General features: G+C 42.8%; 4 protein-coding genes across 4 annotated transcripts; 3 read left to right on the top strand and 1 right to left on the bottom strand.

Annotated features, from left to right (window-relative positions):
• Positions 1-34,108: 34,108 nt before the first annotated feature.
• Positions 34,109-39,956, top strand: LOC310772472 (regulator of G-protein signaling 20-like; the record flags this gene model as incomplete). Its single annotated transcript, XM_083632296.1, has 5 exons — positions 34,109-34,203; positions 36,187-36,347; positions 37,676-37,759; positions 37,879-38,113; positions 39,768-39,956. The coding sequence occupies exons 2-5, from the start codon at positions 36,190-36,192 to the stop codon at positions 39,954-39,956; spliced, it is 666 nt and encodes a 221-aa protein (XP_083488422.1). The 5' UTR covers positions 34,109-34,203; positions 36,187-36,189.
• Positions 39,957-41,010: 1,054 nt separating this feature from the next.
• LOC310790087 (acyl-protein thioesterase 1-like) lies at positions 41,011-46,787 on the bottom strand. The gene is made up of 9 exons (XM_083651779.1): positions 46,580-46,787; positions 46,405-46,436; positions 46,235-46,300; positions 46,072-46,119; positions 45,882-45,952; positions 45,674-45,747; positions 45,326-45,427; positions 43,373-43,549; positions 41,011-41,989 (listed from the first exon to the last, which is right to left on the bottom strand). Exons 1-9 carry the CDS (start codon positions 46,646-46,648, stop codon positions 41,933-41,935), a joined length of 696 nt encoding a protein of 231 aa, XP_083507905.1. The 5' UTR covers positions 46,649-46,787; the 3' UTR covers positions 41,011-41,932.
• Positions 46,788-47,449: 662 nt separating this feature from the next.
• On the top strand, positions 47,450-53,662 carry LOC310796891 (large ribosomal subunit protein uL15m-like). The gene is made up of 5 exons (XM_083659134.1): positions 47,450-47,590; positions 47,744-47,901; positions 51,349-51,514; positions 52,982-53,105; positions 53,231-53,662. Exons 1-5 carry the CDS (start codon positions 47,486-47,488, stop codon positions 53,566-53,568), a joined length of 891 nt encoding a protein of 296 aa, XP_083515260.1. The 5' UTR covers positions 47,450-47,485; the 3' UTR covers positions 53,569-53,662.
• Positions 53,663-62,093: 8,431 nt separating this feature from the next.
• On the top strand, positions 62,094-63,497 carry LOC310770630 (transcription factor Sox-17-alpha-like; the record flags this gene model as incomplete). The annotated part of the gene is made up of 2 exons (XM_083631836.1): positions 62,094-62,316; positions 62,818-63,497. Exons 1-2 carry the CDS (start codon positions 62,103-62,105, stop codon positions 63,495-63,497), a joined length of 894 nt encoding a protein of 297 aa, XP_083487962.1. The 5' UTR covers positions 62,094-62,102.
• Between the last annotated feature and the right edge of the window lie 4,003 nt (positions 63,498-67,500).

Here is a 67,500-nt window from a genome sequence, read left to right on the forward strand (position 1 = left end):
GGAGTAAAATTAATTCACAACAGAATTCTGTGGAAATGTAGTGGCGTAAAATTGCCGGCCGCCGTGCCAAATGATGATCAATGCCTTGAGCAACTTGTGTGATCGCTGGTTGAGAGATTGTTTAGCTGTTTGTGTTGATAACTGACTGCTGAGTCTGCTCTGCTCTGCCCATATACGTCTTTTAGTTTCAGAGCTGCAAATGTCATGGGCTACAGACACAATTAGTTAAGTCGTGTGTCAGTGAGGTGCGTTCCCCCACTTCTCTAGATAGCACTACACCTCTGGAGTTAAGGTGCTCTTATACTCGAGCAAAGCTCCGTGGGGGTGGGGCCCCGCGAGTCTCCGTGCAGACTCGCGCTGGGGGTGATGCCATTATACTCAGAAAGTGATCAGCATGTATTGTACAATGGTGAGAACAGCCCGTGAAAAGTCGCAATGAAACGCTGTGCAGTACTGAGTGCACTTTCACTCTCAAACGACCGCACATCAGCACATGAAGGACTCACCAAACTTGTTTTTACTGAAAGCCGTTTTTACTTCTCAGCCCTGATAGCCTACTCTGTGCTGCTTTTAATCTCTCTCAATAATGCTCTCAACACAACACATTTACTTGGTGAAATGACTAAAAACGAACAGTTGCAAATCTAAGTTTATAGCCTACCACATGGGTCAAGAAATGTGGTGAAAACACAGCTCAGTGTTCAGGGTCCAGTGGCTTGAAAGCGGCCATGTTTGGAGAGAAGCTCGCGCTGTTAGAAAAAAAATCAGGCACAACGCGAGCGCCCGACGGAGCTAGCGAATAACCACGCCCAACAAATTTACGTAATTTGACGCGCCCGCCCCTCGCTCCACCCCCGCGCCCTTCACGGCAGGGTGAGCATAATTCAGCCTTTAAGGGGATATTCTTACCTTACTAACACTGTACAGTACCTCCAGCTACAGCATGAAGCTTGCTCAAACAGCCTGTCCAGTCATGCAGTTCCTATGAGCAAGTCATTCCAACCAACACTTGAATGCTTTGAAACTTGGCAAACTGTAAATTTAAAAATATATTTTCCTTGTTTTTTTTAATAGTACTCAAACGATCTCCGAAACAAAATTCGGTCTCGCTTTTCCCTATGACAACCTGTTGCCCTTGAAACTATCCCCGCAGGCCCGCCACCACGAAACCCAATTTGTGGCCTGTTTGTTTCTGATGCCAGTAAACCAGCTCCTACAGCCTATGCTCAATATATGAAAGTGATCAATCAGACTGAACAGCCTAAGTACAGGAGCAGAGTGAGAGGACAGACGCTGAGGCTAAGGTGAAGGGACAGTGAAACGTATAACGATACGAATATAACGCTGACTTGCTCCTGACCTCAGGCTTGCACTGTATGTCTGGTCAGATTAACCACTTAGTCCACATCAGGTGACAGTGTGGCCTCATAAGATCATAAGCAGGAAAAAGCAGAATAAGTATTATATCAAGATCATGTTCCACCTCCACCACAAATTGGATTCTGTGACAATAACACTGATTGCATGGGCACAGCATTTTCACCAGTTACATTTAGATAAGTGAATCAACTTTCATTAAATACTTCCGGCTTGGTCAGACGTTCCTACAGACACAATTGGCCGTGTCTGTGGGTGGGAAGCCGGTGGGGTAGGCGGTAACGCAACATAAAGGATGCCAACTGCCGTAAAACACCGAAGAAGAAGAAGAAGAAGAAGAAGAAGAAGAAGAAGAAGAAGAAGAAGAAGAAGAAGAAGAAGAAGAAGAAGAAGAAGAAGAAGAACTTTAATTAAAGGATAAGGCTGGCATTTTTTATGCATTGCTTTATGTAAACAAATCAGGTTTTCGCAGGTCTCCATTGTGGGATTGCGATGGGCGGCGCTTGGCGGCAGTGCCCTTGGAAAATAGTTTCCAACAATCCAACTTGCCATTTTCAGCGTGTAGCAACAACCTAGCGTGTAGGTTTCTGCCGTTAGCTTGCTAGCAGTTGTTTTCACTGAGGCGACAGGGCACTGTTTACAACGACACACAGGGAGGAGGGAGCGGAAGCCGCTCTGATTGACATGGTCGGAGCCAATGACAGAGCTTGTAATAAGCTGGAAGCAGACATCCGGCTGCGACTGAAACAGTCACTCCAATGGAGAGCAGCTGTAGAGCAAGGGAGGGCTTATCCCAGTAGCCTGTTTCCGTGCAGCCAGACGACTCTCACAGAAGGGAGAGGAGGCTGGCCAGCGAGACTATGCCAGTGGTGACTGATGATGTCATAAGAGACATACCCACTGATGATGTTATACCCACCCTGACTGATGATGTCATACCCACTATTGATGTTATAGTAGAAGGTTGTAGTCTGCACAACTCCAAGTTTAAAACTCTGTGTCGAGTGCCCGGTTGCAGCAATAAAACCGGCATTCACAAGTCAACTTTTCTTATTTAATTTTGGGGAAAGAAACGTACACATTTCAGCCTTGAGCCATCATCAGCGCTGATGATGCCATATATATCGAATTGGCAATTCTATGTATAGTGTAAGTGATATCAAGCAACTTTCAGACATACAAAAATTTAAATTGTTTTTATTCATAAATAATAATGTTCAAACAAATAAAATAGTCCTTCCTGGCTGCCTGCCCATAGAGTGAGGCAGTTGCTGTGTAACGTAGATAAGTTGCTAGCAGCTAGCTAGCAGCTACTGTAACAACACAGGCTATCTCTGGTTTAGCTAGTAAATTTGGCAGTTGTAAAACACAATTACCTGAACCGAGCAACAGATTTCAAAACAAATGTTTCCATTGAACAAAAGATGACTTGTACATGTTAATAATGTGTGTGTGTGTGTGTGTGTGTGTGTGTGTGTGTGTGTGTGTGTGTGTGTGTGTGTGTGTGTGTGTGTGTGTGTGTGTGTGTGTGTGTGTGTGTGTGTGTGTGTTTGGGGGGGGGGGGGGGGGTGTTGAAGCAGAACTGGAGATGGTCTAATATTAAAGGCAGAATTAACTGAGGAGCTATCATGGCTAATTAATGCTAGACTTGAGTTTAATTATTTTCTCTGCTCTGCTTGGTGCAATGTGCAGTGTCAGCATGCTCTGCTAAATTACTAAAGTGCTAAAGTGCTCTCAGCGCTCTCAGCGCGGGCCGGAAGTGGAGGCAGGCCTCACTCACCTTCAGCCTCACTGGGGGGATTGCTGTGTTGACTAAGCTAGCCTAATGTTTTCGTGGCATTTTGATTCACTTTATGATTGAATTCCTTTTGGAGCAAATGTTGGTTTTACAAATCTAACCTTGACGCTTTATGCAACGTTGTTTGCTGGTATAGTGTTGTGTGTACTGCAGCCTGTAATGTTCTCCGTTGTCGGAGATTGAGTTGTATCAGCCAGACAAGTCAGACCTCCGGGCTGCTCTCAGCCCGTGCTCTGAGAGCAGCCCGCAAGAGGAGCCAGGGCTGCTTGGCTCTCAGCCTCTCACTGGGGGAAATTCTCGGATGAACAGCTCTGTGTTGATTACCCTAATGTTTCCGTGGCATTTTGATTAACTTTATGATTACATTTCTTTTGGCGCAAATGTTGGTTTAACAAATCTAACCGTGAGGCTACGTTGTTGTACCCCCCCGGTACAGTGTGTGTAGGGCAGCTCATTGAGCCCAACCTAACGTTAGCCCAGTGCGTGTCTGCGTGAGCCAGGCTGCCTGGTCTATTGCCTGGTATATCGTTACTAAGAGAGGAGCTTGTGAAGAACGAACATCTCCACAGTCAAAGCATTTCCCCGAGATATGCATATAAAAACGTTTGTTTCTTTAATAGCCTACAAAAAATAAAAAGTCTGTTTGTCTGTGATGCTAACCGGTTAGCAATGAGCTAACGGTGGTTGTAACGGTAGGCCTCATCTTATAGCTGGGACGGGAGTTAACGTTATAAAACACATTTCCTGACAGTTGGACAACCTGGTCAGTTCTGAAAATATGTGTCTATTATTGTGTTATACCAGCTATCGTTATCGGTTGTTAAGTTATAGTAATATTAAGCCGATAAATAATGAAAAACAGCTGACTAGCGAAAGCTAACGCCATTGCTAGCCTGCATGTTAAAACCATTGTGTACCTATAACGTAGCTGGATTAACTCATAAAACACATATTTTCTGAACTTACTTCAGTCCCCAACCAACGTTAATTCCTCGCGCACCTTTGTCAAAACAATGTTCTTTTTATTGCGGTCCATTGACATGTCTGGTAGCCAGCACACCCACCCCATGAGCCACCCCGACCTCCAGGCCTGCACTACCCAGGCTAAGAGCCCATCTCCCGGCCCCACACACCCAGCAGAGCCACCCCGACCTCCAGGCAGCGTTAGATAACGATGAAGCCATGTGTCTTGTCTATGACGATAGATCTATAATGTGAAGAGCCTGTCCAGCCAATGACGGCTTGAGACTGGCTGCCACAGCTGTCAATCATCCATTTTTATCCCTTTTTATATGTCAAATAACTACTTAAAAACAAACTGATCAGAAAAATGACCACTTGCACAGGCATTAGCATGATAATGACTATCTAAAATGATACAAACCACCTTTGGAAAAAAATTATCTGACGTATACTGTGATTATTTCGGTTGTGATTTTCCCATCCACTAACATGGGGAGGCGGGCCTTGTGACCTAATACTGGATTCAACCGCCAGAGCGGCGATCTAACATGCAGCGGCTTCACTGAACGGGACCAATGCCCAGTCCATCTTATAATAGGTCCATGGTCTGAACAGGGGATCTTAATGAACAGAGATATACTTGTGTCTGAACAGGGGATCTTAATGAATAGAGATATACTTGTGTCTGAACAGGGGATCTTAATGAATAGAGATATACTTGTGTCTGAACAGGGGATCTTAATGAATAGAGATATACTTGTGTCTGCACAGGGGATCTTAATGAATAGAGATATACTTGTGTCTGAACAGGGGATCTTAATGAATAGAGATATACTTGTGTCTGAACAGGGGATCTTAATGAATAGAGATATACTTGTGTCTGAACAGGGGATCTTAATGAATAGAGATATACTTGTGTCTGCACAGGGGATCTTAATGAATAGAGATATACTTGTGTCTGAACACGGGATCTTAATGAATAGAGACATACTTGTGTCTGAACAGGGGATCTTAATGAATAGAGATATACTTGTGTCTGAACAGGGGATCTTAATGAATAGAGATATACTTGTGTCTGCACAGGGGATCTTAATGAATAGAGATATACTTGTGTCTGCACAGGGGATCTTAATGAATAGAGACATACTTGTGTCTGAACAGGGGATCTTAATGAACAGAGATATACTTGTGTCTGAACAGGGGATCTTAATGAATAGAGACATACGTGTGTCTGAACAGGGATCTTAATGAACAGAGATAACTGTGTCTGAACTGGGATCCAGAAGTGATGGTTTTGAGCATGACAGGGAGCAGAATATCAGAACATGATCCTAAATAATGCATACCTCATACCATGTGTGCCTGCTGTGCCTATAACTCTCTCTGACAACATCAGAGAGGATGATGTAATGTCAGAAGGAGACATCCAGTATTTACCTGGCATGAATATATGAATATGAATGTGAATTTACATGCAGGATGGAGAAATGGACAGAATATATTACTTAACGATTACTTTAAAGTAGCCTAGTTGTCAGCAGTCTCACAAGAATTCAAATAAATCTTTCTTTGAATGTTTTTCAAAGAATAGCTATCTAGGATTTGCATATGATATTGTAACACATCATGATAACTTACTTGTCGCTTTAAGCTTTACTTGTTAAGTGTTGTTAAGTGTTAAGTGTTGTTAATTGTGCATTTAGTGCATGTTAATTTATGAGTCTTTCATTCAGTTGCTAGAAGATATTCACACCTCTGAAGCTCAATCACATTTCAAAAGTACACTTGGGACTGGGAATGTTATTTTCAAGTCATAAGTGATAACAGATTACTGATCAGTCATTACTGTCTGTCTTATTAAATTCATAATCCAGCATGTAATTCACTGGGCATCTAAAGTATAAAACATATTCATCACATCCTCCAATCCAACAGGTAAATCCAAATGATCTGATCCTGCAACCTCGCCCTAATATAACTAACTGTCCACTCGTTAAGCAGGTTGATTAAGAAAACATCTTCATAACAACATAGCATAAAAGCAACACACAGCAACTCACACTGTGTGATCTCAGGAGGAGAGAGAGAGAAACATAGGTTCATTCCCCTGTGAAATGTTCTTTGAGGTTACAACAAAACCATAAAGGCATGGCCTCCTGGATGCATGGCTCCTCCTAATGATATCCTGCTCATTTTGAACTTGGCCCGCGTCAGAGCCATGTAGAGTCGCGACATCTCCATCCACTCCAATGGACCAGTTTTTTACTCTCAAGAGTTCCAGGAAGTAAGGTCCTGACCTGGATTAAGCAGCACTGTCGAGTTGAGAAAATAGACAGTTTATGTTGTACTTTGAAAGTCTTTTTTTTTAAAGAATCAAATTGTACATTATCAGCTTTATTTTAGCATTCAAAAGTAGCGCAAGACCCCTTCCTGGCTGTTCATTGGCTAATGAGTCACGCATTTTGGTCCTCCACTGACGCCACTCTCTCTAAATTGCTCTGGCCCGCATCTTTGTCTTCTCTGTGTACACCAGCCCTATCAGACTTATTGAAGTGTCATGTAAGAAAAGGGTTGAATTTGGTTTGACTCTTGAAATGAACGTTCTCCTTGCTTGTGAGTAGGGTCATTATGGACACAAACCAGGCTTGTCTGATATTTCCCCTGCCACGGTCATGTCTTAAATTTAGAAATTACGATTCGCCCTTTTCACTTCCCACATGGAAAGAATCTATATGAACATATATGCAACTATATGCAGCCTATATGCAACCTATATGCAGCATATATGAGCATATAGGCCATATATATGCCGCATATAGGTTGCATATAGGCCAGATTTAGGTGCATATATGCGCATATAGGAGCATATAGGCCATATATATGCCGCATATAGGTTGCATATAGGCCAGATTTAGGTGCATATATGCGCATATAGGAGCATATAGGCCATATATATGCCGCATATAGGTTGCATATAGGCCAGATTTAGGTGCATATATGCGCATATAGGAGCATATAGGCCATATATATGCCGCATATAGGTTGCATATAGGCCAGATTTAGGTGCATATATGCGCATATAGGCCACATTTATGCCGCATATAGGTTGCATATAGGCCAGATTCAGGTGCATATAAGTGCATATACCGGGCATATAGGTCTCCTATAGCTTCTTTATATCCACATATAGGTACTATATGTGCACATACAGGGCATATATGTCTCCTATATAGCTTCTTTATATACACATAAAGGCCCTATATGTTCATAATACAGGTCATATAGGTCTCACTTCTTTATATCCACATATAGGCCATATATGTACACAATACAAGGTATATGCCTCCTATATAGGTCATTTACAAATCTGTTTGTATACACTGTGTCATAATCCATATATACCCAGCGAGCACAAAACGTTTTTTCAATGTTGATTTTTAGTTTAAATCTGGGTGATATTGGGTTTGAACGTCTAAGACCTAATTTCACCCTCTTTTCAACCGGCTAAAATGCGGTTACAACGTAAACGTGTAAAAAAACACAATTTGGTTCATCATATTGTTAAAACATTTGTTGTAGTTTGGAATAGAGACAATATTGATAGTGTGTGAATTGGCATTTTATTGTCTTTTATTGTGTAACTGAGAGTTGAAATCTGATCTACACGAAAACTACATTTCAACGCATTTTATGTCACATGAAATATCATAAATATGGGACTATAGGCTATGTGGTGCCAGCAAAAAGCTTCCAGGACACAACTATGGTTAATAGTTTAGCGCAATACTATAAAATAATGAATTCAGTTCCTGCAGCAACGAGCATGCGCAAGTACTTACTAGCTGTGACTGACTAGACCAAAGCAAGTCTGCACCGGTCTGCACCAAGTGCGGAACGAGGTGCTCTGGGCACACTATTATTGTAACAGACTATACGAGGCTCTGTGTAGGCCTACCTCCTGAGTCTCTGGTGTTAAATGAAGTTAACCTCTGAAGCCGTACAGCCTACAGACTATAGATGCACACACACACACAACATCATTTTAGTCTGTTACGATCGTACGCATCACATAAAATAACTTCCCGATGTTGTGTGCGAGAGAGTATATAATGTGCCCGGCTCTCTGGTTAGTATAAGAAAATGTATAGCTCAGCACTAGAGCGCACGAACGGGGTTCGAATCCCGTGTGCGCTGCTATTTTTTTTTTTTTTTAAATCCTACATATAGGTACATATATGTACATATAGGTTTCCCATATATGGTGCATACATAAAATTGGCCGATTTCCTATATTATATGTACATATAGGTACATATATGTACCTATACATATAGGTACATATATGTACATATAATATAGGAAAACGGCCAATTTTATGTATGCACCATATATGGGAAAACTATATGTGGCCCTATATTAAAACATATAGGGTACATATAGATTCTTTCCATGTGGGTTCCCACCCAATTCACCCATTTTTTGTCTAAAAGGCAGGAGCTAACATGGGTGCAAGCAAAAAATTCATGAGGGTTTCTAACTTCCAATCCATTTAGGTGATCGAGTGCCGGGGCACTCGATTTAAGGTTTTGCTTCCTGCCTTTTAGAAACAAAATGGGTGAATTGGGTGGGAAGTGAAAAGGCAAATTTCGGTGTGACAACAGAGGGTTCAGATATTAAGACCATTGTGGTGATGATCCTGTCCTGAAGACATGATAATCAAAGGAGGCTTATGGGAGTGAGGGAGAATGTATCTGTGAACAGAGAGCATAGGCTAGTTATCTCTCTCTCTCTCTCTCTCTCTCTCTCTCTCTCTCTCTCTCTCTCTCTCTCTCTCTCTCTCTCTCTCTCTCTCTCTCTCTCTCTCTCTCTCTCTCTCTCTCTCTGCCAACATTTTCCCAATCAATCCAAATCTCAAGGGGGCTCCATAACAACCTTTTTGGAGGCTATTATTTAAAAGCCACAAGGTGTTCATTTAGATCTATTCTGGAAAATGTTGAGTAATTTACAAGGCTCATTTATAAAAGCACAGCTGCTCCTATAATTAATGTAAACTTGGATTTGGGACATACATCTTCTGAGCAGTTTGGCTGCGATAGTCTGGCTCTCATCTACAGCTGTGATTGACTGAACTGAAGAGTGCTGCTGGAGCAATAATGATAGGATAGTCTGCCACTGTGAACAGGAATGCAGAACGCATTGAGAATTTGAACAAAAGGCAAAGGGATAAAAGAGCCCTAAAAAGGGTGACATTAGAATTAGAATGAGTCAGTGCAGATGTCAGAAGTGAAATCAATAACAAAAATTTAAAATCAACACATTTAGCATTCACAACATGAACCTGGATGAGTTGCAGTTTTCCATTCATATCAGAGCATTTCATTTATTTTGCCAAAAAGATACGCAGCAAAGTGGATTTCATGCTGCAAAAGATGTGCTCATCAGGGGATTGTAAGGCATGGACTATTTCAGAATGAAATCAACTTGAATCAATATTACATCTCTCTCATTCTGTTTTACTCATTGTGTACTGGTATGCATGGTCAGAAATAAGAAATATTGTGTGTGTGTGTGTGTGTGTGTGTGTGTGTGTGTGTGTGTGTGTGTGTGTGTGTGTGTGTGTGTGTGTGTGTGTGTGTGTGTGTGTGTGTGTGTGTGTGTGTGTGTGTGAATAGCGTAAGTAGGGACAGCATGCGTAAGTAGGGTTCTCAGAAGCCTGGCCATTTCCACCACTGCTTGTGAGCAACTCTGGTTCACGCATGTCAAAACTGCACACCATCCAACTGGTTAGCAAACATGGATGGCTCAAACGTCCAGAGCAAAAAAGACCGGTTCATTGACAAATGATGTATGGATACATGTTTGCGGATCCAAAACAGCTACAGTGTTTCCTTTGCGTCACAAAGAATATGCATGAGCGAACGGATACATAAGGAACCACTGCTTTAAAGACCTCAAAGATTTCAGATGAAAAGCTGAATTCATTGAGGTGATGGAGAGAGTTCAGCTCACACTAGTATCTCAGTGCGCGGTTGGGAAGTGGTGGGACAGGAGATGATGTGCTATAACTTCCATTTTATTTTTTATGTACTAGACTAGACCATTTTAAACACACAGGTCAGCTGGAGATATATTACCGCTTGTGTTTTTATATATGATGATAAAAATGTAATTGATTGTTGCACTTGCATTCAAATCCAAACAACTAAATCCTCCACATAGCAGCCAGCAATCCATCAGAAATTAGTAGAGAGGAGAGGGCAAGTCGTGATTATTGGTGCCGAGGGATGTGGGCGTTGGATAAGTGTCAGCAGTCATCAGTCATCAGTGAAACAACCCAGCAGCAGGTGACTTTTTATATCAACACATCATTGCTGACAAATGTAATCTCTGAGTCCAGTGACAAGAATATGTCCGTGAAATATGGCCTCCGAAAAACAACAGCAACAGAATGTAATTTGCTGTATTGTAATGTTATTTCCAATTTATCAAACGAGAGGGTGTCTTGCAATAAAATTATTTTGACAGCAGCTTGAAGCTTATATGAACTTAATTTGGACTTCTCAGACATTGTTTAACTTAAATGTCTTGCTGTACTTGGAATATAGCTGTGACGACAAATGATACATAATCTTGCTGCAATCTTGCATGCTCTGGCGATATTGTGCTGTGGCCATTTGTTTCCCATCATTACAACAAGTAGCCACAGTGAGCTCCTTTGTGTTGACTTCATTATCTACAGATATCTGTGTATCCTACTGTCAGAAGACTTGTGATGATACCAACATTAGATACCAGAGTATTTCATTAATTCCCCTTCCTGTTGCTTTGAATTTGTAACTTACAACCCTGATGGAATGATTGCACATGAAATTACACATTAATCACAACATAGCTATTCATAGTATTGTAGTATTGTACCAATATGGTGCTCATGCACACAACTGATTGGCTGTGGCTGTCATTAATCAATCAGATAAGTCAGATTATTTTCCTACTAGGCCATGCGATGATTGAACATTCAGAGCTATACCAAATAGCCTCGTGAGAATCTCTCTTTTTGTCATGTTTACAAAGCCTCGGTGGAGAGGCGGAGAGAGCCAGGTGCAGCCCATGCAGATAATGATAACGAGGCACCTGTTACCAATTAAGCTCTGCACTCTATAGACAGTTGCTCCTTTCCCTGAAAAGAAACATTCAACCCTCTGACTGCATGATTGATCCCTGCCAGGAGTAATGAAGTTCTAACAGAGGTTCAAACAGGAAGTCTATAATCTGCACTTTTACACTTCCTCAGTTCACTTCTTATTTCTCCACATCTTCGTATCTCGCATGCTCAAAATAAGCATGTCATCTTCCAGGTTTCAATTGAATAATCAGCTCTTTGCCTAACCAATAGCATAGTCTCATCAGCTCAAACCCCCACACACCGCCATTGTAAGCCTATCACATTGCTATTCACCCCCATCGTAAGCCAATGCTGCTGTCCTCTTATTATATATGCCTTTTTCTGCCCCATTCAGCCTGCTCGTCTCCTGCTGCTGCAGTCCTCCACCTCCACCTCCACCTTCCCCTCTCTGCCCAGTCTTCACAGACCCATCAGAGTCTTCAGTCTGAAGAGTCATCAGTCTCAGAAGGAGAGGCATCACCATCACCACCACCAGACTCTACAGGGGGATCTATCTGGCTGCTCCTCAGGGTTGATGCAGCACACACAGTATTTTATTCATTCACTAGTCTCTCCTGATTGAATTATGGATAGCTGCACTGAAGCTGTGGATTTCATGTTGTTTTTGTCTTTTGTTGCTGTTGAGTGAAGACACAGCCGCAGTGCAGAACACCTTCCGGTTTTTCAAGTATTTCTTTATTGAATTATTTATAAATGGCGTGCTAAAAACACATTTGTGACATCATGACGTCAGCTCAGCGTGATCCGGCTGATGAATTTGCTGTATTGCAACTGTTATTTCCCATTATCAAACAATAGTGTGTCACGCAATAAATAAATAAATTTGACCGCAGCTTGAGGTTTATATGAACTCAATTTGGATTTCTCAGACAAGAACATTATAGATTTTCATTTTTTCATCAAGTACTCTGAATATAGCTGTGATGACAGATCACAGATCAAAATGACAAATGATCCATTACTCTATAGAACATGGGTGTTTCGTAAGGGACGTGAATCTAGCTGTCATCTCATTACTTTAAAAAAAGGACAAAAACCCGATGGACTGTACCAGCTATAGACCCATCAGTTTGCTCAATGCTGACCTCAAAATCTATGCTAAAGTTCTTTCCCGACGTCTTCAGCACCACATGACAGACTTAATTAACTGTGACCAAACTGGCTTCATAAAGGGTCGTCTCGCCAATGATAACATTAGACGCTTACTACACATCATTGATGCCGGTATAGATGTTAAATCACCAGCAGCTGTTTTGTCCTTAGGCATTTGACAGAATTGAGTGGCCTTATTTGTGGTCGGTCCTCGAGGTCATGGGATTAGGGAAGGAGTTCATCCATATGATAAGAGTATTATACTCTACTCCATCAGCAATGGTCCTTACAGGCAAAATCTGCTCTCCCTTATTCCCTGTCTCCAGGTGTTCCAGGCAGGGCTGTCCCTTGAGTCCTCTGGACTCTTCACACTTTCCCTTGAGCCAATAGCCCAGTTCATTCATCAATCAACGACTATCAGCCCTATCTCTAACACGCAGCATCATGTGGTCCTGTACGCAGATGATGTCTTGGTCTTCATGCAGGACCCTGCTAGGCCTGTACTTCATCTTTTAGCATTATTTGAGGAGTTTGGAGCCTTATCAGGGTTTAAAATAAATTGGGCCAAGTCAGCTTTACTCCCCATTCTAATGTCTCTTGGCGTGCACTAGAGGAGGACAGGGTTTCTGGAGATGGAGATTACAAGACATTTTTGCAAACATTTTTTTGTTTGGCCCTCTTATCACACAGATGATACATACGTCTGGCACAGAAACTATGTTCAATTCAGTGTTTAAGGCATCTCACTTCTCCAGTCTTTATAACAAGCAACTTCTCATTGAGCGTAGGCCCTTTACTTTTTCAAAGTGGGAAAGGAAAGACATCCATGTAGGTGACATTTACAACAACGATGGTCTCAGATGATTTCAGGACCTTAAAGACAGTTATGACCTACCGGGCACTTCTTTTTTCTTTTATTTACAACTTAGGGCATCCCTCAAAGCTCATGGTGTGCCGTGGAATCAACCCTTAGAACATCACCCTTTCCACAGAATCTTTAGCTCCAGAGGGACTTTACTCAGAACTGCTCCAAGCCTCTTATAAGACACTATGTCGACAAGCAATGGAGAAATTATTTCCCAAATTTAGAATCTGATTTTGATTGGAACTCTGTTTGGGCTGTCACACAGCTGTTCAATTACATGTGTTGGCGCATGTAAACACCTACTGATGCTGTGGATTTTATGTTGTTTTGTCTTTTGTTGGTGTTGAAGACACTAACCTTGCAAGCCAGCTGGATTCTCACGAGGTCAGTGCAGAACTCCTTGCTGTTTTTCACAATGGGTGGGCTTCCCTCCAAGTATTTTTGAGTGAGCTATTTAGAAAGGATGCACTAAATAGTGATGGAAACACATTTGTGACATCATGACGTAGGCTCACTATGATCAGCCTGATGAATTCTTTATTGCGCAAGAGCACTAAAGTAGCTTTGGAATTTGTGAAATGTCTGTAAAACCTTTTCACTAGACAAGAGTGTGGTGTGTGCAGATAGTTTGCTTCTGGGTATTGAAGTTGAAACGGTTGTCATTTACTTTTCATTGAGTTTGCACTGAGCAGCGGACTGGCCTGTTACCAGCAAGCACGACACATTTACCCTCATTCCTAACAACAAGGAATAAATCCAAAGAGTGCATCCCACAGAAAAAATCAGATAATCAGTTGGAGGCCAGAGGTGGTTTCCAGACAGGAGACATTACTCTTACTAATAAGCCATGTCAGAATGAGATACTACATAGATCCATCTTCTTATAACAAAAACCTTGAATGCCTAGGACGGTGCCTGATTAACGAGGCAAAAATCACCTCAGCATTATTTTCAGATTGAGTGTTTCTCTCTGTGAGTGTGAGGATGTGATTGATTTACCACGGGCTGAAATGGAGCTTATTACAGTTTTTCTCAGTTGCTTTGGTAGGCAAACATTTCTACAATCATCCTTAACATTTGCAAAACAGTAGGTGCATTTCTCAAAACAATTCATACGAACACAGTTTACATCAGGAAATATTTGGAGTATCACTGTTATATTGACAACATGGCTAATCATTTTGACTATCTTGTTTGTAGAAATGACTTGTCATTGTGATGGCACTGCACTGACATGTTGACATACTGTAAAAATGACTTGTCCTTCTGATGGCACTGCACTGACATGTTGACATACTGTAAATATTTACTTTTGGGAGATAAACTAAGGATTTTGAGCAAGTTACAGGCTTTTGGTAATTCTGTAAACGGTTTTGATAACAATGATTGAAAATGCACAAGGCTGCACTTTTTCTCTATAGCATATATATATTTCAACGTACACATTATTACTATATGTGATTGCGTATGAGATTGGACAGGATTCAGATTTATGCTTTTACTGTACTGTTTGCTGTAGTTTGTTGACAGACCATACTACAGAAAATAAAAAGACAAGACTGTTTTAGAGCACAGAGAAAAAAATACAAAATTAGAAATGTAAACATAGGAAAGACTTATATGCAGCGCTGTATGGGGTCTTGGTGCACTCTTTCTACACCTCCTGACGTTCCTGTCTGTCAGGCCACAGATTCTCATCCACATCACAAAGGATACCCTTCCTTTGTGATGCAACGCAGAAAGAATCTTTTGTAATGTCTTATCTAGCCTCTGCAGGCGTCTGCAGTGATGCTCATCAGTATGTGGCTGGCAATTGTAAACTTTCCACCTCCATGCTGAGTCAAACTTTTAAATTGGCTTAAGAAATGCGGAATACAGTGGGATTTTCCCCCTTTAAAAAACAATGTACATTAAGACATAGAGACACCATAGACACAATACAAGACACAATAGATTATATACAGAAAACAAAGGCGTTATTTTTCTTCTTCAAAGACTAAAAGCTAGAAGAAAAGCTGTTTGTCAAGGAACACTTTATGTTAAAATCAAATGAATACAAGGGAGATCCCACACCCTCTCAGTCCCCTGCATTAAGACACCCAAGACCTCCACCACAATGCCATCTCCTATAAACTGTTTGCCTTTGAGATAAAGGTCTTCAAAACGATCATTTATATACAGAAAACAAAATTCGATAACGCTTTAGAATACAGCCTGCAGCCCTCTCTCGCCGGCCCTCTTCGCCGTTGCACTCGCCTTAAAAATACGTAGTCATCCGAGCATCGTAGGCCTGAAGGTCAGAGGTATCGAGACACGCATCAGTTTGTATGCAGACGATGTAATATTATACTTACATAATTCAGAAGAATCGATCCCCCTTCTCTTAGAATTAATCACCTCCTTCGGCAAACTGTTTGGATATACAATTAACTGGACCAAGAGTGATTTTCTGCCTCTCTCTGATGTCTTCACTCCCAGTTTCCTGGTAAATCTCATCTCCAGAGTCTCCACCCTAGGAATCGTGAGTGCGAGATTCCTAGTTAATTAAACTTCAGCCAAGACAAGGCAAACATACTAAGTGTAGTACCTTGTCAGAATAACACAGATTATTTCCCTCCTGCCAATGCAGGCTTAAATTATCGCATCTATAAATTCATTCACCACAGCTGGAGCCAAACAAAGCTGAAACTATACTTCCTGCTAATACAACAGCTAAAGCTATTAACACTATAATCTATATGAAAATATTTGTTTTCTTTTTTTCTTTAGACTTTATTTAAACAGGTAAATCACATTGAGACCGGGGTCTCAATCTTTGTCTTTTTTGTCAGTGTTATTTCCCATTAAACAGCTTAATACTGCTTAAACTCCACTGACTGGTCCAAAGGCTACTGCAGGAGATGCCTGGCATATCATCATACTAATGGCCACTAATTTGACAGGCGGCTTGCTAATGGGTGCATCAGAGATCAGGCTGACCTTACCTTAACTACATGCCTGTGGTAATTAAGGGACCACTGTCATTTTATCCAAAGCACTTAAAATCATTGATCTTGCAGGCATACAGTATACGTTGCACCTTGACACACTCTATTGTCTCTATGTCTCATAGATGTAATTCAACAGGAGTCAAAAATATCTTTAGCACATCCAAAAAATAAATAAAAGTCTTGGACTGGTCTCAAAATAGTAGTTTGGAATCTACTGTAGGCTATGGCCAATCCAGCCATGCATTAGAATACAGCCCGCAACTTAACAAAATCTAAATTTACGGGGTAAGTACAGGGTAACAAAATCTGAATTCACAGGGTACTGTAAGTACAGGGTAAAAAAACTGTGCTTACAGGGTAAGTACAGGGTAAAAAAACGTAAGTACAGGGTAACAGGATCTGTACTTACACGGTACATGTAAGTACATGGTACAAAATCTGAATTTATGGAATAAGGGGGTAATAAAAGGGGACTTATAAATAACTTATACTGTACCTATTCTTGTAACTACCGGATACCAATTCTGTTGTTACAGGATACGTATGACATATGAGAAATAATCATTTAAATTCCATTTCAATTTAGGAGAACTTGTACTGTAGTTATTCCGTAACTATCGTGTACCTACAGTGTAACTACAGGGGTGGTGGGCTGTATTCCAAAGCAATGTTAATTCCCTCCTAGTTACATGTAATTACAGGGTAACTACAAGGGTGCATCATTTAAATTTAGTAGAACTTATACTGTAGTTATTCCGTAACTATCGGGTACCTAGAGGGTAACTACAGGGACGCAGGCTGTATTCTAAAGCAACATTAATTATCTCATGTAATTACAGGGTAACTACAGGGGTGCAGGTGAGGAATTTAGGAGATTTATGACATGTGGCAAAGGACCACTGGTCGGACTAAGCCTGAGTGGTATGCGCTCTATTAGGTGAGCCACCTGGGTTTGTAGTGTTTTAACAGAGTTCAAAACCAAACAGAATGCCTCCAAGCTAACTCTGTAGTTTAAAAAAAAAAATCTTGCGCACGTTGCAGATGTTATCCAAGCCTCTAGAGCTGAATAAAACAATGGCTTTCTATTAGAGTAAAATCTAGGATCAGCCATTTGTTTTAATGAGCTCCAGTGTCTTTTTGTGTTCACATGAATGCACACATTTTAGTATAAATGGCTCCATTCTCTCTCTCATTTTCACTTGGAAAGCCAGCAGACAGGATTTCTATTATTTATCCCTCATTCATCCTTCCCTCCCTCTCGTGTTCCCTCTCCCTGCCCAAGGAAATGGTAGGCAGAGGTAGAGGTAGGTAGGTTTTATTTTTTATTTTTTTTACAATATATTTATTTGAGATTGGAATTTTGCAGAATTGTATACAAGGTACAGACAAGCAGTGACATTTCTTCTCTCTTTTTTCTTGGAGTGCACAAGTCACAGACTGGAGCACAACCTTTTCTTATACAATCTCAAATTGGCAAAGGCACAAACAGAAGGAAAACTAAAACAACAACAAAACAAACAAACAGACAAAACAAAAAACTAACAAAACAGTAAGTCTACCTGATAGCACACAAATCAGACATAGGTCACATGGGGGGTGATGAGCAACAGACAAGTCCATATAAGAGGATACAGTGAGAGAAAGAGAGAAAGGAGAAGTATATCAAAATGTAAAAAGTAAAATTTTAAAGAGGATAAAAAGAGGATGCTCAGGGTGTCCATCTCAAAGCAAAATTGGCAATTGATCCTCTCACAGAGTGCCCAATTTTCTCCAAAGACAGGAAAAACATTAAATCACCAGGATTTAGAGGGAGGAGGGTTTTGACTTTTCCAATGCAACAGAATACGTCTACGGGCTATGAGTGAGGCAAAAGCGACAACATCAGATTCAGTTTTAGAGAGATTAGCTAATGTAGAGGGCACCCCAAAAATGGAAATAAACGGGCATGGGTTCAGTGTAATATTAAGGGCTTCACTTAACATTCTAAAAAAACATGACTAGAAATCAGACAGCTTTGGACAGAGGAAAAATATGAGTAGCCTAGACCAGGGGTGCCCAATACGTCGATCGCGATCGACCGGTCGATCGCGAAGGTAGTGTGGTCGATCGCGTGGCATTGGGGAAGGGAAAAAAAAAAAAAAAAATTTTTTTTTACTGTTTTTCCACTGTTTCCACTGTTTTTCCACTGTTTTTCCACTGTTTCCACTGTTTTTCCACTGTTTCCACTGTTTTTCCACTGTTTTTCCACTGTTCCACTGTTTTCCACTGTATACTCAGTGTATATATATATAAATAAATATGTTTGGTAGATCACTTTGACTTGGTCATTTTAAAAGTAGCTCCCAAGCTGAAAAAGTGTGGGCACCCCTGGCCTAGACTATGGTCAGCTGGAGAAAAGCCGCATCGGCAGGCAGTGGCGGACTGCATAATCGGGCACGTCGGGCAAATGCCCGGTGGCCTGGCCTGCCCTGGCCTGCTTCTTTTTTTTTTTGCAGGCCAGGCCAGGCCACTCACTGAACAGCAGGCCAGGCGCCGCCTATTGGTTTACTAGTGGTTTTATTACTTTATTCAGGTTTAAAGTGGGTGCATTCCATTGTAAAATTGGACTTGGCCCAAATTGGGCTTCAAACGGCCCAAATTGGGCTTCAAACGGCCCAAATCGGGCTTCAAATGGCCCAAATCTGGCTTTAAACGACCCAAATAGGGCTTCAAACGGCCCAAATCTGGCTTTAAATGACCCAAATAGGGCTTCAAACGGCCCAAATCTGGCTTCAAACGGCCCAAATTGGGCTTCAAACGGCCCAAATTGAGCTTCAAACGCCCCAAATTTTTCGCCACCGCCCCCCGGACGCCGGCACGCACGTCGGCCCGTATCGGCCTGGCCTGCTTGGTATCTAATGCCCAGCCTGAATTATGATCCCAGTCCGCCCCTGTCGGCAGGTGTCATTCTTATCAGGGAACAGCCTGCTAAGCTTAGCTTTTGTGTAGTGAACCCTGTGTAGAACTTTGATAGTAGCTATAGGTATACTTTTATTACTCCCGGGGGAAATGTTACAGCAGCAATAAACAAAGATAAACTATTAAACATAATAATATACACTAAATGCACACCTATAATTACACACCTATGTAGGCTATATAATTTACACATACATACACATACACACACACACACACACACACACACACACACACACACACACACACAATTGGGCGCAGGATGGCGGGAATCCCGCATCTATTTGCGTGAACCGCTGCATACGACTGGACAAGCCGCTTGTCACAGACAGGGCAGAGTGTCAGTGCAGCTGCAGCAGCTGAGTAGCCTACGTCGGAGGTGAGTGTCACTTCACCTGCCTTAGTGCCTTCTCCTCCCTGTCAAAAGTGAACCAGAAAAATACATTTTAAAAGGCTGTAGGCTGCTTTAGTTTAGTTTCCCTCTTTTTTACTTTTGTTTCTGTTTGACATCTACTAGACTAGCGTTTAATCCTGGTCACTTTCAGTAGTCGACTCTGGAGCCGCTTTGAAGCATTTCTGCTGATTCATATAAGGCCCTGCACACACACACACACACACACACACACACACACACACCAATATAAATATATATACTGTCCTAATACCGGTTGTATATGTTATTAATGTGACTTTCTTCAAAACCTTGATCACAAGTTTTTATTGACATTCTGTTAGACCAAAAAACCTAATGCAATGATGTAACCTATAGGCTATGATGTAGTATGACATGGGTGATGTAGTATTGTTTCACATGTATAGTATGGTGTAGTATGGTATCTGATGTAGTATGACATGTCTGCTGCCCTGACGAAGGCCGTGTGAGGCCTACACATGTTGTGGTCCCACCTGGAAAGTCGTGGAAAATCCTGGAAAACACCCCAGGTCGGGTTGGGCTGAAAAATGTATGGCGGTGGGTTATGATCTGGGGAAGGTCATGGGCAGGTCATAAATAGTCATATTTAGGTCCTAGTCCTAGTCCTAGTCCATAGTCCTGGAACCTGGAAAATCCAGGAAACCACACGGCAACCACCTCACGCCCACACCCCTGGTCAGATTGGGCTGGAAATTTGCATGGCGGTGGGTTATGATCTGGGGAAAGTCATGGGCAGGTCATCAAATCCTGGAACCTGGAAAATCCAGGAAACCGCATGGCAACCACCTCACGGCCACACCCCGTGTCGGATTGGGCTGGAAATTTGCATGGCGGTGGGTTATGATATGAGGAAGGTCATGGGCAGTTCCTCAAGTTAGGGAACACCTGGATAGTCGTGGAAAAATCTGGAAACAACCTGGAAACCACCTCACAACCACAACCCGGGTTGACTTGGGCTGAAAATTTGCATGGCAGTGGGTTATGATGGTCTGAAACCGCCTGGAAACCCCTGGAAACCACCTCACGCCCACACCCTCGTGTCGGATTGGACTGGAAATTTGCATGGCAGTGGGTTATGATGTGGGGAACATCATGTTATCCTGAATAATCCTGGAAAATCCTGTAAACAACCTGGAACACCAAGACCACGGGGAGAATTGGGTTGAAAATGTGCATGGCAGTGGTTATGATCTGGGGAACATCATGGGCAGGTTGTAAGTCCTTGAACGTCTGAAAAGTCCTGGAAATCACCATCATTTCTGGCCAAGCAAAAGGTGCAGCTGTATTGCTTTGAGTTTGTGCCTATTTAATGTGGGCAACGCCGGGTACATTGCTAGTATCAAATAAAATACAATGAAATCCAATCCAATCCACTATATTCTGCAGAACACAGAGAGACACTGACTGGCTGCTCTAACCCTACCACTATATTATTTTTTTGTATTCTACTGGCATCTCTTGAACCCGAGTGTGAGGTATCAGTCAGAAGCCAAGGCATCATCATATGAGCCAATCAGTATTCCATACAGGAGAAGCAGGAGCTGGCCATCCATGTCCACCGTCTAGAAAGCTCTCCCCCTATAGACGAAATGACAGATCACAATCAGTCATAATGAATAGGTTTCTTTGTGTCGTATGTGGTAAACAATTTCACCATGTGATTGAATACAATACTGTCTGCATACAACTGTGTTTCTTGTAGGTTGTTGTTGTGAATTCCCTATGTGCTGCTGAGAACAATGCCCCTAGAGGGCTTAGGGACAATATACCTGCTACCTAACCCCCTGATTGCCACTGATTGGAGTGAGTTACTCCAGCTGCATTTAAGTGAAAGCCTCTCACTCTGCCAGTTCTCAGAGCAAACAGACCTGCCACTCAGATGTCTCCATTCCTGCCTTCCTCATACGTTTCTGACAATGTGAGTTGTTTGTGATATGTTATGTTTAGTTATGTATGTAAACATATTATGGGATTACATTTACGCCTCATTTATGGATAACTTGATTTATTGAATTGAATATTGATTTGTGTATTTGTCTCTGATTATACTTTGGGGCAGCCTGGAGCATGGGGGGGTTGTTGTGTACTGTACAAAATGATGGCTTCTTGTCATTTGGTTTTTGACTATGCTCTCCGTGTGTGTGTGTGTGTGTGTGTGTGTGTGTGTGTGTGTGTGTGTGTGTGTGTGTTTCGTTATGGTGGACTGTTCCAATAAAGTTTTTTTTAAATTCAAAATTCTGATTATACCACGAGTTGAATGGAGAAAATAAAATGGACAACTAAACTGCATTCCCTGTCAAGAACTCTTTTATTTGAGGCCCTTAAGCTGTCAACTATTCCCACCTACACCAGTATATATACAATCCAATCTAATTCAGTATGGTTCCATCGTGTTATGTAGTTCTGTAATCTTATCTGACGTTGGTGGGTTGCTGTATTGTCTCTGTCTTCTGAAAAAATGCTGTATAAATAAACATACTTTTACTAAATGTCATTTTGTGGCTTTTGGATTCTACTTGGATACATGATGATGATGATGATGATGATGACAAAGTTATTACATTATGTAACAACAAAAATATATTTAGCATGTTATCCTCGCTTAAATAAATGCTGGAATGCTAGGTCAAGTAGCACCGACTGTTGGACCTACCTAATGAAAGTCCATCAGTATCCACCTCAACAAATAAAAAATGTGTCACAGAGGAACCCACAAAAGCAAAAATAATCAATATTAGTGTTCGATATAGCCTAGGTAAAAGCAATAATTTTACACCCTTATTCATTTTCACGTGAGTTGATATTTAGACAATGCAGCATTGTCAGTTAGCAGTGCTAATAGGTAGCATTAATAAAACACTGTCTATTTTCACCCACGTGAGAATGCCCACGCATGGGCATATATGGCTGTCAATGGAAGTGGTTACCTTGTATTTATTGAAGATGTGACAGACTGCTGACAACAGCAGCAGGATGAATTCGGAAGTGTTTCTGGCAATATTATCTGCTCATATTCAGCCAAATGCTTCAGAACTCATTGGAGTGCTTCACAGTGCAGATGGACAAAGACCTGAAGCATACTGTGAAAGCAACCAAAGAGCTTTTTAAGGCAAAGAAGTGAAAAGTTCTGCAATGGCCAAGTCAATCACCTGACCTGAATCCAAATGAGCATGCATTTCACTTGCTGAAGAAAAAATGCCCCAAGAACAAGCAGGAACTGAAGATGGTTGGAGTGGAGGCCTGACAGAGCATCAGCAGGGACTAAACCCAACGTCTGGTGATGTCTATGGGTTCCAGACTTCAGGCTTTCATTGACTGCAAAGGATTTGCAACAAAGTATTTAAACTGACAATTTGATTTATGATTATGTTAGTTTGTCCAATTATGTTTGGTCCCTTAAAATGTTATTTGGTCCCTTATTTAAGGGACTACATGACATGCATTACATTACATTTTAAAATGTAATTCCTACACCGTTCACCTAAGTTGGTTGTAAATTCCCTCAAATTAAAGCTGGAATTCTGCAGTTAAAGCATATATTGATTGTTTCGGTAACACTTTATAATAACGTTCAGTCGTAAGTCATTTATAAGCCTTTAGTTAATGATGAACTAACCATTTACAAAACATGAATATACATTTGTAGATGATTAATACATGTTATGTTAACATAATACAAATGTCTAATCTCTAAACTTGTGTTCCTCACCTGTTATAAATTATGTGTAAATAATATACAATTCATTTACAAGGCTTTCTGCATCCCCTAATCTAAAGTGTAAACCATTCATGACACATAAATGTGTTACATACAAGGGGGTAGCTCTGTTTGTCAAAATTGAAGCCAATGCGGAAGTGTCCTCTTTGCCTGCAGGGGGCGACCCATTCGTTTGTGGACTTCTGTTTTGAAGCCTCAAGTATGGCCTCTGTAAACACTTTCCTAATGTGTTTATGGTCTCAATCGCTAGTTTCAGACTATTGATTGACAGGTCACTTGTCCACTGATCACACAGCTCGCCGATCACGGACCAATAGCAGGCCGTGCTCTGTGAGAAACCCCTGGACTTGTTGTCGAGATCCAAGATGGCAATGGCCAAAATGCCATACATGAGGCTTCAAAAAACAGAAGTCCACAGACCAATGGGTCGCCCCCTGCAGGCCATTCGAAAGAAGGCAGGTTTAAGTGCACTTCCACATTGGCTTCCATTTTGACAGAGCTACCCCCTTGTATGTAACACATTTATGTGTGATGAATGGTTTACACTTTAGATTAGGTTATGCAGAAAGCCTTGTAAATTAATTGTAAATGATTTACACATCATTTATAACAGGTGAGGAACACTTCATTTACTAAAATTTTATAGATGACTTACAACGCATTTGTGATATGTTAACATAGCATTTATTAATCTATAAATGTATATTCATGTTTTGTTAGTGATTAGTTCATCATTAACTAAAGGCTTATAGATGACTTATGACTCAACGTTATTATAAAGTGTTACCATTGTTTCATTTCAAATCCATTGTGGTGGTGTACAGGGCCAAAAGGATGAAGATTGTGTCCAATGTCCAAATATGGGCTGAATTGTATTTGCAGTTTAAGTCCAAACCTTCAGAGGCTTCAAAAAACCATATCTGTTGAACACTATAGGCAGTAAACATTGCATCGGATAAATGTTATGCAATGGCCTACAGGAGAATGAAAAAAATGAAAATGGTTGAAAAAGCGTAGCTAAAGTGCCATCTAGAGTGGTGAAAATGAGAGCAAGTGCCTGGCTGCCCTTCACACGGGCAAATGTACCCTCTAGGGTCCCCCTTCATACAAAACATTATGATGATGTGCGCTTTAGAGCAAGAAAGAATGTCTTAATGAGTGCCCTTCTAGTGGAGAAAATGTGATACAGTGCCCTATTCACCTTATGTAGAAGAGAAAGTCTGACTTGAGAGACTAACAGGAAGTGTAAACACAGTCGGAAGTTCTGATTGCGTTTACACTTCCTGTGACTCATAAACTTAATCTGACTCATTATGTGAGTCAAACTAGGTTTGACCAGGAGAGTCAGACTATTTTGAGCAGGTAAAACAGCCGGCGTTTTGAACAGGAATTCGTGACACAAAGGGTCAAGTGGGCGGGCCTACAGTACATAAGGTGAATAAGGTGGCCTTAATGGAAAAGAGTGTTGTTATGAAGTGCCCTCTGTGCCACCCCTACTGTACATGACAGTGTCCCAAAGGATCTTTTTTTAGTAGAGAAAATGCTGTATAGGTACACAAGTGAGAAAACATGATGAAGTGCCCAATTAGGTGCCCCTCAAATTGAGAAGTGCCTCTTCAGTGGAGAAAATGTGATGTGGTGCCATAGGTGTAGCCTGGGTAAACCCAGCCCCCACGTGACCTGCTCTCAGACCTCTGGTTCTCAGTCACTAGGTACTGAGAACTCTGAGAGCAGGTCACGTGGGGGCTGGGTTTACCCAGGCTACCATAGGTGCCCTTACAATAGGATAAACTGGAGGTTCCCTACAGGTGCCTTTCTGATGAAATAATTAATGTCAGTGCATATGATGGAATAGTGGTAGAATGTGGCAGAGGCCACCAAATTTGGGCTTTTTTCTCCGGGGGGCATGCCCCCGGAACCCTAACCCTAACCCTAGGCTACTTCCCCAGTGGCTGGCTATGCCATATCCTTGTGGAAAGCCCTGCAGCATGATGCATCATAGCTTTTCCCATGCTGGCGGGGGCCCATGTTCTGCAATGGGTGCCCTTCTTATTTTTTAACCCCTGCCCTTAACAGCCTGAATCCACCACTGATCATGACTCATTGTAGTAGAAGATAAAATGCACAACTAGAGACTTGTGACACTGGACTACTATACAATATATATTGTGCAATTGTGGTGCAATTTGAAAGCAAATTATTGAGTCTCCACATAGAATCTCAATCTCAATGTAATCAAAAGTGGCACTCTTCTTCTGAATAGTCTCTAAAATTATCCCACAGCCGGCACATGTATACAAAAACACCTTTGATTAGGCCTACTTTGATTTTCCACTCCACCACCTCCATAACATCCACCTACAGTATCTTTAGAATGGCTCACTCACTCCACCACCTCCATAACATCCACCTACAGCATTCTTTAGAATGGCTCATTCCTGTGTGCATGGTAAAAGAGGAAAACCTCTTTAGAAAAGGAAAATGTATTGATTAAAATCACAACATATACAGTAATATTATATGTTTTATATAGCAAAATAACTATTCAGCCCCATATTCAACAATTGGAAGATTCAGCAAGCAAGTGTGAGAGAGGATGTGCACTATCTAATGGGATGCATAATAAGCATAATAATATGACATAATAGCATAATATGCGTAATAGCATAAGCATAATAGCATATTGGGCACTAGGAGCTGGAAAGGGATGAAAAGAACAGGTATACTTTTGTCCCACTGTCAATCAAACTAAGAGACGATGTATTGTAGAGCATCTGTACAATACCTAACACTCCAGTTTATTATGCAATATCTATAAGGCAGCGGTGCAATATTTAACTTTTTCTTGGGGGGAGGGGTAACATTTCTTATGTACAGGGCATTGTGCAATGTTAGATAATATACTCTTGGTGTGTGTATGTTTTTTGATGTATAGGGATATTGTACATGCACTGTGTGTGTGTGTGTGTGTGTGTGTGTGTGTGTGTGTGTGTGTGTGTGTGTGTGTGTGCGTGCGTGCGTGCGTGTGTGTGTGTGTGTGTGTGTGTGTGTGTGTGTGTGTGTGCTATGACGCCACATACTGTATGTTCACTCGAATGCCCAAGACAAATTTCTCCTAAGGGAGAGAATAAAGGCTAATCTAATCTCATCTAATTGTTTTCAAAAATGCTTTGCTTAAAGTTTATTAGAAAATATTTAGTATAGTTTTACTCTTGTGCTTTGATTTCTGTACTCATTCAGAAGCTTGTGGTCTTTCAGGTACTGATTAGATTCCACATCTATAATAATGAACAAATAGGAGAGATCTAGGGGGGGTTAAAATACAGTAAAGAGCTGGGAGAGGGAGGCTCTTAAGTGCAGCAGTATATGAGGGTGCCGTCACTCTCTCGGCCCAATTATTTAGTATTCAAGCTCAAATTATTCGCCGTGCACTTTCCATGTTGCTGTCTGCAGCAGGCCTGCGCGTTTAGCCAGGGAAGAGAGAGTCATGGAGGTGGCAGCACATTCAAGTGAACAGCCTCCCAGACGGTTTGTTAAAGACATCCGGGCCCCCCTGATGGGCTGTGCTGAAACACCCTGATGTATGGTGTCACTGCAGTCCTCTGGACAGGATGTATGAGACCAGAGGGACACAGAGAGGCAGTGGACTGCACACCTTGAATGACCTTATAATGAAAGCTGGCTTTATAGCTGCTCAATCTATCAAACTCCACCAGAAACCAGAGAGTTATTCACCTGATGACTTTGTTTTCCCAGCTGGATGAGGAAAACCCCATCAAGAATAACTGCATGTCCAGCTATAGTTTGTTTGTTTATTTATTTATTTATTTATTTATTTATTTATTTATTTATTTATTTATTTATTTATTTATTTATTTATGTTGCCCTGAATCAACAGTGTTGCTGTCTGACAGTGAATGAGGCATGAATAAGGAGATTCTCTGTCCCTCTCGCTCCATTACCCCCTCTTTGTGTGCTTCATTTTATAGCCTGTTCCCCAAGGAGTGGAGGCTCAACAAGAGAGATTACCAAGCACATCAATTTCTTGTTATGAAGTTATTATACCATTATAACTCAAGTTCAGGAACAAGGCCACGCCTCAATCAACCATTCATTCAATCATTCAATCACTCGCTCGGCCCTGATTCAATCACTCGCTCCACCTTACTTATATGCCCCAAACCATGAACCTTTCTCGCTATCATCTCAGTTCAACTCATTCTGAGTTTCATTCAGACAACACAAGAATCTTCAGCTCTTACCTGACTGCAAGGGCGTAGGACTGCAAGGGCGTAGGGGGGTCCACAGACCCCCTAGGGGGTCCCGGGGGCCTGGCCCCCCCAGAAGAAGATTTTGTACATTTGAAAGTAAAATGGATCAATCTGGCGCACTTTGAGAGCAAAATAGACCCTTCTCATGGGGGCCATTTTATGTCGAAAAGGCAGGGTAAACACAGGTGCAAGCAAAACACTAATGAGGGTTTCTAACTTCCATGATTGGAATTTGGAAACCCTCATTAGTGCTTTGCACCTGTGTTTATTCTGCCTTTTCGACACAAAATGGCCCCGTGAAAAGGATCTATGAAAAGGCTAGATCTATGAAGAACTACACATCACATTAATATCCTCTTTACTATGCTGTGGCTTTACAATGATCAAAAAGATTTTTTCTTTCAAAAAGAAGATTCTGCATACAGAATTCAGTCAAATCTTTCTCACTCTTAATTAAGAACATTCACATATCCAAAAACAAAGACTGAAATGACATAATGGACTCTCTCTCTCCTTTTATTTAATGACCAAACACAGCAGCACAGCAGGGAAATCAATGTACAACCTTATTTATACTACAGGGGCCGGTTGCACCAACTGGTCTTAACTAGCCTGGTCGTAACTCCTACGTCGGTCTTAGTTAAGACCATGGATTTACGCCTGTTGCACCAACACGGCTTACTCTGGTCTTAACTACGCTGGTCATAGCAATGCGCGTTCATGTGAATTGTCGGGGAATGCCCTCTGATTGGCCCACATGTGCCTCGCGCCGTCACCCACTACTGTATGTGCGTCACTACACCCTCCCTCCTCCCACCCCCCTCCTCCTGTGGAAGCCCCGGGGGAAAATGGCGGCGGCGATTAGTGTCAGGGAGTCTGAATGAAATTGAATGTAATGTTCCCAATTCTATGTATTAAATTCTAAAAGAATTAACGCCAACATTTGGGAAGGCTAAGCCACACAAGTAGTTAGTTATAATCTAACGTCGTGCTTTCAAAGACGGCGAACTGGCGATGTTACGACGATGACGGTCAAAAAGGTCTCCGCGGAGATCTCTGTTACAGGCAGGCTCTACGCCTCCTCCTGACGAGGCGTAGGAGTTACGCCTGGTCTTAGTGAAAATAAGGCTTAAGTCGTCTTGGTGCAACCGGCGTAGCTGTAGGTCGTAAAGTTACGACCAACTTAGCTTAAGACCAGTGTAAGACCAGTTGGTGCAACCGGCCCCTGTACTGTAGCTTATATATTCGCCTATGCGATCGCCTATCCCAACAGCAGAACAGCGTAACAGTCCGGCACAGCTGCTAAATCTGAGGTACCCAAATTCTTTCGTATGAAGGGCCAAAAATGTATCTGGATTGTGGGCTGTGGGCCAAAAATAAATTTTACGTGAAATTACATTAGATTAAAATTTATTTTAAATGTATAGACAATTTACGTTCTAAATCTAAAATAAATTCTCAAAATATTAAAAACTTTATTCGAAATTGTATTAAAAACATGTATTAAAGTTAGATTTAGACTTGATAAAAAAAAGCTTAAACATTTTCAAAGGGAAAGACACCTTTCTGACAGAAAGTACATGCAACTGTTGGGAAAGTTGAACTCTGGATGAACTTTTGCTCAACCGGCTGCAGCAGTGGAGGCAAGGCTGATGGAGGAGAGGAGAATCCTAGTATAGTAGGATGCTATTCAACAAAGTTTTTCTATATGCATGCTATCACATTTCACATAAATACACATGTGAGCACATAAAGCACATTATAACATGAGCACTGACATTTTCCCTTGCACTGAAGTCACAATGTTATAACCATATGTCACATAAAGAGCAGAATGTGAGTTTCCCTTGCACTGAAGTCACAATGTTATAACCATATGTCACATAAAGAGCAGAATGTGAGTTTGCCTGAGGGGGTCCTTATCTGGTTAATTTGCTGGGATGTTGATTGACTCTTAATTTGGTGTGCCAAGAGACGTCCTACCTTCTCACCATGCTCATAAAGAAATCCACGTGATCGTAAGAGCAACCTTTCGGTCTCTTGTGTTGAAAGTAAGTTGTAATTCATCTGAAGATTTTGCCTTTGTTTATCTAATTCAGGGGATGGAGACACTGACAACTTACTGTCCAATTCTGTTAAACTCTCCCTGAGCTGTTCCTGTTTTTGTAACCCTATAAGTGCACACAAGGAGAAACTCCCAAAACAAACCTTAGTAGGAAAACTTGGAAGAAACCTTGGCAGGTTGATTTTTTACTGGGCAGACAGAGCACAGACCCTGTGCAGAACAACCGAATGGGGGCATAAATCTTTAATTCATCCCCTGAATAAAAAATAAATAAAACTTTAATGCTTTACTGCAAATCCTAGAAAGGTAATTCTCAGCATCGATTTATCTTGCCTGCAAAGAATCGTATGGATGAGGCTCATTCAGACAGAGTGCTTGTCACAACGTATTGCTTTTAGCAACACACTAGCACAAGTCTTCGAAAATGACAACTATAACAAAAAGTTTGGCTATCTAAGAAGGGCCCAAATGAAAACAAGCTGAAGTTTAGGAAATAGCAATATTAATTGTATAGAAATGAAAGTGCCATCGTTTAGCTGAATGATCACTCTGCCCTTCTGATCCTCTCTATTTCCCTGTTGCTCTCTTGTGCAGGTACAAAAGCAGTGCATAGTTGCCTGTGTGGCTGGCTAGAATCATGACCAGCCATTTTGCTCTGGGTGAAATTAAATGATAGAAATGATTCACTGTAATTCACTGTGAGTCACTGTTCAAATTATGTCTATGTGTATACTGTATATGCAGGAATACAGTACATGCCCCACGATGAATCAATAAATGGTTATGATTAACTATTTCAGAGTCATTCAGAGAGCATTATAGTTTTCTACTACCATTTCATATTGAGGGGAAGGGTTAATACTGTAACCCTATTTATACAAATGTAGCCTCTGTCGAATGTGATGTCTTGGCATAGTCTTCATCTAAATGCTAATGCCTATGCCTATTTTTCACAATGCTTAAGATCATTCACAATTGCCATGGTTAGAACATTACAGCAATACAGCCCACAAATAACCATGTAACTACAGGGTAACAAGATCTGTACTTATAGGGTAATTACGGGGTACCACACCATACTTACAGGGTAACTACGGGGGTCGTGGGCTGTATTCTGATGCTGGCCATATTCTTCGTCCGAAATTGTTGCACGTTTTAAAATAAATATGACCTTATCTTGTGTCACTCATATGACACTGATTCAGAAACTTTTGTCCGTCATTAAAGTTTTCGGAACAGGTTTGATTTTATTCGTTTTTCACAACAGTCAATATAGCCTTTTGCAAGCTGTTTGACAGTTCAGCATGGCCATGGAGCCGTGGTGCCACAGTTCAGCATGGTTATGGTATCGGGTTATGGAGCCGTGGTGCCTCAATTCAGCATGGCCATGGAGCCATGGTGCCACAGTTCAGCATGGCCATGGAGCCATGGTGCCACAGTTCAGCATGGCCATGGAGCCATGGTGCCACAGTTCAGCATGGCCATGGAGCCATGGTGCCACAGTTCAGCATGGCCATGGAGCCATGGTGCCACAGTTCAGCATGGCCATGGAGCCATGGTGCCACAGTTCAGCATGGCCATGGAGCCGTGGTGCCACAGTTCAGCATGGCCATGGAGCCATGGTGCCACAGTTCAGCATGGCCATGGAGCCATGGTGCCACAGTTCAGCATGGCCATGGAGCTGTGGTGCCACAGTTCAGCATGGCCATGGAGCCATGGTGCCACAGTTCAGCATGGCCATGGAGCTGTGGTGGCACAGTTCAGCATGGCCATGGAGCCATGGTGCCACAGTTCAGCATGGCCATGGAGCCATGGTGCCACAGTTCAGCATGGCCATGGAGCCATGGTGCCACAGTTCAGCATGGCCATGGAGCCATGGTGCCACAGTTCAGCATGGCCATGGAGCCATGGTGCCACAGTTCAGCATGGCCATGGAGCCATGGTGCCACAGTTCAGCATGGCCATGGAGCTGTGGTGCCACAGTTCAGCATGGCCATGGAGCCATGGTGCCACAGTTCAGCATGGCCATGGAGCTGTGGTGCCACAGTTCAGCATGGCCATGGAGCCATGGTGCCACAGTTCAGCATGGCCATGGAGCTGTGGTGCCACAGTTCAGCATGGCCATGGAGCTGTGGTGCCACAGTTCAGCATGGCCATGGAGCCATGGTGCCACAGTTCAGCATGGCCATGGAGCTGTGGTGCCACAGTTCAGCATGGCCATGGAGCTGTGGTGCCACAGTTCAGCATGGCCATGGAGCTGTGGTGCCACAGTTCAGCATGGCCATGGAGCCATGGTGCCACAGTTCAGCATGGCCATGGAGCCATGGTGCCACAGTTCAGCATGGCCATGGAGCTGTGGTGCCACAGTTCAGCATGGCCATGGAGCTGTGGTGCCACAGTTCAGCATGGCCATGGAGCCGTGGTGCCACAGTTAAAAATGAAGAGGGAGTGATGGTGAAAACTTCTGTGGCTCAGAGAAAAATGCTGGAGGGAGGTTTACGGTGCATAACTCCACTTTATCTTACAAAGCAGAAAGAGTGAGAATCACTGACACTGTGCCTGAACTCATTAAGAAATCTTTACTCACAACCCAAATGTGCATAATGGCAGGTCCTATAGGCTTAGGAGTGTAGTGGGGAATTACACTAACCAGTGTGTGTGTGTGTGTGTGTGTGTGTGTGTGTGTGTGTGTGTGTGTGTGTGTGTGTGTGTGTGTGTGTGTGTGTGTGTGTGTGTGTGTGTGTGTGTGTGTGTGTGTGTGTGTGCGCGCGTGCGCACGTGTGTGTGTGTGTGTGTGTGTGTGTGTGTGTGTGTGTGTGCGCGTGCGCGAGTGTGCATGTGCGAACATTTTGGGCATTGATTTCACTCTGTTTGATACTGAGTGAGCAGTTGTGTGATTTATTGAAGGTTATAGCTTTGTGTAAAATACCACACAATGCTTTATTAATGCTATATTGGATTTGGAAATTAATTACAGGCTATATACACATATATTTTTACATTTTGCTCATGCACTGTTTGTATGTGCCTATAGGCCCACACTGACTATGAGGTTACTTCTGCAAGATGGCATTTCATTCATGGCATGGGTTGATAGGGGTATAGGCTACAGCTAGTTTCAAACTAACTGGAAAGTAAATGCATGGTCCATTAAAAAGGCTATTCCGCTGAAAAGATTACTATGAGTACAAGATGCAGGATTTATTATGAGAGAGAGAGAGAGAGAAAAAGACTTCACTATATTGAATTCATTTTATAGCTCTGTCGCTCATACAAAGTGGAGGGGAATGGATATTCCTCCTCTGCTGCTTCCCAATCACCATATACCATATTTTCACTGTCATATTTGCAGCATCAGCTGCAGTCAGAGGCTAGCGTCGCTCACAGATAAGAGCTGCACCATGAAATAAGGGAGCAGGGGGAAATGTATTCACTTTGATTGATTTTCCTCTTCTATGTGTGTGTTGTTTGGGATGATAGCTACATCCACTCTGAATGTATTTGACCCTTTTAATGGGTTATACTAGGCTACTCTGTCAGCAAAGCTCACACCCCCTCATCTGTACATGTAACAGCTTGCATAATATCAGTGGAAAAGTCTTGTTATGAAGCGTTATAGTAGCCTACAGTTGAATGCAAAAAAGGGGCCATATGGTTTATAATTAAGTTCGAAGCCTTGGCGTGCGCCTCTATTGATGAATTATGGACGTGTTTCGACTCGGATCCACCGAGGAAAGTATAGGCTAACTGTTCTCTGGTCTTGCTCTGGATAATGGATAATGCCAGTTGAAACTCCGTCGTGTTTAAATTGATCGCTGCTGCCCTCTGGTGGCAGAGCTGCGCTGGGCCTTGTGCGCACTTGAAGATGCTGAAATTGGTTTACAGATGTTTTTTTCTAGAATTATCCAGATGTTTTCTATAATTATCCAGAGCCTCCACATATCAAGTGCGTCTTTCCATCTACCCATGCCTCTCCATTTAGAAGGAATAACCTATTCGGGGCTGCCATTTCCAAAATATAAATTCCTTCCTTCCTTCCTTCCTTCCTTCCTTCAGGGGTCCTCGAGGGGATTCATCCAGTGCGTCAGCAGAATGATGATGAATGATAGGCTACTAATTTAACTAATTTAACTAATTTAACTGATGATGTGACATCCCAGTTATAAGGTGTAGCCTACTAGGTTTCACTCTCAACACTCATCTCCCCAACAGAACAGTGTTACATCAAAAATCTTCCCATCTGAGGACATATAATGGCCCCGTGTTTAGCGGTCCGTGAAATGAAACCGTTAGTGTCCCCGTCCTACAGAAGCCATTACCAATAAGTAGCCTACACATTATGTTCTAGCCATTATAGGCGCAGAATTGTCACACTTGGAGAAGAAAACGCATGCGCGGATAGGAAACCAACTGGTCTGTGTCAAGTCGAAGCAGACGGATGTGATCGAGCCAAAAAGCACCTGCATTCTGGCATTCATGGTGACACAGTGAGTAGCCTACACATTTGTATTTGATTTTTGAATAGAGGCCGCTGAGCTATAGCCTAATGTTGATAAATATAGCTATCATGGTATGCATCTTTGGCAAATGAGGCATAACAGCATCAAATTACACTAGATCAAGCAACCACCAGAAATATTTCTAGAACAGCCTAGAATGCATCTCTTGAGCAATTGAAGCATAATTTGCAAGTAGGCTATATGGCGGAATGGCAGAATCTATTTGGCTAGCAAATTGGATAGCCCACTATGAAATAGGCTACATAAAAAAACATCGGATTCGATTACATTATAAATAATCAGCTTTCTGGCCAAGTAATTTCATTATGATATCCATATGTACTGGATACGTATTTGCTTGGTTAACAGACAATCACAAATTGTGTGTATAGGCTATCCTCCTGAGGATGCGATTGATGGATGCATTGCTTGCTGCGGTCCACGAGTGAACGCCTTGTCGTTTAGAGGGAGGAGAGCTGTTCGTCACATTTTGGTTTCGTTATTATTTGCATCATGATCAAACTGGTGTAGCTTCTTGCCTGGGGTATTTTCAATGATAGATATCGTATCCCATCGCACGACGCCTTTAGAAGAAAAATATTCGATCATCCAGATCACAGAGGTTGACCCCCCACGCATCCTTATAATGAAGTCGCCGTGCATTCCGCAAGACACGTGAAGAGAGGAGATACTGGTGCGATGTTTCGATTGGGCAAATATCCCACTATAAATGCAATGCACAAGTCACAAGGTTGATCTATTAATTTCGTTAATCAACTTCCATTCACCCCCCCCCCCCCCCCCCCCCATGAAGACTGCACATGCCCTCCTGCTGTGAGGATTGGAACCACTGAATCATAATTCTTGTCATTTGAATCAATATTGCTTTTATATCATTTCTATAAGCTAAACTCCTATGACTTAATTGCAGTGATGCTCTGTACCCCCTCCCAACTGTGGGACAGTTACAATTGTTCATTTTGTGATAAAAGCATATAGGCTAATTTGGTACACCGCTAAAGAAGACATTCAAAAAAGAAGTGGAGATCAGGGCATCATGGATTTTGAAACTTTTTTTTTTCTTGTTTTCTTTTTTTTTTGCAGCTACAGACTGATGGCAGCCATGGAAATGGTAACTATACTGTGTAGACTAGTCTGATATGGATGATCTTGGTGTCAAATCATACATTTCTTATGATGAAGAATTAATCAGAAATTTCTGAAATTTAGAATTGCTCAGAAGCTTCCTTCTATCTCATAATTCAATACTCAAAATACGTCATTGCCATAACTGCCCAAACCTACTGTAACTTCTTGACTTGTGAGATAGAAGGAAGCTTCTTAGCAATAATTTAAAGTTCCAAATTTGAATTCCTCATCATAAAAGATGTGACACCAAGATCATCCAAATCACATTATAGTCTATTGCAATACCATTTCCATAGGCAGTCTGTGGCCGCGAGAAATGGGCAAGTCTCCGGTGGATGAACTTGTATTGCCCGCTTAATTTACTCTAACCCTAACCCTGTGTGTGTGTGTGTGTGTGTGTGTGTGTGTGTGTGTGTGTGTGTGTGTGTGTGTGTGTGTGTGTGTGTGTGTGTGTGTGTGTGTGTGTGTGTGTGTGTGTGTGTGTGTGTGTGTGTGTGTGTGTGTGTGTGTGTCAGTGAGTGAGTGAGTGAGTGAGTGTGTGTATGTGTGTGTGGTGTGTATGCTGGGTCTTTGGGATTTTTTTCTTCTTTTTTGTCTTTTTAGTTTGTGTTGTGCGAAATTTAATAAAAATATTAAAAAAAAAGGGGCAAATCTTTTGTTTCAAAATTTAGGATGCCCTGATATCCAATCTTTTTGGGATGCCTTTTGCTAAGTGTACCAAATTATATGCTTTTATCACAAAATGCACAATTGTTATGGATTTTTTTTTTTACTTAACTGCCCCAAAACTCTCTCTGATGGTTGTCTGCCTTGTTTTGCCAGTCCATGGGTTCAGAGCGGGTGGAGATGCGTAAGAGACAGATGCAGGTTCACCAGGAAGCTGCTGTCAGTGTCCTCCAAGCACGTCACACAATGGGCAACACCCCCACCAATGCCTCCAATGCCTGCTGCTTCTGCTGGTGCTGCTGCTGTAGCTGCTCCTGGTAAGAGTCCACACACACACACACACACACACACGTACACACACACACGCACACACACAAACATGCACACGCACACACAGGGGCGGAAATGGGTTCTACACACTAGGAGACTGGGCCCTGATCCACTTTCCTCTCATCCCCACCATTATTCAATATGACCAAACTATTCTACAACTCAAACACACCTCTACACATTCATTGACTGATCAAGTATTGATAGATTCTCAAATTGAAATTAGGTTTCTGGCACTATACTTTAAAAGAGCGGGTGTCGGGTGTCATAACCAAACTTTTACCAGTAGTTTTCTGTTCAAAATCGGTCTAAATAGGACAACTTCATTTTAGTCTGCACATGAAAAAGCTAGCCAATCTGTATTTTATCTGGTTGCAGTTTTGTAGATTTCCACTCCACTCTGTTCAAAACCAGAGCAGTGTGGAATAAAATAATGGAATGTTTATTTATGGAACACAATAGCCATTTTAGTCCAGACACTTTAGTGGACCTGCTTCGTCTTAGGGCCTTGGGTGGTCAGTACCCCTATTCCCCATGACTACCGTCCCAGAAAAACAGATACACGGTCCTACAACCGACAGTGTCTCATTGGATCAAGTCCCCCGCGATGTTGATCTGTTTTGGACTGAGCAACCATTTACCTGTGCTTCCTCCTCCTCTGGCATAGCTGGTCTCTACGGACCAGAACCTGTTGTGTGCAGAACATGTTAATTCACTCCACTGGGGATGATAATAAGTTCTGTCTCCACATCTATCTCAATTCTGCCTAATTGGTGAATGGCTACAACAGCCACATTCCCAGATGGGACAGCTCACAGCGGTCTCTCACCTGGACCAATTAGCCTACAGCCAGCTGCTACATCAGGCGTAGAACATTTCAATTACAGACAGGCGATCCTCATTGGACAACCTGGATGAATGACTCCCTGTAGATCATGTGTGTTCTGTTATTTGAAACAAACAACAGCTTGCAACCATTGTTGTCTGCTCACCATAATGTGTAATATCAGTGTTTGAATGATTTTGGTATAGCTTCACAGTCAATTTGAATGTGAGTGCTATAAAGGAATGTATGATGTCTATTATTTGGAGGATGAATTCAAGATGTAGATACTGTAGTTTGGCACTATATATTCCAGATTTCACATTCAAGCCAGCTATAGATACTATTCTAACCAGCTATAGAGATGATTTCTGTCAGGAAGTTTTACTCTTTAAAATAGGGCTGGCACTAGTTTTAATGGCCTAATAAACACAAAAACTGGTATGGATTTTGCTTCGAAAGGGTGCTGAAAATGCTTTTGTTTTCTCACAGTTTGACTGTTAGGAGTGAAGATGAGACAATTCAGAGAACAACTTATGAAAGGAGGACAGAGGGAAGCACTAATTGCGATGACAGGTAATGGCGGGTGCAAGAAACAATCCATCGAGACCATGATTTCATAAGTTGCGGTACTATTGAGACAAATTAATAACACTACCAATACATCCACTAAAGTGTGCAGTTCTCTCTTAAAGCCCCAAGCCTACCCTGGAAGAGGCGCACTCCTGGTCCACATCGTTTGAGAGGCTGATGAGGAGCGCGGCCGGGAGAGGCTGCTTCAGGCAGTTCCTGCGGACCGAGTTCAGCGAGGAGAACATGATGTTCTGGCTGGTCTGCGAAGAGCTCAAAAAGGAGACCAACAAGACTGTGGTGGAGGAGAGAGTTCGTCAAATATATGAGGACTTCATCTCCATCCTTTCCCCAAAGGAGGTGAGCCGCCAATGGGCAAAGTCATCAGTTAGGCTACTATATAACTCAGTGGTGTAGTGCAGGTATACAGAGGATACCTATTGTTTTTCAGTCGGCATTGAGTATACCCACTTCTAAACCCTATAGCCTAGTAGTGGTTCGCAACCAACAACTCATGTCCTACTTGAAAATCTCAAAAATGTCCGTGGCCCACATCCAAGCGTAAACAGTACAGAGTCCAAATAATGAGTTCTCAGAGCACTTTTTATTGTAACGATAAAAGGAGCTGTCCATCAGCACCACACAGAAATAAGTTAAGTTATCCTTTATTTAGCCCCATGGGGAAATTCATCCTCTGCATTTGACCCATCCTCTACTAGGAACCTTCCTAGAACTAGGAGCAGTGGGCAGCCACTCCAGTTCTTTTGCCAGTACCTTGGTCAGGGGCACTGACAGGAGTATTAACCCTAACATACAGTACATGTCTTTCTTGGATGGTGGGAGGAAACCGGAGCACCCGGAGAAAACCCACACAGACACGGGGAGAACATGCAAACGCCACACAGAAAGGACCTGGGACGGACCGGGGTTCGAACCCGGGACCTTCTTGCTGTGAGGCAACAGTGTTAACCACTGAGCCACCGTGCCGTTTAAGTCTGATTTGCCGTGCACTCAGACTTAAAGTGAGGGGCTGTCTACAACAGGCTAATTAACAAATACTTGATTACAAATTAAATTGTGGTATCATTCAACAATGGAGATAATAATAATAATAAAAAAAAATCATGAAGTATCAATGTTTTGCAAATTATTTGGCAGCCCACTTGCAATACCTTTGCGGCCCACCAGGTTGGAATGCCTGGCCTAGTGTAACTATTGCTACCTAGCAGGGCAAGGAGAGTAAACAAATATGTATTCACCTTATGTAGAAGAGACAGTCTGGCTTGAGAGACTAACAGGAAGTGTAAACACAATCAGAAGTTCTGATTGTGTTTACACTTCCTGTGAATCATAAACCTAGTTTTGAACAGAAGTTGTGACACAATGGGTCAAGTTTGCGGTGCTACATGAGGGGAATAGCTATCTATTGTTGTTTAATGAACTGGAACTAAATATTAGCTAATAGCTAAATAATTGGCAGTGGTGCAGCCTATCATATTATTTTTGATTTAAACGGAATATAGTCATTTAAAAAGTCTCCTCCATGACAGCCACCAGTCCTGTAACTTCTGAATACATCCACTGAACTGAGACAGACCAGTAGAGTTCAGGTGAGTCAACGTGTAACAAAGCTAAACTAAGTGTATTCCTGGTTTTGCTAAAGATGTTGTTAATGCCACTAAAGTGGTGCCCATCTCCTAACTGGCATCCTTGTGATAAAAAGCTATGTCAGAGCCATGTGGTTGGTTATCTGAAATGAGTCTGACCAACACCCCTCCAGGTTACTCCCTGATGTCAAGCAGTATAAGTTAAGTAACAATCTGCTACTGACCCATTTTTTGGTGAACTAAATATGTAAGAGTAGTCTTGTAGTAGTCACTGTTTATAACACAGGGTGTTTCTCCTTTGCTGGATGGTCCGTTAAGAAAATGGGGGGCATGAAATAAGAGTATACCCACTTCTCCAGGCAGCACTACACCCACTGACACTCAGGTGGTTGCATCTTACTCTGCAGGTCAGTTTGGACTCGCGTGTTCGAGAAGTGATCAACCGCAACATGCTGGAGCCCACCTCGCACACGTTCGATGACGCGCAGCAGCAGATCTACACGCTGATGCAGAGAGACTCCTACCCGCGTTACATGAATTCAGCAGCATATACAGACCTGGTGAAGAACTTGGAAGAGCCTCCCCCAGAGCCATAAACTCTACTGCCGCAACCTATAGCTTTTTAAATGGCGCATGCGTCCCACCCCAAGGAATTTGGTGTTCCTCTTGGAGTCATTCAGAGTATATGACAGCAAAATGAACAGGACTTCAAAACAGTCTATCAGGCTGTAATTGCTGTTTATTTACCCATTATTAGCTTACCAAAATCCTTAGAGCAAACAAGAACAAACGCTGGCTCCAGCATGAGTTACTTGAGTTCAAAAACATATCTCTATTTTTATATATTCCCTAGCGCTTGACATTGCACTTTTCTACCTTGTTTTATGAGGGAAAGCATGTATCTGTGAACACTGCATTTGTGTTTAGGTATATTGTGAGCCTTAATGCATATCCAGTTCTTGTAGAAACTAGTAGGTTTTATTTCATGATAACTTAAGAAGAAGGAAAGTGCCTTGGAATAAGATCTCTTACACTAGCACCTTTGGTCTGACCTGAATGGTGCAACAACTTCATAATGTTGGTGCTTTCAGCTCTTCTCAAAGATAAGGTACTTTTTTTTTTTTTTTTTACAACGGATGAGCTGATACCTGAAAAGAGATCTTGCCTGTGTGTTTAAAAACTGTGATATTAGTAATTATATTGAATTTATATCAAAAACAGGGGAAAATAAACTACATGACCATGACCACTGATATATTTGTGTATTTCAAATGAATTTGTGTGAAATTAAATAAAGCACAGTCATATGTTGTACTTTGTTGTGTTTCATGAATATTCACAGAATATTCTATTATTTCTTATGGTATCACACATAATTAGAAAAAGTTGAATATGTGGATTGCATATCAAGCAGTTGTTTCTTTTACATTATACAGTTAATGTACTGTAACCTCTGCCCCTGTGCTTCGGTCATAAATGTTTATGTTAAGATGAATATAACTGCTGAAATATCATATAGAAATAGACTGTCTATATTAATAAAAAAAACATAATTAGCAACAAGCCATTTATTGTGAGATAGTAAGTATTAAACAATATTGTATAGCCCTAGTTATTCCAATAGATATGTTTCCTGCAGGAAATGGCTTTTCTCAATAGCAAATAGCTTTACAATCAACAGTGGCAACTACTGTTACTCTACTGTAACGGCTTGTGTGGCTTAGCCCAGTCGCCAGATTCAAATGTCTGTATTGTACATTTGAAGAATCCACGGAAATGTAAAATATGAACATTTCTGAATGAAAACGCATTGCATTTCATGTTTCTAGATACATGAATAATTCACATTATGCACGTCATAGAGCTGGAGGTCGCCACAGTGGTCTTTTGAGTGTAATGACTGAGTCTGAGGTTTAAGTAGGTCAAAGTCGCACTAGGCAAAAGGCATGGGAGTGGCGGACCAGTGTTTAAGCCTGAACCCAACCGCATTGTTTTACTTGCGTAACCCCAACTAAAAGTTGCTTTTGTTGCCTAGAGACCCAACCATTGTTTCACTCGCCAAACCCAACCAAGTTGCTTTAGTTGCCTAAACCCAACTAAAAGTTGCTTTTGTTGCTTAGACCCAACCGTTGTTTTACTAGCCAAACCCAACCAAGTTGTTTTGCTTGCCTAAACTTAACTGACAATTCGAGCCGAGCCGTGACTGCCTCTGAGGCAAGGGCAAATAACCAGGAAGAGCCGGTGTCGGTGCTGGACCTGACGTGATATGCTACGTATTTTCATTCACAAATGTTCATATTTTACATTTCCACGGATTCTAGAAACGTACAATGCTGACATTTTATTCTGGCGATTGGGTTGGTGTGGCTCCAGTCCAGGATACTGCAGCATTTCATTGGTGCCTCTTCTGGGCTCATTTCTAGTCATTTGTAGCCCCGGTCCTGTCTGGCTCTGAGGTGGTTTATTCAGTCAAGTTCAGTCAGCGGATCCTTGGGTCTGCGGAGCGTGACTGGAGTCAGGCTCACAGGACGCTGATGGTGCTGTGTGGGGGTGTGTGCAGCCATCAACAAGCTCATTCTCTGATGGGAGGAAGCTGCTTTTCTATGAAGCGCTTAACATCCACCATTTCCTGCAGGAGGCAAGCAGAGATGCTCAAGCAGAAGTATCTGGTATGAAACAACAGAGCAATGAAGATGCAATCAGGGCTGTAGTGGGGGGTAAACACACGTAAACACCGTTTATGTACTTTTTAAATACAACATAGCATTTACTCACCTTTTCATGATGGTTTATGCACTTGGTATTGCACAATTTGTAATCGCGGACATCCTCGGGCGATATTATTGTCTTTCAGAGGCTGTAGCGGGCTCAGTTTTTTTTCTGATTTCCCCCCATTTTCTCCCCAATTGTACCTGGCCAATTCCCCCTGCTGCCCCGGTCGCTGCCCACCCACTCTGCCCATCTGGGGAGAGCCATAGACACACACATGCTTCCTCTGATACATGTGCAGTTGCCAGCTGCTTCTTTTCACCTGACAGCGGGGAGCTTCACCAGCAGGACGTAACACGTGGGAGGATCACGCTATTCCCACCAGTTCCCTTCTGCCCCGAACAGGCGCCCCGACCGACCAGGGGAGGTGCTAGTACAGCGACCAGGAGGACACATATCCTCATTCCAGCTTCCCACCCGCAGACACAGCCAATCGTCCCTGTAAGGACGCCCGACCAAGCCGGAGGTAACACAGGGGCACGAACCTGCGACCCTCATGTTGGTAGGCAGGGAATCTACCGCTACACTACCCGGATGCCCAGCGGGCACAGTTTTAAAGCTAGAGTGAAGCTACAGGTATCATATGAAACTAGGCGACCTAAGGCATCCATTGCTAATAACCATGTCATGCTAGCTTGTCTGGAAGGGGGCTAAATAATGCTCCAAATTCAGGCAAATTTTTGTCGAGGGAAAAACTGGCATTAGCCTTTTTCACTTCCCACCCAATTCAGCCATTTTGTGTCTAAAAGGCAGGAAGTAACACCGGTGCTAGCAAAGCAGTAACGAGGGCCCCGGCACTGGATCACCAAATGGATTGGAAGTTGGAAACCCTCATTAATGTTCTGCTTGTACCTGTGTTACTTCCTGCCTTTTAGACACAAAATGGGTGAATTGGGTGTCTAAAAGGGGTCCTTTGACCTCCCACCTCAAGATATGTATGAATATAGGTACCCAACCTGGAAACGTGGTTCCTCTCTGTTAGAGGCAATGATGATGATGATGTTGATGATGATAATAATAAAATTATATATTTATAGGTATATGATTTGGTTTCAATTGTTCTAGTCTCATACTGTATCTAGTCTCGTGGGCGACCTTTTTTATAATGGTGTGTGTGACTGTGAGAGAGCTGCCGCAGACATTTATAGTTTACCCACTTTTTGTTTTTGTTTTGTTTATTTACCACTCCAGCCCTGATGGAATGCTATGATGTTGTATCACACAGTCAAGTCTCCACACTGACCTCTGGGCAGGCGCTGTGAGCTAGTCCCCGGTACGTCTTGAAGGTGATGTTGGCTGGATTGATGAGGCTCGTCACCTTCTCTGCTGTCTGACTGCCAAATATGAAGGGGACCAGGGGATCGGCATCACCGTGGCATTGCAGGACATGCATGTCCTTGTTAACACTGTTGGAAGAAGCCTGAGTACAGTATAGAAAAGATTAGGATTACTATTATTAGCAGATTACAATAGATTATAACTTGGCCAAGGGATTTGCCTAAACCAGGGGTTCCCAAACTTAAGAATGCCGCAGCCCACTTTGAAATCTGAAAATCTTCCGGGGCCCACCCAACCCTTTAATCACAACTCTGATCAACACACGAGATTAAGATGATGTATTTCCCTGTTTTATATGTATATATATTTATTTCATTAACAGAGCATGTGAACTTGGGCATAAGGGAAATTAATAATCCATCCACATACAGAAACATTTCGGCAAAATACCCAAAAGCAGATTGCCAACATTTTCTCCCCCCTTACTCATCAGAAGTATTTGCATGCATAACACATTGGTTGAGACAAAATGTGATGAGCAACAACAGAAGAAATCAATCCACAAGCTATTAATGCTAGGCTGTGAAAAATGCTATACCTTATCTGTAATGGGGAGACTCGTGGGTACCCAATGAACCAATTTTTATTCAGATAAATTGAGCTGAGAGGTCAAAGGGCCCCTTTGAGATAGTTTTCCGTTGCACAAATTGAACCTACGTTTGGAGCGTTATTTAGCCTCCTTTCCGACAAGCTAACATATTATGCCTGGTACCAATGGATGCCTTTATAGGTCTTCTAGTTTCTTCTGATAACAGGATCTCCACTGTAGCTTTAAAAATGACTGCTACAGCCATTTGATTGCCTGCAAAAATCGGGAGTGTTGGCAGACCACTCGCGGCCCACCTGCAGTACCTCCATGGCCCAGTAGTGCACCGCAGCCCACATTTTGGGAATCACTGGCCTAAGCCTTCATTAATTTAAAGGAATCGTTCAGACCAAAATTAAAGTTCTGTCAGTAGCCGCCTATGTTTAAATCACCAAACACACAGTGAACACAGATAACAGAACACCTGTTCTGTTATCTGAGCCATCTCCCAAAGTACTGAAGTTAACACAATCTTTTTACCGCTTAAAACTAGAATGACCGCACCACGGATATATGCCTCCGCCAGCAAGTGAACAGTCGACATCCATGTCATTTCAGCCAAATGTGAAGAAATTCCATCAAGGCGTTCCTGAGATATCGTATTAACGAGCTTGGAAATGGTGTTCGTGAGGTCACAGTGACCTTGAACTTTGACCACCAAAATGTAATCAGTTCATCCTTGAGTCCAGGTGGATGTTTGAGGCAAATTTGATGAAATTCCGTAAAGGTGTTCCTCAGATATCGCATTAACGAACATCGTACGCACGGACAGATGGACAACCCGAAACCATGTCTCTGGCCTGGCTATCGCTGGCGGAGGCATAAGAAGCATAGAATATCCTTCAAATTCATCCAAAAAGCTTGTGCAGCATAATCCAAGTGTTTTGAAGCCAAATGATTGCACAGTGGGTCCAAAGGTCCAATATTTACCTAATTATCTCCTATACTTCCTTCAGTGATCATCTTTTGGACGATTAGGCTACAAAACACTTGGATTATGCTTCAAAAGTTTTCAAAGAAGGCTGAGATGGAACTACAGGTCGAGGTCCTAACTAGCTGTGTGTTTGGAGATCCTACAAACTTCATAAAGTCTTGACTGACATGGGGCTGACATGGGGGTGGTGAATAGATTTTTATTTTTGGGTTGAACTAGTCCTTTAAGCCTACATTCTAATTATAACTATTTAATAAAACACCCAATTTTTCAAGATTTAAGAAAACTTTAAATCCTAACAGCTCAGGCCCAGAATGGGCTGCTTCGCTCCCTCCTACCTGAGGGAAGGACTTTCGGAGTGGAAGCCAGCAGCTCAGAGCGACCACTCCAGCCAGCTTCTGCTGAGCCGTCAGAGCGGTGTAGAGGGACAATGCTCCGCCCTGGAAAAGCAAGCCAATGCTTACCAAAATGTATTCCTTGTGTCACATAGATCCTATACCTATTGTTATGAGAGACAACAAGCCAGAAAGAATATGAATCAAAACAGCAGAGTAGAGAAGATCTCACATCCCTGCCACTTGGTGATTGAAATATCTCACCGAAAACAGTGTTATAACACCTCATCTACACCAAAATACCGTACAGAAAACAGTGTTATAACACCTCATCTACATGAAACACCGTACCTGTGAAAATCCACCCAGCATAATTCTGTGGGAAGGTATTCCGTTCTTCACCTCTTGGTCTATCAAGGCTTTAACTGTGGAGAAGTCAAATCTGACTCACAACTATGCAAGATATTTATACAACTGGTTAAAAATAAATAAATAAATAAAATAAATGACATGAAAACAGAATGCCACAGTATATTTCACTCCCATCTTACAGACGTACGGTTCTCTGAAGCTCTTTTAATGCCAGATTCGTCTTCGTTTGCATCTGGGCTCAACCCGTAGATATCGAACCTATGAATCAGAAAACACATGTGAGGCCAAAAGTAGCCTACATACTCTCCATATGTACATGATAACCCAACCTCTACTGAAAGATTATACGCACAAACTAACTAAACTTAGATGCTTACCAAGAAGGCATGGACATTCTCATGTTCAAGGAAACAGGCATGGTTGGACTGTAGTTGTGGAAGGGAGAGAATATCATCACAATTTGGCAGCAAAAAAAATAATAAACTCGCAATGATTGTAAAAACTATAGTCTTTAATTAGCAGGAGCTTGTGAATACTTACGCATGTGGACAGATGTATTTCACATGTGGTATTCTGATGCCTGCAAAAGCCTCAGCCCAGCCATGCCTAACAATGAACAAAGTTAATCCAATTTAATACAGATAAATTGCATGTTTCTTTGAATAGCAGTTAGCAATTCTGTACACTAGAGGGGGAAAGGCTTCACATACCCAGTGTCACCCAGGCCATGGAGGAATATAACCTGCAAGAACAAAAACACATCATTGGTGAGGCAGAACGACAGAGTAAAGTAGCCTATGTCCAAATTGGGGAAGGTAAATAGGCTACTGTTTGTGTAGGCCTGACTTTACGGGGGCATCAACATGTGAAATCCACTTAACTCACCGCTGCAGTGGCTTTGCGGGCAGCAGGCACAATGGCAGGTAAAGGCGCTGACATGTTATTGCCGCACATACAGCGCTCAGGTAGCTGACATGTACCGAGAATAACGTTATAACGTCAATCTGGGTCGCCCTTGGTCCGACTCTGACTGTCAGACAGCTGCCATGCAGACGAGATCCAACACAGGTAGGACGCGAAATCGCCGCCTCGTAGTAGCTGGTTAACGCTGATATCGATGGTTTTTTTTAAGTTGATTTTGGTGGCGAATAATAACCCCTTTTTTTTTACCGACACAGATCACACACTACTAGTAGCGCGCAACCGTACTCTCTACGGTACCGACACACTTTATAGTCCCGCCCTCTCCGCTACGTGATTGGCGGATACGTTACTTACCTCACAAATACAAAGCAGGCATTGGTTCTTTGGCGTGTCAACAACGTTGATTTAACAAGTGAAGTGACAATCAAATCTCCTACACTGACAGCAAAGCATACTTTGACTGTAACGTTAGATTAACTACGACTATGTGTAACACGAGGTTATATATTATTTGGTAACTGCCGTTAAAACTATCTTTACTTGTGAACATGGTGAACATCGATTACCCCTGACCTTTGCATTCGTGAGCGTCAGACTGCCTTTGAATATGCGCAGAGCATGGGCGCAGAACAAACAGCTTGAATGGGAGTTCTGCGTACAAATTGCTTTTATTCTCTCTCTCTTTCTCTCTCTCTCTCGCTCTCTCTTATACCACCACACTTTAATTCCGTTGTTATGTTTATTATAATGGATTTGGGATTCATATTTCATCAACCCTCCTTTTATTTTGAAAATATCGCTTCCGCTTACCCCCGTCACGTGACTCATGTGTCCTTGATTTGGCTGTGACATGTGAGCAGCAGAAACATGTCTTTTACCAAAAAACCTGGTGGAAAAGCCTTAGATGTTTTGCAGAATCTGCCTCGCATAACTTTAGCGAACCTGCGACCTGAACCAGGGTCGAAAAAGGAGGTAAGGGTTTATTTTGCATCTCTATTACATAGTGGCAAGCAGCATATGTGTCTGCTCATAGCTAGCCAATAGTTAGCCAATGTTACACATAGGAAGCGTATGCGAGCACTCCCGATTAAATCGTGATAAGATTCTATGTTTTCCTGTTTATAGGAGAGACGACGAGGCAGAGGTCAACATGGCGGGAAGAAAAGTGGCCGGGGACATAAAGGAGAGCGACAGAGAGGCACCCGTCCTCGTCTGGGCTTTGAGGGTGGTCAGACTCCCTTCTATCTTGCCATACCAAAATATGGTTACAATGAAGGACACAGGTAAAGGCGGGTCCCCCTGGTCTCTTGTTTTTCTGTCATCAGTAGCACAAGTGCATTTCTATGACTGAAGAGTGTAGCTACAGCATGAACCACGTCTTTAGACAAGAAGTATTTTTGTATTTATTTTTCCATAATTCATGGCATGGCGCTGTGTCAACAAGCTAATGAAAGGATTGTAAGCCCATACCAGTGGTGATTTCAGGGCCTAGCTTCTCTCCTCTCTACCAAAAGTGTGTTAATCAGTCAATCAAATCAGCTGCTATAGTTAAGTTGGAATGAAAACCTGTAGATCGAATCTTGGCACTCCATTCACTGGACACCACTGCCTTAACAGATGCTGTTTTTAAAATCTGTAAAAATGTAGACACAGCCCTATCAAGTGGTCAGAAACTTATATTTTCAGCCATCTGCTCATAACTGAATGAGCAACCAGACATGGATCACTGTCCAGTATAGCCTCTTCTAAACATGAAGTCTGGATCATGTCCGGCTTGCCAGAGCAGGATATTTTCCGGTTTTTACCTTTCTAGACATGAGGAGTCTGTGTTTAGAAACAGCTGGAAAGTGTCCGTATTCTCTCTGCCAGTGGGCGGGGGGAGGGAGTGCGGTAGCATGTATATCGATAACAAGAAATGTGATATGGAAACAGCTTTAGCGAATCTGTAACCAAACTCCATTCAAAAACATGCCGTTTTAACGGAGGTTCCATTCCGACCATTCAGGCAATAACGAGAGGTGGCAATGTGCCAAAATGAGCGCTTGCCTTGTTACATAAAGCCGCCTAGTCAAAATAGTGGTTGCACCGTCGTCAATCACTGTGGGTGATTTATTTTACAAGTGGCATTCAAGTCATATCTGACTAGTTTTCAATTTATTTCTCCCCACAAAAGTTAGGCTAGGCCTATGTCTCGATATAGGCTGTCAGTCAGTCAGCTCCTCTCATCCAAATAGGCTCCTCTCCGCAGCTGTGTTAGCTTGGATGCTCACAGTCACACAACACTGGATGCTCACAGTCACACAACACTGGCTGCCTCAAATGGCTGCCTCACACAATAATTGGCTGCATCCAACTCGAGAAAACTTTTCAGACCCTCCTGGAGACAATCTTTCTCAGAAGAGACTAACGTTAGCGACAAATCTGGATACTTTTTCTGACATGGGAATGATGGGATTAACATTACCAGCAAGCAGCAGTAAAAGCAGGCAATGACGATAGCTGGGTAAGTCCCGCTAGCATCGATGCTAAGTTAGCAAAGTACAGTGAGAGCGCAGCTGAAGCTAATTAATATGGACGTTAACATCCATATTAATATATAGCCATGTGCTTGCGCGATGACATAGTGTATTGGTGATGTCAAGGGGTGGCGATTGACGATCTGACTGAGGTCAAGATCGCGCAACTCTAGTAGGCTTAACATCTCCCTTGTTGCATTTTTAAACTGGCAGATGGGGGACAAAGAAACGATTCAACTTTTAGTTGTTTACTCACCTAATTTGGCTCTCTTCCAAATAATCAGGGTTCCAAAAGCACGCACAAATCGCTTGAGGAACAGTTTCTTCCCGCAGGCCACGAGACTCCTTAACATACACAAATAGTGTAGTAGCCGTACTGTACCGTACTGTAGCTGCTACCATTACGTATGTCTAATGTTTAATTGTATGTTTAATAAGGAATATGCTATTTGCACCTGTATGTCAAATACGCCAAATTTAAAACGCCGAGTTTAATTGTATGTTTAATAAGGAATATGCTATTTGCACCTGTATGTCAAATACGCCAAATTTAAAATGTTTAAGCACGTCTAAAGTATGCACATGACATGTGCACCTATGTGCAGTGAATATGCCACTGTCTCTGACTTATCTTATCACTATACTGCCTTATTGCTTGTTGTGTCTCTTGTTGTTTTTGCACTCATATGCCCTGTTATATTTGCACTATGTTGTAAACGGAGTCCACAGCACAATAATTTCACACGTGATACTTGTACCATGGAGTGACAATAAAAATCTTGAATCTTGAATCTTGAATAATCCAGCCACGTAACTAACGCTACGTCCATTCATGAAAATAATGATGGGACATTAATGGTTTGTAAAGTGCCACCACCCGCCCACTCACACATAACAGCTACATGATCTGGATCATGAGCTGCCAGTGTTAAACAACAGCTGCTTATCCTATAATGCGGATCATATACTGGGGGTTGAGATGGTTATGATCCGCACTCGCGGGAGTGCGCATAAACCGGCTAATTGATTTTTAACATGCAGGCCAACCGGCTAGGAGCTGGTTATAATCTGGATTCCACTGCATGTTAAGAAGTGGCTTATGAAATATAGCATCAATCTCAGACTTGGAGTTATTAAGGATGTAACGATATGAAATTTCACAGTACGATACGGTATCTACCAAAATATCACAGTATACGCTATTTGACAATATAAATGTACTATGGCCCATCACAAAACAGACAAGTACAGTATTTTGCTTTGAATAAAAATCACACCCAGGTGCTGAAGTAAGCGGTGCAGACAGACAGACACCACTTAAAACAAATTTTAACTAAAAGAAGAAGACAATTGCTCGAGTGACATCACTGATGACATCACAACTGCCTGATGAAATCAGTCAGTTGCGTGACATCATTTCCAGTTGAGTGACATCACTTCACACACACAGACACACACACTCTTCCTTGTTGTCTCGATCCAGACCCAAATCTTGGGTAACATCACAGTTGTGCATTCAACACGCACACACACAACTGCCCGAGTGACATCACTTCTTAGGCCTCATTCAGACTGGCAGGCCAAATCCAATTTGCAACCTTTTTTGACCTATCCAGATTGTATCCAGATTGGTTTTATGAGTCTGAACTCTGAACAGCAACAAATCTGATTTGTGTCACTTGTCCCAAACCACATATGGAGGAGGTAGTTTTGTGTCTTCACTCAGTGCGGACTCGCTGATCACCCACTGTCCGAGTGACATCACTTCCCTAACCCCTTCCAGGTGAACTTTTCGGTGCGGTACATCTCAGGTGAATTCTCATGCTCATACTGACAAAGTCACTCATAGAAGCAGTTGTACTGCTTAAAAATATAGCTTTATTGAATTGAAACTAATATGAGAACATTTACACAAGGGTCCCGCATTATGAACTTATTTGTAGTGGCGTCTGGCACTGCATATTGCACAACATCATATGGGCACGATATTACAGGGAAAGCTTGATAACTGTGGTTGCTTGATATCACAGTATACCATAAAAAGGTATATATCGTTACATCTCTAGGAGTTATTTACTGTATTTATTAATGCCATTGACCTATAGTATTGATTTGATCCAAAAAAAAAAATGTTGCCTATTGCTAAGCAGCACATAACATTCTGGCACAGTTGATGTGATCGAATCATGAATGTATTTTTCTGCTCTTCCTCAGCCGCCGTCCTCAGTACCAACCCCTGTCTCTGAAACGCCTTCAGTACCTGATTGATCTTGGACGCGTGGACACAACTCAGCCCATCGACTTGACGCAGCTCGTCAACGGCAGGGGGGTGACCATCCAGCCGCTGAAGAGGGACTTTGGAGTTCAGCTTGTTGATGAGGTAATTGCTGATCGAAGCTTGTGTGTCTTCATATCAGAGTTGGAAAGTTTATTTTCTCTCATCTGCAAGTGAGAAAGAACACTTTACCTACACCTGCACTTGGTGTTAATGAGAACCACAACATAAGGGCTACAAGTTGATGTGTAAAATTTGATTCATAAATGTGCCTAAAAAGTTAAGCATTGTTGGTTAATGTAAAATATATTGCATTGTTCCGGTGTCAGAAAACTTAATTGGGCTATCTAAATGCAATCGGATACTGGCCTGAGCTGAATCTTCTTTTATGTGAGTAATTACAATACAGTCGTATTTCTATCTCTAAAATATTTGGTGTACATATGGGAACTCAAATTTAGGAACTTAATCCCAAATGTCTTATTTTCATCTTTTGTATTCAAAACAGAGGAGAATATGAACAAAACCATTTACACAAAATTAAATTGAACACAATTGACCTACTGTAACCTATAGCCTGAACTCCAACCTTCCTCCTGATCTGCATGGACTTTAAACTGAGTGTGCTGCTCCCTTGAGGATAATCAAATACATTGCAGGACATTGCTGCAGAGGTGATAGACCCTTCCAACCCCCCTTCCAACTTTCATGATTGTCGTTTTAATTTTTAATTTTTGGTGAGTCAGGGAGAAATGTTGTCCGACTTCAAAACTTGGGCTGAAGAGGCGCTGGTAATTCAAATTTCCAATCTGTCAATATGACGGACGGCTTTCAGGTTTTTCCGTCATTGTTTAAAAAAAATCTGTAAAAGATGGAAAATATTTGGGTAACGTGACCTCGGATTCAAAATGAGACCAAATTGTTTCCAGGTAGCAAAATGTTTTAGTACAGAATCCAAGGGGACTGGTAGTTTCCTCTTGCTACATGTTTGATGTTGGAGGAAGAGGAACTGATTTCCATATTTGGTGAGCTGGGAGAACAACGTCCTGGACCTGAACTCATTCACCCTCAAAGAAATACTATTACCGGTAAATATAGCGGAAATATATGAAGTTTAAGTCTTAGAAGAAAGTACAGTTTATGCTATTTTTATCAGTATATTTGCTGTATGGGACCAGTACAACAGCCTGGCTGCCTCATTATTGCTGTAAAGATAAAAAGTAAATAGTCTTTAATTTACTGCAAGGGAAGGTTGTGATGCTGGAAACAAGGCAAAGAGTCATTTGCTGTCAGTGTGGACATTGGAGCTATAGTTTTAATTGTGCATAAATAAAGGTTGGGGAGTCATATCTGATTACATCTTGCACCTGAGACCCATTTTAACACAGTAAAGCGGCTGGCCCGAAGTGTACGTTTGAATTGTTGGATTTCAAACCAAGCCTGGAAGATTATCCATCTTATAGCATCTTGTGCCAGTAGGTGGCACCACATAACAGTGTTGTTAACATTCTGACTTCTTTATCCACCCTGCTCTGGCAGAAGTTCACCTTTCACCTGTTTGTTCTGTGCCAGGGTGCTGACATCTTTGCTGCAAAAATCCACATTGAGGTTCAGAGAGCATCTGAAGGAGCCGTTGCTGCTATTGAGAGAAATGGAGGGATCATCACTACAAGTTTCTACGACCCCATAAGCCTTGGTAACTAATGGCTGACTGAATGCCTGTCTCACGCAGTCCATAGTTTCCCACCATTACACCAACATATTGTGTTATGTGACGTGGGCCTATTTACTTTTGTAATTTAACATATCACTTTGTTGCAGCGATTCTAATCAAGCCTGTGCCGTTCTTCCTGCGTGGGCAGCCTATTCCGAAGCGAATGTTACCAAGCGAAGATATGGTCCGATATTACACAGATGCTGAAAATCGGGGTTACCTGGCAGACCCAGAGAAAATCCGGCAAGCCCGGCTAGACCTGGCACAGAAGTACGGATATATTTTGCCAGACATTTCAAAGGATGAACTGTATCACATGCTGTCCATGAGGAAGGATGCCAGACAGATCTTCTTTGGCCTCTCTCCGGGCTGGATTGTTAATATGCCAGAAAAGAAGATTCTGAAACCCACTGATGAGAAACTGCTGAAATATTATAATTCTTAGATGTTGATAAGAAAATAAATTCATGTTTATGTACATGATCTCAAGGCAAATGTCAGGAAAATGCTGAGATTTGCATACTGACTCCTTTCAAATGTTAAAAAGACTTGCAAATGTACATCTCTGCTGTAGTGTTTTTATTCTTTCATATGTTTAACTTTTGGATTAATATAGTTCTGTTATGTCAAAGAATGGGCAATGAAGTACGGCCAAAGACTTTCCCACATTTCCCCCCAGCTTTGATGACTTTTTGGTTTGATAACACTTCCTTCGTAAGGTCTTTGCATGCACATTCATAACATGCTTATGACCTGTTTTCCTTTGTAAGGGCTTTGCATGCACATTCATAACATGGTTATGACCTGTTTTGTGACACATTCACAAATGTTTAATTGATTCTGAGTAGCCGACCTCCGATCGGCATTTTGAAGCATAAATGCAACATGATGGCAGGATGGTGAACTGTAACAGGTGAGGGGGAAATGAGGAAAATAAGATAAGTCAAAGAATGAAAACAGGAAACAGATGCATGCTGATGTGTGTTACATGTGAAATGGGCCTCGGACTAGAAGGGGAGTTTGAAATTAGTCATAGGCAGCTGTATCCTGGCCTGGACGTTCAAACGATCCCCCTCCCCCTCTTGGAATACAATCAGACGTAAACACTTACAAATTTGCCCCGTTATGCTTCAGAGACATGACCACTGACCAGTCCGTTATGCTTCAGAGACATGACCACTGACCATTATGCTTCAGAGACATAACCACTGACTGTTATGCTTCAGAGACATGACCACTGACCAGTCCGTTATGCTTCAGAGACATGACCACTGACCAGTCCGTTATGCTTCAGAGACATAACAACTGACTGTTATGCTTCAGAGACATGACCACTGACCAGTCCGTTATGCTTCAGAGACATGACCACTGACCAGTCTGTTATGCTTCAGAGACATGACCACTGACTGTTATGCTTCAGAGACATGACCACTGACCAGTCTGTTATGCTTCAGAGACATGACCACTGACCGTTATGCTTCAGAGACATAACAACTGACTGTTATGCTTCAGAGACATGACCACTGACCAGTCCGTTATGCTTCAGAGACATGACCACTGACCAGTCCGTTATGCTTCAGAGACATGACCACTGACCAGTCCGTTATGCTTCAGAGACATGACCACTGACCAGTCCGTTATGCTTCAGAGACATGACCACTGACCAGTCTGTTATGCTTCAGAGACATGGCCACTGACCAGTCCGTTATGCTTCAGAGACATGACCACTGACCAGTCTGTTATGCTTCAGAGACATGACCACTGACCAGTCTGTTATGCTTCAGAGACATGGCCACTGACCAGTGCTTCAGAGACATGACCACTGACCAGTGCTTCAGAGACATGACCACTGACCAGTCCGTTATGCTTCAGAGACATGACCACTGACCAGTCTGTTATGCTTCAGAGACATAACCACTGACCGTTATGCTTCAGAGACATGACCACTGACCAGTGCTTCAGAGACGTCACCACTGACCAGGGTGGACTTGAAAATACCATGAAGATGTTGGATGCTCTTGGATAACAAATTACACATGGTTCACACAATCTCTGTTGTCAGGTCTGCCTCGCAACTTCCCAGAATTCTCTCTCACGCCAAGTTCAAATATTTTTGCCAATTAGTCCACAACCCCTAGTTCAGTTGCCAACGTGGGGTCCAGGGACCACCAGGGGTCCTTGAGGGGGATCAAGAAATTAAATTAAATTAGAGATTATAGAAGAATGACTGTTTTGATATTTTCTCTGTCGTCTCTACCTACAACACAGACAGTCATGGAATTCTGGGCAAGATCATATCTAACAATAAAAATATTCTCACATTTAGTTCAGAGAGAGACAAATCTTATCAAATGGGGGTCCGGGGGCCCTAATGTGCTCTAAATTAGGCCTAGGGGTCCTTGATATGAATAAGGTTGAGAATGACTGTCCTAGTTTTTAAGTGAAAGCTATTACAATCAGCCCAGGCCCAGCAGTTTCCAAACTACCAGAAAAAAAAAACACTTTCCTTGTTTTTCACAGGACTTTCACAGGTTCCCTCATATTCAAACTCTCCATTACGCTCATGTTTATTTTTTGAAGTCAAAATGGCACGCTCACTATAAATAACTTGGTATTTTACGCAGATATTGTCTTAAGGGACGCTGCCATAGAATTTCTACGGGTATAAAAACACTTTATCAAAGGAAGCATATGTTTGTGTGTGTGCGCATTGTGTTTCTGCACAAAGTCCCACTGCCATGTTGGTTCCTGCTAGGTAGCTCTCAATTATGCAGTGATTGGGCTAAAAAAGAAAAAAGTTTAAAAATTATCTTTCTGCAACAAACTCAAAGCACTCAGTTCAATAGTAAATATGGATAATTGTCAAATTTTTGCATCTGTAAATAGAGGTTGTGGTGAAAAACACAGTTTTGTAAATATGCATAATTTTAATGACAACATGATGCAAAGTTAGGTTACACTCGGGGTCTGTGACTTGTTGGTTGGTAGAAGGTGTGGTTCTCATGAAAATGTTCCTGAATCTCAAGTACCCAATAATAAATGATGCAAGTAGAGGATACATATACAGCCGGCCCTGCCAGGAAAAGCAGCCCAAATCCTTACAGCATAACGCTTTAAATAAATCACACCACAGGAAAGAAACAGCACAATCATTGTTTATGGCAGAACTACAGTGCTTATCTTCAAAGCAGCAGATCCTTTTGAATTTGTATCAGGTCTCAGAGTAGCACAAGAGCTAAGAGTTTGTATCAGGTCTCAGAGTAGCATAAGAGTTTGGAGAGGGGAACATCTCAAAGCTCAAGACTGCTACAGTATATCAACCCAGTGAACTTGCAACAGCGCAAGAGAAAGTTAAGTGTGCATAAGTACTGGCAGTAATAGATAAATGGCATAAAGTATTTTCCCAATCATGTCTTTCACGTTAGTGTTTATCAGACAAGCATTTCATCACGGTTTGTGCTCCAAATAATCTAATGTCTGAGTCTAACCAGTTCACACGTATCTAATGACTGTAAACATTCAATCGTTATTGGAGTTGATGTTGTGGTTATCTACTGTCTTTGAGTGAGCCGTTTAAGACAGACACAGATATCATGGTGTCTCACAGGTCTCAGTCTAATTCCAGTTTATAATTAGGGTTAATTACAAGTAAGTGCAGGTCTCTCCCTACCTCTGTCTGGGGTCAGGGTCAGACAGACAGACACACTGTATAGGGACCATTGACCATAGGGACAGAGGGCCAATCGGGGAAGTGGGGGGGGGGTCATGGTTGGGACGTTGCCTTCAGGGCTGCCACAGCCAGTGGTTATCAAACTTTTTCATGTCAAGGACCCCTTAAATGCAAATTAGACCATGCACCCACATTTGATAAGATTTTGTCCCAGGGTGCCCCATTTGACAAAAACAAATATTTTAGATATTTTAATACAGAAAATGTATGAAACCCATGACCAAAATAGTCATACATTCTGTCATTGTGTTACTCATGGATGGAATTATAGTGAAAGTAAATTATTCACCTTTTTGCTGGGGACCCCCTGGAACGCCCTCAAGGACCCCTGGGGGTCCCTGGACCTCACTTTGAGAACCATTGGCCACAGCAACGCTGCGACAACTTGGGAACACTGCATGAATGACCGGCTGTGACAATAAGCCACCAGCAGCCAAAACTGTCTGGACAATAATAAAAGACTTGTGAGACTTATTCAGTTCTGCAGATAAGACTGTCTTATCAGTAGCTGGTGCAGAATACAATTCCTAATTTACAAAGAATGGAGCTGTTTTTCATGAGAGCTTTGCCTCGTTAGCGTGTCTCGGGCTGAGCAGCTCTGCGTGACACAAAAATTGAATTACAACAATGGAGTGTATAGCCTAATTACAATCAACAATGCAGTGTATAGCCTAATTACAATTAGGAGACTGAAATACGATGGATGTGTGTTCTCATTATAACCTCTGAGCAGTATATCACCAGTATTGATTGATGATCATTTATTGACTATAATGATCCAAAGTGGATTTTAGAATGAAATTATACAAGTGAGGAAAAACAGAAAAACATGGCCTTAACGCCAGAGTGCACTGGCTTTTTTGTCGATATATAGACATACATCGACAAAAAATATTAATATTAATATTAGGCCATCATTTTTGCTTATTTGACAGAATATTGCAGTTGTGATTTAATTGTGATTTGCTGTGTTAAGAGTATGATGAAAGGTTTTCACCAATATTGTACTTTATTCCTGAACCGAACCAAAGATTACCTGCAGCACTAAAACACCTTCTCAGAAATCTTTGTGGACACTCCTCTCTCTTAAGCAATTAATTGCAGCCTCTATGATTTGGTCTGTGTAGTGCCCCTCCTCTCTCTGGCCCTGCTACACCTGGCCTGCCTGTGCTGGGAGTTTGTAGTTTGAAGTCTGGCTGAGCCTGGCCTCTTATCTATGCTGGAGGTGGGGGCATCATTGTGTTCTGCTAATGAGGCTACATTAAGCCTGTCTACACCAGGGGGCATGTAATCCTCTCAGCTGGGCTCGCATCAGCCCGGGCAGGGCTCTGTTTACAGGGGAGCGTGGAGGCTAGGCGTAGGCTAGCACCAGGCTAGCACCAGGCTAGCACCAGGGCCGCAGTCTACTGTCCAATGTGCTCAAACGTGATTAGAAGTGGCTGAATGCTGGGTTGCATAGAATGGTGTCTTGACAGAGTATATCTTGATGCTAGCCTGCTGTGAACCATACAATACAATACAATGCAATACAGCCCTCGCTGTGAAAACATAGTCACCTGAGACAACAGTATTATATCCCCTTCACACCCCAAACAATGTGGCTCTTTATGGATGAGCCACTGTAAGGAAAGTCAATGGGACGGCCAATGAAGTGACTGAAGCCAGATTGGAATACAGTGGTTCATTATCAGAGGTCGCGACTCAGGCAGCTCGCTTTATACCCCCAAGGTCCTTATTTCCTCTGTCTCTTTTACTGTTTGGCTAAATGTCTGTCTGAAGAAAGTCTTCTTGAGGCCAGGTCAGCAAATCCAACAGCGGAAGGCCAAGTCACACTGTAGTCTAGTCTACAGCACAACATGAACACGGCCAGGTGTGAGGGAAACTGCCCAATTTGTGCCATTTGCATTGACGTATAACGCTCTAGTCCACACATGAGCTCAGCGTTACAGTATGGTTTTGGACCAAGCAACCAGCCAGTTTCTGAAACCTGCAGGTGATCCATGACAGCAACGAACCCTCCGGCCCAGCAAGCCCTCCATATATGCAGCAGCCCATGCTGAATAGGGATAGCCTATCCAAATGTATTTTGACAGAAAAACAGACATCCTCCTATATCCCAATCCTCAAGATCCAGGACCTTTGTAAATCCAGTAAAATGGTCCCATGGAGAGGATTTGTCCCTTATAAGTCCTGCAGGTCCTGGGTGCAGAACTCACCTGTGCAGCCTGCTGGCCATCCTTCCTGCAAAGTGAAGAAGGAGTGGAGTGTCCCATATATGAGTTCTGTCCAATACAATGGAACATTGTGATCAGAAAAGCCACTGAGAACAATCCCTATTCAGAGAGCATAGTGCCCATTCAACTGCAGCACTCTCCTTGTTTGGCCATGAGACAATGCAATGATACCTACTGTCATCTATTCAGATTATTATTTGGGGTTCAGAATAAAGGGCACACCTAGGCTATATTTTTCTACTTTATTGCAAGAGTGCAATAATTTACATACATTTACATTTGAATAATATACTTGGAACATTCTTACAATATTTATATAATCTATTTGTGTAAAAAAAAAATAACAATAATAGTGTATATTTTTAAATCACTAGCAATAAACGTTATGAGAAGGTAAATTAAAGTGAAAAAGATAGGCTATTCTCAAGATAATCCAGCCGTGGAAGGGATTGCCCCCAAACGCAGCTAATATGCCAACTCAATTCACAGAAAAGGTCAGTCGAAACTAACGTTATTGTATTCACGCTGAGTCGTTCAAGCTAATTGATTAAATCCATTATTAGCGCTCTTCACAACGCGTGCACGTTTCACACCGCGGATGTGGATTCAACCTCTTAATTCTGACAACCTGTGAAATAGCACCCCCCCCACGCACACACACACACACACACACGCGCACACACGCACGTGTACACACACACACACGCACGTGTACACACACACACACACACACACACACACACACACACACACACACACACACACACACACACACACACACACACACACACACACACACACACACACACACACACACACACACACCCCGAACAGGTATTAAGGTTTTCCTTTGGATGTTAATTCTATTTCAAATAAAGCCCGAAGGCCTATAGGCTATTTGTCAGAATTTGATTTAGGCTATAGCCTATAAAACTTTGAAATATTATAGACCTATTATCTTTTATCTCTCGCCATCATATAACCTGTCATCAGTTTCGGTCTTGAGTGCCTGGAACTTTTAGGGGGTCATATAAGCTTATTGGCATAACTTGCTACTTTTTATGCAAGACTTGCGGGGGGGCGGGGGGGTCCCCAACACGAGAAATCACTAATATGGGGGGTTATTATCCCCCAGCGAGAAATCACTAATATTCCTAAATTCCAGGTGTGCATAATTAGTTTACCTTAATCATGCATTAACCTTTTTCATGGTGTAGCCTATTTCCTGGCATCAATTAGCCTATAACATTCCTTACCATTAATGATCCATCTACTGTATAGGCCTATATGATTAGGATATAGCTCTTTCTCGTGTGTCACTGCAAAATGGATCAGGCTGCCTTGGTTTACTTGTGTATTAACACACCCTACACAATATGTAGGCCTATATACAACCTAAAGAGCGTGCATAAGCGACTCGTCTGCAGTGACAAAGACGTGCAGGTGTATTAGGCCAGTCCGTGTATTGCAGATTCAACGTTGCTGCTGTCAGCATAATCACATCTATTGTTTGCATAATGTTACCCATCAGTGCCAAAGAAGGGGCACATAGGCTATTCATTGAAACCTGGGGGAAGCAAGCGCCTGCAATGGCATCCTATTATATTAAAGTGTGCTCACAGCCGCAGAGTTAAATCTTACAGCTGTCATTTAACTAGAAATCACCAATAATATTGGGGCTCATCGTGTGTTGTTAATGTAGGTCAAGTCAGACATTCAGGCGTAGCCAGACTAGCCTGCCATAGATTCTAACTGATGGACGTAGCCTATATAAATCTAAATTAAATAGGTCTAGTTATTGTCTTGTTTTTGATAGGCTATATAGCCTAGCATAGGCCTACTGTATGTTGCATTTAAGGTGAGCTGATCACGTCCCCTTGTCGAAAGTTGAGATACCGGCCTATCTGTTGTTTGGCAAATATTTGTGTGCGGTAATTGTGTCATAAACAGGCCTTGATCATGTTTGTTTCAGTCGTGTAAAATGCACTTCGACAGAGACAGTGGATGGACGATAAGAGCTGAGAGCCACCGCGCAGTGTAATTAGTAACCAGCCTGAGAACTTTGATGTCAACCTATCAATACTCTGCCTTTCAGGACCTATTGATTAAATTCCATTTATCTCAAATAGGTAAATCAAATTACAACTAGCCTACAAGTAGACTAATATGGTCTTAATAAGTGCATCGAGATGGAAATAATGTTATTCTCCAATTAAACTATTGTCATGAACGGTCAAACAAATGCTGCACAAATATATAGCAGAAAGGTTCATAAACGTATCAAAGTTCAAACAAATTGATGCAGTGAATGCAAATAAAAATGCTGTGGGTAAACTATGACCTCCAGTCGGTGATATGGCAAACAAAATCGATTACATTGAAATTCATTGTGTGTGTGTGTGTATATATATATATAGGCATATATATATATATATATATATATATATAGGTATATATATATATATATATATATATATATATATATATATATATATATATATATATATATATATATATATATATATATATATATGTGTGTGTGTGTGTGTGTGTGTGTGTGTGTGTGTGTGTGTGTGTGTGTGTGTGTGTGTGTGTGTGTGTGTGTGTGTGTGTGCTATATATACCCTCAATTAACTTACTTCAGTTTACTACTCTGCATAACATTTCACATTTAATAGGCTAGAAGTAGCTGCATGCGAGGATTTATAAACCCACGATTTTTCCACAAATTGAAGTTTGGTGAGACGGTTGATTGATTGGGGCATCAGGACTGCGCCTGCCTATCACTGACCCGAGAAAACACCTGGAATTCACACCTTAAATCCACTCCTCCTGGCCTCCTATTGGTGGACTGGGCGCATATAACCGTCAGTCAGCATCACAGGGAGAATGACAGCGACCTAACCGATCAGCATCATCATGCGTTTCAGCAGCGTCCCTGCCGCTCTCCAGCCCTGCAGCGCAAACAGCGCAATGTTTGAAAACGAAGACGCGGGCGCTGCCGACGGGGAGCCGATGGCCGAGGTGCGCTCCCCGGGTTCGGGGCCTTCCAGCCCGCTGTCGGTGACCTCCGACTCCAGCTGCTCCAGCCCCGAAGCCAAGTCCACATGTGCGGGGCAGAGAGTCAGACGGCCGCTGAACGCCTTCATCATCTGGACCAAGGAGGAGCGCAGACAGCTGGCGCAGCTCAACCCCGACCTGGAGAACACGGACCTCAGCAAGATTCTTGGTAGGTATTTTTTTTAACTTGCATTAAAACCCTTGAAGTGATATTGATTAGCCCAGTTGGGGTTCTTGGCTAGAGAAAATAGTTCAATTTCACTATAAAATATCCCATACAGAACAGGGTTCAGTCTCAATAGGCCCGCCTTTTTACAACAACCGTTTTGAGGTGGTAAAACAGGAGGTAAAGTAGGTGTATCCAATACCATTAATAGATTACATTAGATGCTCCAGTGCCATGCAGGGCCCTCATTAATGGTATTATTGGTTACATCTGCTTTACCTTCCGCTTTACCATCTCAAAATGGTTGCTGGGGAAAGTTCCTATGGGAGTTGCGGACATGAACAAGTTTGAGAACCCTTGCATTCGCCTATCAGCTCAGCTGCATGATATGCTTATATACCATATTATTAATGTTCACTTTTTTAAAGTTTTCACTAGCTCTATATTGCAATATAGGCACATTTCTTTGAATAGGCAGATAATTAACCTAACTGTCCCCTGCAGGTAAGACCTGGAAGGCCATGTCTCTGGCTGAGAAGCGTCCATACATGCAGGAAGCGGAGCGTCTGCGGGTGCAACACACAATCGACCACCCCAACTACAAGTACAGGCCCCGCCGGAGGAGGCAGCTGAAGAAGGTCCCCAAGCCGCAGTGTGCAGAGGCCCCGGGCCCACTGCCCCCCAGCAGGGCCTTCCCCGTGCCCTACGACCTGAGCTACCTGCTGCAGAGCCCGCATCACCCCTACCCAAACACAGCTGCTTTCCCCAATACCCCAGCTGACTTCACCCCGCTGCACACCACCTACCCAAGTGTGCCCGTTTTCGCAGAAGCAGCAGACACTTTTGCAAATAAGTCTCTGATGTACCCACTGGCGTACCACGCAGACACCCAGATGTATCTGGGCAGTCAGCACTATGGTTTCTCCAGCCCAGCCGGGGAGCAGGGGGAGTGCAGGGTGTACGGGGTGCAGGGGGAGTGCAGGGGGGTGTATGGGGGGCAGGTGAGCTTTGCCGGACCCCCCCTAGAGTTTTACCTGGAGCAAGTGCAGCTGGACACTCTGTACGATCTGGACCGCAGCGAGTTTGAACAGTACTTGGGCCCATCCCACTGCAGGCCCGAGGCGGTGGATCCCAGCAACTACCAGCAGCAGAACAGCCAGAGAGAGAGCCGCTCACAGTCCTGAAATGACCCTTGCACCCTTGTGTGTGTTAGACATAATGTATTTATTTAAATTATTGTCAGTGTATCGCTTACACACGTGCAATATAGTGAGATATATATAGTGACAGCTCAAAGTGTTCTTAGTGTGCATTTTGTCATGTTGTTTTTGACAACTTGTGTTCTTAAATGAATGAGTATTGTGTATTCCAGTGTAATAAATGTCAATAAATGTGTCAATAAATAACTTTAATTCAACTAAAATGTCCCTGCTGTCCTTAATAACAATCAATGTGGATGCAAAAAAAAGTATAGTTGAGTAAGGTTGAAACCCAAATATTTTCTTGGTATAATGATGATATGATAGCTATAATTTCACATGTCTGTTAAGTCCAACGGTGTTGGAGCTGCTGCCCACTAATAAGCTAAACTGTTGACACACTTTTTTTTAATCTCCATTTGGCTGTGGGAGGGAAACAGGGTGGACTGGGCGCCAGGGACATAAACTTCCCAACTTCCTGTTTCATTTTAAAACATCTCACAAAGGCTCTAAATATATGCCAAATATCGACAAATCTCCAAAACCCATTTGACTTTGGCTGCCAAATGTTTACCCTTATGAAAATGTTGACTTCCCTGGCCTATATTTTCTGTCAGAGTGTAGAGCAGGGATGCTCAACTTGCTTTGCCCGGGGGCCACTTTCGTGAAAGGATAGAAGGCCAGGGGCCAGTTAATAAACAAACAATATACATTTTTCTGTAGCGGATTGTAGGTTTTTGTCAGCCGGAGTTTAGTCTGACAATGTTGTGCACACCGGATAGTTAGTTAGGTTAAGTTAGTTAGGTTAAGTACATACATAAGTGCCTGGGTAGCGAGCAGATGGCAGTATTTGACAATTTAGCAGCTAAATCATAGATTATTGAAAGATATTCCATATTCCAGACTGAAATGCTATAACAGAAGTGGAGTATTGGCCAGAATTACATGAACGTTTGGGCATGAACATGTTGCGTTCAGGTGCACTGTAAAAAAGAAAAGAAAAATGCAATTCCATCGCGGGCCACACGGGCCGCAAGTTGAGTATCACTGGTGTAGAGGCTGTGCTCACACTAAGGGCCTGAAGCTGATTAAAGTCATTCAGGTGCAGAACAGACATGATCAGCACAGGGAATGGCATGAAGGCTGCATGGGGGGAGGGTGGCCTTAAGGAAAGGCATCAGGACAGATGCTGCATGGCATGGGGGAAGGATGCAGGCTTAAAGGCATCAGGACAGATGCTGCATGGGGGAAGGATGCAGGCTTAAAGGCATCAGGGCAGAGGCTGCATGGGGGAAGGATGCAGCCTTAAAGGCATCAGGACAGAGGCTGCATGGGGGAAGGATGCAGCCTTAAAGGCATCAGGACAGAGGCTGCATGGGGGAAGGATGCAACCTTAAAGGCATCATGACAGAGGCTGCATGGGGGAAGGGTGCAGCCTTAAAGGCATCAGGACAGAGGCTGCATGGGGGAAGGATGGCCTTAAAGGTATCAGGACAGATGCTGCATGGGGGAAGGATGGCCTTAAGGAAAGGCATCAGGACAGAGGCTGCATGGGGGAAGGGTGGCCTTAAAGCCATCAGGACAGATGCTTCATGGGGGAAGGATGGCCTTAAAGGCACCAGGACAGATGCTGCATGGGGGAAGAGTGGCCTTAAAGGCATCAGGACAGAGGCTGCATGGGGGAAGGATGCAGCCTTAAAGGCATCAGGACAGAGGCTGCATGGGGGAAGGATGGCCTTAAAGGCATCAGGACAGAGGCTGCATGGGGGAAGGGTGGTCTTAAAGGTATCAGGACAGATGCTGCATGGGGGAAGGATGGCCTTAAGGAAAGGCATCAGGACAGAGGCTGCATGGGGGAAGGGTGGCCTTAAAGCCATCAGGACAGATGCTTCATGGGGGAAGGATGGCCTTAAAGGCACCAGGACAGATGCTTCATGGGGGAAGGGTGGCCTTAAAGGCATCAGGACAGAGGCTGCATGGGGGAAGGATGGCCTTAAAGGCATCAGGACAGATGCTTCATGGGGGAAGGGTGGCCTTAAAGGCATCAGGACAGATGCTTCATGGGGGAAGGGTGGCCTTAAAGGCATCAGGACAGATGCTTCATGGGGGAAGGGTGGCCTTAAAGGCATCAGGACAGAGGCTGCATGGGGGGAGGATGGCCTTAAAGACATCAGGACAGATGCTTCATGGGGGAAGGGTGGCCTTAAAGGCATCAGGACAGATGCTTCATGGGGGAAGGATGGCCTTAAAGGCATCAGGACAGAGGCTGCATGGGGGAAGGATGGCCTTAAAGGCATCAGGACAGATGCTTCATGGGGGAAGGATGGCCTTAAAGGCATCAGGACAGAGGCTGCATGGGGGAAGAGTGGCCTTAAAGGCATCAGGACAGATGCTTCATGGGGGAAGGGTGGCCTTAAAGGCATCAGGACAGAGGCTGCATGGGGGGAGGATGGCCTTAAAGACATCAGGACAGATGCTTCATGGGGGAAGGATGCAGCCTTAAAGACATCAGGACAGAGGCTGCATGGGGGAAGGGTGGCCTTAAAGGCATCAGGACAGATGCTGCATGGGGGAAGGATGGCCTTAAGGAAAGGCATCAGGAGAGAGGCTGCATGGGGGAAGGGTGGCCTTAAAGGCATCAGGACAGAGGCTGCATGGGGGAAGGATGGCCTTAAAGGCATCAGGACAGATGCTTCATGGGGGAAGGGTGGCCTTAAAGGCATCAGGACAGAGGCTGCATGGGGGAAGGATGGCCTTAAAGGCATCAGGACAGAGGCTGCATGGGGGGAGGATGGCCTTAAAGGCATCAGGACAGATGCTTCATGGGGGAAGGATGGCCTTAAAGACATCAGGACAGAGGCTGCATGGGGGAAGGATGGCCTTAAAGGCATCAGGACAGATGCTTCATGGGGGAAGGATGGCCTTAAAGACATCAGGACAGAGGCTGCATGGGGGAAGGGTGGCCTTAAAGGCATCAGGACAGAGGCTGCATGGGGGGAGGATGGCCTTAAAGACATCAGGACAGAGGCTGCATGGGGGAAGGGTGGCCTTAAAGGCATCAGGACAGAGGCTGCATGGGGGGAGGATGGCCTTAAGGCCTAAACATGGTCGTCCGTCAGAGCCTCCCCCCGCCCTCCCCGTAGGACGGCGGGTGGATCGCCATCCTACGGGGAGGGGCCGCCGTCAGCTGACGGGGGCTGCTCGAAAATGTGACTTCACGGCGACGATACGTGCGTGACGTCAGCTGCAGGAGAGTTGTGATTGGCCGTTGCCTTGGCTCTTCGTCGTAAAGTCGCCTTTCAAAGCATGAAGTTAGATTATAACAAACTAGTTGTGTGGCTTAGCCTTCCAAAATGTTGAGGGTCGTTTTTTAGAATTTAATACATAGAATTGGGAACGTTACATTCAATTTCATTCAGACTGCCTGCCACACAATCTCCGCCATTTTCACACGGAGCTTCCACAGGAGGAGGGAGGGGGGGTGTAGTGGCGTCCGAGCATGTAGGGCTCGCTGGCGCCGCCAGACGGCGAGACAGCTCCAATTCGAGGCGGACGGACGACCATGTTTAGGCCTTTAAAGACATCAGGACAGATGCTGCATGGGGGGAGGATGGCCTTAAAGACATCAGGACAGAGGCTGCATGGGGGAAGGGTGGCCTTAAAGACATCAGGACAGATGCTGCATGGGGGGGAGGATGGCCTGGCCGGAGCAAAGAGCATTAGAGCTTGATTAGGAATGCAAAAACCTTCCAGTCCAACGCCACACCTGAATGAGCGGAAGAGATCTGACGTCAGTTCAATTCCCATGACAGTAATGCAAAACACTGATGCAGAGTGTAATGCAGAAGTGTGGCGTATGCAAGACAGAGATACGATCATATGACAATAAAATAGATTCTGCGTCATCTGAGATCCCTCTTTTAGTAGCTTGAACCCACAACTGTTGGTTCAAGTTGTGTGTTTTCTTCTTTGGCGTCTTAGCAACATT

The sequence above is a fragment of the Poromitra crassiceps genome (assembly GCF_964638095.1).
Source record: "Poromitra crassiceps genome assembly, chromosome: 2".
Classification (NCBI taxonomy): domain Eukaryota; kingdom Metazoa; phylum Chordata; class Actinopteri; order Beryciformes; family Melamphaidae; genus Poromitra; species Poromitra crassiceps.

Bases quoted from the DNA above. Each gene is read 5' to 3' on its own strand.
- LOC310790087 (XM_083651779.1), bottom strand. From the start codon at position 46,648: ATGTGCGGCAATAACATGTCAGCGCCTTTACCTGCCATTGTGCCTGCT. The intron at 45,953-46,071 runs GTAAGCATCTAA...TCTGATTCATAG, and splicing joins AGAATGTCCATGCCTTCTTG to GTTCGATATCTACGGGTTGA. The intron at 43,550-45,325 runs GTAGGAGGGAGC...TACTGTACTCAG, and splicing joins TCCGAAAGTCCTTCCCTCAG to GCTTCTTCCAACAGTGTTAA.
- LOC310796891 (XM_083659134.1), top strand. From the start codon at position 47,486: ATGTCTTTTACCAAAAAACCTGGTGGAAAAGCCTTAGATGTTTTGCAG. The intron at 47,591-47,743 runs GTAAGGGTTTAT...TCCTGTTTATAG, and splicing joins AACCAGGGTCGAAAAAGGAG to GAGAGACGACGAGGCAGAGG. The intron at 47,902-51,348 runs GTAAAGGCGGGT...GCTCTTCCTCAG, and splicing joins GGTTACAATGAAGGACACAG to CCGCCGTCCTCAGTACCAAC.